The following is a 72,089-nucleotide window of genomic DNA, read 5'->3' on the forward strand; positions in this document are numbered from 1 at the left end:
AGTCAAGGTCCAATTGAACTTTCGGATATCATGATTCACACCGAAAAAAATACATACATGTCATTGGCAAATTGAGAGGACAACCAATAACAACAAAATATGTGTAATTTATCTAATCTTGCATTTGATTAAGGCCCATTGCTGGTAAACACTAATAATTTCATTAAAAATCAAAGAACAATCTAATAATTGTCCTTACGATGTCAAAATTACGGGGCAGACTACCCCTCTCAGCCTTTGAATTTGTCCTTGAATTGTTCACATAATGATTAACAATGCCAATTTACTAGTTCCCAATTGTTGGGGCTGGAAGAAAATCATCAGATTCTGGTGAGACAATGTAATGAGAAGCACCTATTTCATGTTGGGCATAAAGACAAAAGGAGGAAACCCAATAGAGTGATAGCCTAGGCCCAAAACAAATTAGGAGGTTATGCCCCTCTGGTTCACTAGTATTGGGCCCAATCCTCTTAATCTCTAGGTTCCAGACACATTCCGAAGAACAATGAAATCTGTGAAACACGAGGTGTAGAGCAATTGATGAATTGTACTTTACGTAAGTAAATTTTACATGCAGTGCAAGAGCTCGTGACCCCCCTAAAGATTTTTATGGCTGAGGTCAAGTATATATTAAAGCGATGATTAGTATATCTCATGATCTCATTAAAAAAAAATGACCATCATTGGAACTGTAATCTTGATTCATTGCTCTACATATTATTGACAGCTTCAAGTCCGCTTTGCTCATCTCTGGCTGTTTTTCTACTATTTTGCTGGATGCTCATCTCTGACTGTTAAAACCACCAAAACCCCAATCTCAAACCCAATCCCCTTGTTTGCACATGTCAGCAATTAATGACACGAATATGCATATGATTTGTCCATTGTCCCACATCTAGCATGTGTTGCAAGTGATTATAATTTTGTTTCAGATCTATCATGTCCGTCAAATTCCGTCAAAAATCTCTTTGATAAATGCTTGCATGGCACATTTGCTAGCCAACCATTGCATACTTTGGGCCCTAGTAGACATCCAAACCCATTCCCCTCCAATAAGACGTTGGCACATGTAATTAAAAAACCCACTCTCCTATATTTGTTATGTTTTAAATTTTGACCCACACAATATTTCCAAATGGAGCAATATTCCCCTATATCTCGACTTTTACATTTTTTTTCTAGTTTTATTCAAATATTGATATTTTTTTCAAAATGTACCGTAATGTTATTAGTTTGATGTCATCATCTATCCCTTACATAAAAAAAAATTGACGTTAAGATAAAATTAAGGAAATAAGAGAATATTGTGATACATGGGAGTATTTTTCCTTTCCAAAAATCCCATGTTCTTCACATCTTTCATGATCGGGTTCCCCCCTCTCTCTCTACCCCTCTTCTCTCCCTGTTGTCCAACGCATCACACTAACATCGGCCACCTAAGGCCTCCAACGGCGAGAGGTTGTCGAAGACCAAGCTCCTCCTCCTCCTCCTCGTTGTCGGAACTTTGGGCGTCCTTAGCCTCCCCGACATGCAGCTCTCTCTCTCTCTCTCTCTTTCTAGCTGAGACCTCAAATCGTCGTCTTCGAGAACATAGCCCAATTCTCCTGTTCTCGAAGCCTCACATGTTCTCGTTCTCCTCAAAGTCCCGAAAATCTTTTTTGCCTCTGTGTAACTCCACCTTCCTTTACTTCTCTCATGCTTTTACCTTACCTCCATGAACAAGAGCATGGCAAAGAACAAGCAGAACCAAATATTGGTGATAAGGCCGAAGAAGCCGAAGATGGAGATGATGACAACGACGACCCGATTCGAAGATTCTTTAGCCCTGTTTGGATTCCCAAACACTTAGCCCGTTTCTTTTCAGAGTCGTGGTTTAAGATTTTAACTTTAACTTTAATTCAATACACTACACAACAAAACACACATTTCAAAAGTCAAACTGGTGGGCCCCATTTATTATTAAACATAAAATCCCATTATAATTAATTATCTATACCTTCCATTCATTCCAATATTACCGGTTTCCTCTTGCTTCCGCATTTCATATTGCATTTGCAATACGATTATGTAATGCATCCATTTCCCTGCTTCTCATGTCTACATCAACCCGATCCCCAGTTAGATGATGAGGATTTCGGAATTCATCGTAATATTCCCATACATTTCCATACTCTTCGAATAATCTATCGTGATAATTATTAAGCCGAATGAAATTGTGCAACACGAAGCATGCAAGAGTAATTTGTCCTTGGCGAATCGGGCCGTAATTTGACATTGTCCGCAGTATTGCAAATATGTTCTTCAACACCCCAAAACACCGTTCGATAATATTACGAACGGATGCGTGACGCTGATTGAATAACTCTTTCTCCGTCGTTTGTGGGGTGTCGTCATTATAATCACTGTTGTGATACCTTTGGCCTTTGTATGGAGCCAGATAACCGGGAATATTAGGGAATCCTGCATCAACTACATAATATTGTTCTGCAAGCACAAATGTAGATCTAAGATATAACAGTAGTGGAATGTATTTATGAAAATACATACGCGATTGACAAGGGAACATACGATAAGAGCATGAAGAACTTACCGCCATATGGTGCAGGAAATAATTCCAATGTAGCGGCATCAGACATAATTCGAGAGTCATGAGCAGAACCCTCCCATCTAGTGATGACATAAGTGAACATCATGTCATGCGAACAAGCGGCGAGTACATTTTGCGTAATCTCGTTATTTCGATCGCGATACGCGCCTCTCACCGATGATGGAACACAAGCAGACACATGGATCCCATCGATTGCTCCAATGCAATTCTACAATAATAATGAAAAGAATACGAATTACATTATAAAGCAAAAAAAAATTAGTGGCATTTTAATTTCTCACATGTACGACACATACCTGAAAGAATGGGTACCATTTTCGGCAACTCTGAATTTCCGGCTGCACATCAATGTTCCTCCGTCTTATGTACGTTGGTGACAACGAATGAATTCCTTGAGCTATTACCTTGATGACTCGTGACACCGTCTCCTTAGAATGCTGAAATCGTTCGGCAACCACGGCCAAGCGAGTACTATGTGCAACTACCATTAAGAACATGCCGACCATCTCCTCGACGGTCATACCATTCCTGCTATTTCTAATTCCACAATTTGCTCTTAGCGTATCGCACAGGTTATGAAATACGTGAGGGTTCATCCTGAAATTCTCGTAACATCTTGTGTCATTGCCAAGAACTTCCTCTATGTAATATCTGCCTTATAGACGTGAGGTTCGACAAGGAATGTTGCGCGGGACATCTTCTTCGGTCGCTGCAACCTCCAGCGCCAGATAAATCCCCGTAAGTTGGGCATCTCTTGATTGGTTATCATTTAGTCGTGAATTCCCGTGTCTTGACATTGTGTGTTCCCTTTAGCTTAGCGAACTGTATCGACAAACAAGATGGCAGATTACCAAAAGCATAGAATTGAAATGATATGGTCAAAGGAAGAAGGATTCAAATGTAAAGCAAATGCAAGTGCAATGCACAAACATCGTAATTGCATGTCACAAGAGTCACATAAAACAAACACATAGTTCAAGCAAAGTAATAGCACACGCAACAAATATAAAACAAAGGTTTGGTAAATGAGATAACAAATAAACAATATAAAGATATATCGCAGTAGACGATGGACCATGGCCGTTCAAGGGCCAAGCAGGCTACAAACCCATGGCAACCTTGTATCATCGAGAAGGCACATGAACATACGCTGTGTTTGCTCCTCCCTTGAAAGTCGATCACTAGCCACGAGATACTCTTTTATGGACATGGATGGACGCATTTTATTGAGCACATCCATCGCCTCCTCGATGCTGTCCTTCGCTGGTTTCTCGGGGCTCGTCACGGATTTGCTTTTCTTCGTTTCAGGAGGGGTACAATTTCTGTCCTTGTCCCTATTGCTGAGATTGCACTTCAACATCTCCAGGCACTCCTGCAAGCGCGAGCCGGTGGTCGAACTCCTTTTGCGCACACGACGACGGGACCCAGTAACGACAGGTTCAGTAACCTCATGAACGGGGTCATCACTATCGCCGGATCCCTCTTCAAGATTGATCGGTTCTTTCCCACGGCTTGACGCTGCTAAGAACTCCTCTTCCATGCGTGCATATGTTTCTGGGCTCTTTGGTGGGTCGGTGGATGAAATTCGTAATGCACCTGTTGCTGTCTTAGACCTGAACAACTCTTTTAATGATGTGTAATGCTTGCAACCTTTGTTCTGAAAAGTCTTGAAGCTGCTGTTCTTCTGCATGTTAAAAAAAATGCAACAAATATAAAAGTATGAAGTACTTTATGTGGAAAATTACAAATTGAAAAAAGTGTTAGAAGTAAAGGTTAGCGTTACTATACCTTAATAAACTTGTCCTAGACATCAGCATTCGCCTTTACGGTATTGGTTGTCTCATCCCAGCCGACTCCAGTGTGCGCAATCAGCTCGGTGAACTGCTTGTATTGGATCCTCAGTCTTCGTAGTTTCTGCCGCAACTTGTTGGCGTCGAGAATGGTGCCTGGAAATTGCTCTTCCAGCTCCTTATTCATTTGTTCCCAGTCCTTGGCTTTCCAAGATGTTGTATGCGTCCTTGTGAACTTCTCGAGCAAGATGGTAATGAAAGCGTTCTCCAGCGCTTCAGTCCACTCAAGTACGCCTTCACCTTTGGGGGCCATGTCTTTGAAACAACTATAACAATAACTTATAAAGCCACGTACAATAAAATATGACAAACAACAATGTTTGTGTGCACTTGTGGAAAATGGAACAAAAACCGACATATAAATATGCAGGCAAGGCAACATCTTCAGTTCAAACAACAGAGAATATTTCCAAATTCGACGTACAAAACCAAGTATTTTTCCAACCTAAATTCAGCACATATCGAATAAATTCAGCACAATCACTAAGACGTACACACTGATACAATCGATTTGCGAATGCCAGATGTTTGTTGATCCATTAACACCAATAAAAAGTATTACCTGAAGTTAACTTGTACATATGAGTATGCTGATGCTGTAAAGAAGCATTTACTTGGCCAACTGACAGTAAAGCTAAAAGAATATAAGTTGATCATTCAAACCATTCCGTTCATCAAGCCATGCTATTGATCAATATGCGAAACTAGATAAAGTTCATATGACATCTGAGAAGCATTTACTTTGAATGAACAGCACAGGACCAAAGCAAAAGCAACGATTACATTGTAATGCTATTTCTATTAAGCCCTTCACAGACATTTCATCGAGCATGTGTGCTGCCTGTGACTAGGGAAACGAAACAAATGCAACGAGGAAGGTTTAAGCAAAACAGATCAATGCAAAACAGATTAGTATTCCAATCCAAAGCAGCCGGAATTGACAAATTGACCAACAACAACAACAAAATCCATCGCACAAATGTACACAGAAAGCAATCAAACCGAAATCAACCAAAAATCATCAGGTACTTCGACCAACAGCATGGGCGAAGGACTATCCTGAACCCGGCATAAAAATGGTGGAAAATCACAGAATGTAACTTGAAATTGGTGGAAGAAAGTACCTTTCACTTCGATATGGAAGTGGCTTCGGACGAAGACGCCTCTTATACCGTAACACCCACTGGTAGGGGCCCGACAAAATTCGACGGCTGTCCACTGATTCCACTAGTGACCGAATTCTGCAGGGGGGACTATGCGGCTTCACGCGTTCGTACAGGATAGGGATCGTGCGGTAGAACCGATAGATTCGCAGATTAAAGCTTAAAGGATGTAGATCACAGAAGGAAGAAAGTGGGGGAGGCGGCGATGTGTCTCAAGATCAGAAGAACGTTGAGTAGGGGCCTCTCACTGAGGCTGTTAAGTCAAACTAAGAACTGTTCTGCACGGCTTGGGGTATGGTGGGGGGCAAAGGGAGAGACTGGTTTGTGGACCCCACAAATGGGCAAATTTATTTTTGTCTTCTTCTACAATCAAAATCACAATCACCAATTCTTAACTTTAGCTCCGAAAACAAACGCATGGTTAATTTTAACTTTAACTTTAACTTTAACTCAATACACTATACAACAAAAACACACATTTTCCAAGTCAAAAATTTTAACTTTAACTTTAACTCAACACACTACACAACAAAAACACACGTTTCCCAAGTCAAATTTATAATCACATCTCATTCGTCATTTTCCACAATCAAAATCAAAATCAAAATCAAAATCAAAGTTACTTTAACTCTGAATCCAAACGTACCCTTCAAGTCTTGGGGCCTCCCCTAAGGTTTTGCAATTCGAAGCTCAATCCTCCCTCTAGAAGAATCGATGCTCCTCGTGGCGCCTCTCCTCATTCAACGGAGCGGAGGATAAATCGGACATCGAGTAATGAGGTCTCCGGAACCGGAATTAATCGGATGAAATTCTGCGAATTGTGAGGCGCCGCCGAAAAATTTGACCTTGGGGAGCTCTTGTGGGATTTCAATGCAGAGTAATCTCAAGGGAATGCCTAATGGAGATCGACTGATGCGAGGGAGAGCAACGGCCGTGAGGGATATCGATGGCCGAAACAGGGCACCTCACTGGAAGTCGCAGTCGGAGTTGAGACTTCTCCGGAGAGGAGGCGGAAGATGAACGAAAGAGATATATTACAGAGGAGTAGAGAGAGGGTGGGTACTGTGGGTGGAATGGGCCAATTTCGAAAATTGAAAAAGATTTGGGCGTTCTTGAAATTGTGTGTGGTTCCGGCTTAGACACATGTTATTCATATAGTGGCTAGTTCATTGCTTACGTGGTACACTAAGTGCCACGTAAGCACATAATGAAGATTCTTGACGGACATGCTAGTTATTCATCTAGAACTAGAACCGTTTCTAAGGTCGGTTCTTTTCTTTCAATTCGGGTTCGGGGATTGATTCGGGTTTCAAAATTGAAACCACGTTTAACCTGACCTGAGTTGAATTTCTCCTTTATTACATTATATATATTTATTTAAAAATAGATAATAGTAAATTAAAATAAATCTTCGATCTTAATTTTCATCATCTCGCTCCGTTTGATTTTACAATTATGTTTTTAAAATTTTAACTTTAACTTTAACTCTACTCACTACACAACAAAAATCAACAATATAATTATTACTTTTCCATTTTTCTTAATTTTTTAACCATTCAATTCAATTTTTAATATTAAATTCTATGAACTATCCATTACTTTTTTCACAATTTAACAACAAAATCATTACTTTTTCTCAATTATTCATTATTTTTTCATATTTTTTCTCATAATTCAACAACACAATCATTACAACCCAATTAAAATCAAAATTCAACTCTACTTAACTCTAAAATCAAACACATCTAGTGTTTCTTCTCCGGTGTGTTTAGTTTTATAATCCGATTTTAAAATTTTAACTCTAACTTTAACTCTACTCACTACACAACAAAAATCAACTCTTTCAATTCAAAAATGTGAGCCCCATATATAAACCCACATACAACTCCATTATACTCAATTCAATTTTTAATACTAAATTCCCTCAACTATTCATTACTTTTTCTCATAATTCAATAACACAATCATTACAACCCAATTAAAATCAAAATTCAACTCTACTTAACTCTAAAACTAAACACACCAGAAATTCATCTCTTCCCTTTTGCCTCCAATAGCCCCATTTATCTTATTTTCTACAAAATAATTGGTGGTTTTAATTTTGGCATGAGCATAATAATTATCCTAAATTTTTGCTGGTGTGATGCACGAAGTTTTTTCCTATCCTTTTTACATAGAATATATATTCAACGTACTCGCCATAAGAAGAGCTTTTAAGGAAAAATATAATTTATTTTTAATAAAAAAATTAAATTAAACATTATATATTAAAATACATAGTAATATTATTTATTAAATTAAAATTTCAGAAATCAAGTCTTCAATTTCTTTATTCGTAAAATATATCTTTTCTAAAATATAATTTTTTAATATTATATTTGTCTACAATTCCTATTTTGATATACTTGCTCGATATTTCCATAGATTTAGTTAGCTTGTTAAATTCTAAAAATAATTAGCTTGAAAGTTCTTACTTCTTATTAATAAAATAATGTTCGAGATATACGATAAATGAAATGTACTTAAAGTTCTAAATATTTCAATCAATTACTGAATGTATAATCGATTAGTTTATGAGATATAGTTCTCTATATATACCTTTATAAAAAAATTTCAAAAAGAAGTAATGATGAAATTAATATTCGGAGTTGATCATCATTATTGTTAAGGGTGGAGTATTCTAGAATGTTGCATATCTCCCAAATTAGGCGTCTATGTATCAATATGTACATATCTCCCAAATTAGGCCACGCCATGGTGATTGGATGGGTATTTAACTCGCTGGATTTGAGCTTGCAAGCGAGTGTGGCTTATGCACAGAGTGCTCGAGTGATGTGGGAGGATCTGAGACAACGTTTTTCGCAAGGAAATGCGACCAGAGTTTAGCAAATTAAGGCAAAGTTGAGCAACTTGAGACAGGAGGGGCTGACAGTGCCCAAGTATTATACGGAGTTGAAGGTACTATGGGAAGAGCTCGACGACTATTTGGTCGTCCCGAGATGCACATGCGCAGTAGCATCAGAATATGCAAAGGAGAAAGAAGTAGAGAAGGTACATCAGTTTATTATGGGTCTCAATTCAGAGACTTATGGCACGGTTCGATCGCAAATTTTGACATATGATCCGCTGCCTTCCATTAACAGAGTCTATAACATGGTTATTATGGAAGAGATGCAAAAAGGAGTAGCTCGAGGGCGAGAAGAAACTGGAGATGCGGCAGCCTTCATTGCAGGCAACTCGGGAAGAAGCTTCAATTGTTCGAGTTGTAGTTTTTGTGGCAAGGTAGGTCACGATCGATCTAATTGTTATCAGCGGCTGAATTGCATGCACTGTGGAAAGACGGGCCATGAGAAATCTGATTGCTACCAACTCATTGGCTATCCTCAAGATTGGGAACAAAGGAAGAAGAGTGTGCGCAAGGATGGGTTTGGCTCGACAAACAATCAGCACAAGCATGGACGTTTTGAAGGGGCGTGAGGAAAGAAACCGGTAGCAGGAACACCAATACAAGGCCAACATCGAACAGCCTTTGTAGCACATGATGGTGCTTCCTTGTCTAGGCAAACAGGGGGAGCGACAAGCTTAATGGAGGAACGAGTTCAACAACTACTTTCTTTGCTCGCAACTACAGAGAATTGTGATCAGTTTTGTGGTATGTATTCTAAACTTTATGGGAGAGAAACCAACGAATATTGGACACTGGAGCATCATTGCATTTGACAGGGAGTTTAGATAATTTGATTGATCCTGTGCCCATAAAGAATGCGTACCTGATTTGGGTGCCGGATGGGAGGTCTGTAGTTGCCAAGATGGCTGGTGATGTTCGGCTTGGTCGTAATTTTACACTAAAAAATGCGTTCTATGTGCCATAATTCACATGTAATTTAATAACTCTTGGGAACCTAACTAGAGATTTAAATTGCTCAGTGATGTTTTTCTTGGATTTTTTCGTGATTCAAGACCTAGCCGTGAAGAGGCCGATTGGAGTGGCTAGATTGCGTGGGGAGTTGTATCGCTTCGGGTGCATCACGTCATTCTCAACTTTTGCAACAAAGGGATTGGAGAATCAAGAAAGGTGGCATAAACGATTGGGGCACCCATCGTATAATGATCTATCTTTAGTTCCTGCTTTTGGAATAACTGAGGTCGAGAATAAAGCTTGTGACATTTGGTTCTGGGCAAAATAGACTCGCTTTCCTTTTCCGCCTAGTATGAATAAATCAGAGAATATTTTCGATTTGATACATTGTGACATTTGGGGTCCATATCACACTGCTTCCTTATCTGGTGCTCACTATTTTTTAACCATAGTGGATGATTATAGCAGGGCCACAAGGGTATACTTAATGCGGGAAAAATCGGAAACTATGAAGCGATTAATGGAGCTTTGCAATATGGTCCATACTCAATTTGGGCGAGTAGTCAAAGTGGTGAGGACAGATAATGAGACAGAATTTATCTCGAAAGTTATGCGGGAATTCTATTCAGATTGGGGAATAATACACCAAACCACGTGTGTAGAGACCCTCAACAAAATGGAAGGGCCGAGGGAAAACACCGATACATCTTGAACGTAGCACAAGCCCTACAATTTAATGCTGAATTACCATTGAAGTTCTGGGGGGAGTGTGTGTTAACGACAATGTATTTAATTAATTATACGCAGACTACGGTGTTATTAAGTAAAAGTCCAAATGAAATTCTGTTTGGAAAGTCATCATCTTATAATCATTTGCGCGTATTCGGGTGCTCGTGCTATGCGCTACACAAGCCCAAGAGCAAGGACAAATTTGCGAACCGATCACGGCGATGCATATTTTTGGGTATCCAAATGGAAAGAAGGGATGGAAGTTGTATGATCTCGACACGGAGGAGGTATTCGTTTCACGAGATGTTGTATTCTATGAAGACTCGTTTCCCTTTGCTGAGAAAGAAGCACAAGAAGAAAAATATGATCAGCCCTCTATCCAAGAATTGATCTATAGTGAAGAAGGGAGTTACGAGCTTAGACGAGAAAAAGCTTAGGCACGGACGATTGTGATGGAAATGGATGGTGGAAATGGGTGTAATGTGGGTGGACTAGAACATAATGTGGCTAAGCACAGTAATCAGGAAGCAAAGCTGAGCAATGCCGAGGATCGGCTTGGTCCACAGCAGCATCCACGACCCGAGCAGGTTGAATTGGAAAGAGACAGTGAGAAGGAGTCGCACGAAGGAAATGGAGTGAGATGAAGACCACACCGAGAGACAAAGGTACCAAGTCATTTTAAAGATTTTGTGATGCATACCCGACCAACTAGCGCCCCCCCTCGCACTGCCACTTCCTCGCCTTCCTCAGGTAAGCCCTATCCTTTAGAGAAAAACATTACTTTTGAGCGGTTTTCTAATGAACATAAAGCATTCGTGGCATCCTTGAATTCTGAAGCTGAACCGAAGACGTACAGTGAGGCGGTGCGTGATGATCGTTGGTGAAATGCTATGTTGGAAGAGATTGGAGCCCTAGAGAGAAATGAGACTTGGATAGTGGAACAATTGCTCGCTGGAAAGAGGCCTTTTGGATGCAAGTGGGTCTACAAGATCAAACGTCATGCATATGGCAGTGTGGAGCGATACAAAGTGAGACTTGTGGCAAAGGGTTTCACACAGATAGAAGGGCATGATTTCCATGAGACGTTTGCTCCAGTAGCTAAGCTGGTAACTGTCAGATGCTTACTCACTATTGCTCTTTCCCGAGGTTGGGCTTTGCACCAATTGGATGTGAATAACACGTTTCTACATGGAGACCTAGATGAAGAAGTCTCCATGTAAATGCCGCCAGGTTTCGAGGGTGGTAAACCCGGGAGCGTATGTCGCATGAAGAAGTTGCTATATGGTCTACGTCAAGCATCGAAAAATTGGTTTTTCAAATTTGCAAACGCTCTACAAGCTATGGTTTTATTCAGTCAGGAGTAAACCACTCACTTTTTACTTGGTCAAAAGGGGGAGATTTTTTGGTCTTACTAGTTTATGTGGATGATCTTATTCTGACAGGAAATAGTAAAGTACGATGTGCTGCTTTCAAGGAGTATTTACGACGATGTTTCCACATAAAGGATCTTGGGCCATTGAAATATTTTCTCGGGATAGAAGTAGCACGACGATGGTCTGAGATGTTTTTATACTACCGAAAGTACACCTCAAACATTCTTACAGATAGCAGGATGATGGGAGCCAAACCAGTCTTATTTTCTATGGAACGACAACACGGGTTGAGGAATGATTCAGGGGACAGAATTTCATATCCATCTCAATACTGACGTCTCGTGGGTAGGCTCATTTATTTGACCATTACTAGGCCCAAACTTTGCTATTCCGTACATATCCTATCTCAATTCATGCAGGATCCGCGTCAGTGTCACTGGGATGCAGCGATGCAAGTTCTTCGTTATTTGAAGAACGCTCTGGGTCAAGGAATATTATTGAAGCCCACATCATTTCAGCTAGTGGCTTATTGTGATTTGGATTGGGCAACATGTCCTATGACACGACAATCTTTAATCGGTTATTTTATCACTCTAGGTGGTTGCCCGATCTCATGGAAAACAAAGAAACAAACTGTTGTTTCAAGATCCTCGGTCGAAGTAGAGCATCGAGCCATGGCGTCAACGATGAGCGAGCTCTTGTGGCTAAAGAGTTCATTGAAGTCATTATGGATAGAGCACTCATAGCCAATAATGCTTTATTGTGACAATCAAGCAGCGCTGCACATGGTTGCTAATCCGGTATTTCATGAGCGCACAAAACATATAGAAATTGACTGTCACTTTATTCGAGAGCATATTCGGTCGAAGACTATTGCTACATCCTATGTGCCTAAACGATTACAATTAGCATACATATTTACTAAGGCACTTGGGAAGGATCGTGTCAATTTTTTGCTTGGCAAGTTGGGCGTTTACGACGTGCACGCACCAACTTGAGGGGGAGTCTTAAGGGTGGAGTATTCTAGAATGTTGCATATCTCCCAAATTAGGCATCTATGTATCAATATGTACAATATCTTCCTTGATTTTCTCTCTAATATTTTTTCCTTTTCTCTCTGTTGCTCTCTTGTATAAACGTCAGCCTTGTACATTGCTTCAATTAGAGTGAATATACAGAATTACTTGTGAGAGTTTATTTCTTTAGATGGTATCAGAGCGTTGACGGTTTTGAGGCTGCAAAGAAGAGTAGGAGTGCTGCTACCATGTAGGAAGAGAAATTGAATGGGGATGGTGCATCGGTTGAGAAGGGAAAGATCATTGACCCATCCTCACTATTATATTTGAGCCCATCTGATAATCCTGAGGCTCTCCTGGTGACGTGCAAACTAATTGAGAATAATTACTCGACGTGGTCAAGAGCCATGATGAATGCCTTGAGTGCGAAAAACAAAGTTGGGTTTGTGGATGGATCTATAATCCAACCGAAGGTGACATCGGAGAATTATGGAGCTTGGCGAGCATGCAACATTCTAGAATACTCCACCCTTGACAGTTATCTAAAATCTAATCAAATATTATGCTGACTCTACTTAAAAGAGTATATAGGTACAACTCTTATATTGTATAATTATCCATAAAGAAAACGAAAAATATATAATCGTTTCTATTTCAAATAATATGTACAATGTAAATGAGCTTATATGAATATGTATTCAAAATAATATTTTATAGGGAAAAAAGAAGAAGATTGTTTTACAATTGGCTCGCATCATTTCCACTTAAGCGTCCACTATTGCGCGTCCACTTTCTTGATCTTCGCTTTGCGATTGGTCTTTAAGGTCTCTACGCGATGAAATACTGTCAAGAGTAATAATGCGATAAAATCTTAAAGAAACAGTAAATACAAAACAAATCAAGTGAGCAAATTACTGTGCTGTTTATCCTACATGAACAATATTCTTCTCACTTTGAGGCACAGAGATTTGGTCACTTATCGACGAGTGATTCAAGAAATTGATTTGGAAGTGCTTCAAAAGCTTGCGAACGCAGTAGAGGTTCATGTGCTGCTCGTCATGCTCCTTTGGTGGGAGTTATTTGTCCATTCCTGGCGCGGGACTAGCAAGTGCAAGTCAGTTATATTTATCTCGTGCCGATTAGATGGCTCAGAGGTCGCAGTGAACATACCTGTAGGATCTCGTCTCTACCACTCTCCGCCTGATAGCAACAGAGCTCTTCTTTTGGAGACCTTGTGGAGAGTATCTTACTTTGCTTTTATTCAATTTAACTTATTTTAACTTTTCTTATGTGCTTTTGTTGGGCTTATGTGCTGGTTATATCTAGATAAAAAAAAGGGTACGCCCAAGTCTTTTGTTTTGTTATCATATCATAATTATTTATCTTAATTTAAAAATGTTATTAATTTTTAATTAAGAAAGAGGCACATATTTTATTCAGAATTAGAGAAATGAAATAAAGGTACATGATAAATTATAATAACGCAATTTTATTTCTACTTTTTTTAAATAAAAAATAGGATTAATGATCCAAAAAGCATGAATTTTGGTTTTTTTTCAATTTTGGCACTAACTTTGATTTTCTCATCACATTAGGCATTTGCGCCATTTTCCATCCATTTTATTGACGTGGTGGAAAATGGTGCCTACGTGAACTTTGGTCATTTTTCCAATTTTGGTACGAATTTTGATTTTATTATCACATTAGGTATCTGTGCCATTTTCTGTCCATTTTGTTGACGTGGTGTGTGCGCACCCGAATTTTATCTCGTCGGGGCACGCGTGCGCGCGCCTAAATGCAACGCGACTTGGGAGTGTCCACCTTCCCAGGGACGCACGACAGACGCACTTGAGAAGGAGCTGTCACTTGCCATTTTACGACCCGAAGGTCGAGGGCCGACAAGTTACTCGGGTCTAGGGGTACAGGGTACACCTAATTGCTAAAGTATAGGGTCTGCGAAACCCGAGGTTCCGAATTCGGGGGTTCTGTTACATGCGAGCCTATATCTCACACGCCCTATCGGTACTCTAGCTTGTCTAGGCTTGCCATTTTAATTTAATTACCGCTTAATTAAGTTCCACTCATCTTACGCGTTTTGACACCGTAAATTCGAAGAAACACTCTGACCGTCCACTCTCCGACCGGGATTCTTACATGAATAAATGTACAACATAAATCCTTACATTGTCCTCTCAAATAAATAAAATACAAATTACAACAACTGAATCCCGGTCGGTTTGTGTTCGGTCATTATTCCACTTGTGCTCACCGTGTGGTTTGAAAAGACTGGAATTGAAATTAAAATGCGCGCTCAGTGTTAAGGAATTGAACCCCGTGATCTACGGTTGGGGTGTTGGACCCCCCTATGGATCGTATCCTAAAGGATCGGGCTCGATCCGCATAACAAACAAGTGCAAGAATTTAACAAAACGGGCATAAATAAGCAAACAATGGGGTTTTGTTATTACCGAGTTTACGTGAATTAACCGATTATTAACCGGGGTATCTTGGCATGCAAATCCTACCCTAAATAGACAAAGTGGGTACAAGGTGTGAATCGATCAAGGATCGCCTCGGGAAGGTATTTCGCATTTGACATTATTTTTCGAGGACTTGACGTACGTGACGTCTGTTGTCAAATCTTGTGCTTGTGGGTTGCTTTTAGAATTGTTATATGTTGTAACACTACGGTTGTTACAAGTTATTACCGAACATTGATTCCGCCTGTAAATCCTAGAACCTAGTGTCTATCCCGCTATTGCCCTCTTTTGTCTTAACCAAGTACACAATTAGTCTGGTATTTGTATTTTGAGCCAATCCACCCGAACTAACTACCCGAGACTATGCTAGAATAACAAAAAACTCATCGGTCGGATAGAGCGGGCTATGCAGATGAACTTGCGCCTAGATAGGTAGCCCATCCCTACTCTGATACTGTAATGTTTCTCTTATTCTAACCCTAGGGGTGTCGCTAAATTGCAAATAGACGATTTTGCCATTGAGGTAAAAATTATTTTCGGAAAAGAGAGATTACGCGGTGCGGGCCAACTCGGCCTGTGATCGGCGCTAATCGATCCCTTGGACCTTCCAGAGTTGTCAAGAACCCTAAAAAAACTAAAAGATCGGTTAATCTATCCGGAAGTGATCGAAGAAAAACTTCCACGTCCCGACCTGAGTTTCCTGAAATCAGGTGAGGCCTCGAGTCAAGACGCGCAAGTCCTTCCTAGACATCCATGTCACATCGAACCACGTGTCTCGAGTTTTATAAAATTTGCAAGTTTTGAGAAGGGCACCAACGCATGTTTGCAACCTATCGATGCGTGTTACCGGTTTATTATCAATTCGTGCAAAATTATTATGGCCAAGTGATCTAATTAATCTCGTGAACGTCCCAATTACCCCGTTAGTGGAATTGTTGATTAAATTAATTCATATTTTTGCCAAATGCTCTAAATATGCGGGTTTCAGACCGTCGAACCGATCATTGATAGACCGTCCGATGCGAATCCTAATTCCCGACCACCTTGGGATTTAAAAGTTAATTTCAGGTCGAGTTTGCATGATTAAGCCGATTCATGTGAGGTTTCGATTAAAACGAGAAAATAAAACATTTAAACACGGATCAAGAGCACATTATCACGTCAAGCAAGACAAACATACAAATTTACACAATCGGTGCCGCCATGATCATGATAAACATATACAAGCATACACAAACATAATGTTAACGAAATCGATAAAACGACACCGACTCATGGGAGCAAAAAATCATGCAAAGAGCACGCATCATCACGTTGTATACATATAATTATAGGAACAAAATATTTAAACGGGGCACATACGTTATCGATCGGGGATCCAAGTAGGTAAGGGTTGGATATTTTTAGAAAATGCCTAGGGACTGATTTGAACGACTTTAAAAGAGCAGGGACTGATTTGAAAATTCGGATAAAGTTTCGGGGATTGATTTGAAAATTCTGGAAAAATTTGGGACTTTGTAAAAATTACTGAAAATGCCCTAGCACTTGTTTGAAACGAATTTGAAAGTTCGGGCTGATCTGAAAAGAAACAAATGACCCCGGGACTAAACTGAAACAACTCGGAAAGTTCTTTGGGATGCTTGAAAAGTTCTGAAAAATTCGAGGACTGATTGGAAAATGGTAAAAATATCTGGGACTTGACTGAAGAGGATTGTAAAATTCGGGACAGATCTGAAAAGTGGCGAAAAATGGCCCCGGAACTAAACTGAAACAACTTGAAAAGTTCTTTGGAGTGGTTGAAAAATTCTGGAAAATTCAAGGACTGATCTGGAAATATTAAAATTGGCCGGGACTTAACTGAAACGAATTTTAAAATTCGGGGCAGATCTGAAAGAAATAAAAAATGCATCCTCAGGACTGAAATGAGACAAAATAGAAAGTTCGTAAAATCGAGTTCGGGACAAATTCGATCACCCACGCAACCCGAGAATGCTCATTTCACATCATATCCATCAAGAAAACATTAATATTCAGAAATGGAGCCCTAAACATGCCACTAAGTCGGGGATTTTCCTAGTTCGGGAAGTTGAGGAGTGATTCTGTAAATAACAAAAAAATAAAAAAAGATAAAATTGCGGGGTGGATTGGGCTGTTGGGCCGAGCTAGCTATCGGGCCTAACAGGGCTGCTGCTGGGTCGTCACTGGGAGTGACTGTTAGGCCGTGGAGATCTGGGCCGGGTCGTGCTGGGCTGTTGGGCCGCGGGGATCTGGACCGGGCCGCGCTGGGCTTCTGGGTCGGGCCTGTCTGTTCAACGGAGATCTGGACCAGATTAGAAGAAAAAATGAAAAAGTGGAGACGAGGAGAGGGTGGCCGAGTCGTGGGCGAACTCGAGCTGCGGGTTCGGCGAGGGAGCTTGGGATTTTTCGGCCGTGGGCGAGCTACGGGTCTCGGACGTGAGGTAGAGCTGGTAGTTTCTCGGCCGTGGGCGAGTTGCGGGTCTCGGCGAGAAGTCAAGCTGGGAGTTTCTCGTGGGTGTGAGGTCGAGCTGTGGGTCTCGGCGAGAAGTCGAGCTGGGAGTCTTCGGGCGTGAGGTCGAGCTGTGGGTCTCAGTGAAAAATTGAGCTGGGGGTCTTCGGGCGTGAGGTCGAGCTCCGAGAAATCCCGGTCGTTCCGAGCTGAGAGGATTCGCAAAATCGAGTCGTCGGCCGTGCGTGAGGACTGGAACGAGCTGAGGTTTTTTTCGTTTTCGGAGAATGAGCGAGCTCCGGGTTTTTTTTTCGTCCGTCCCCCTTTTCCAAATCCCGAGCCGCGGGGTTTTTGTTCGAGAAAATAGAGAGAGAGAGAGAGAGAGTCGGCGTGCACGAAATCCGTTGGCCTGTGCAGAGAAGTTGGCGTGTGCAGAGGTTAGCGTGTGGCAGGCTCGGGTCAGGAGGCGCGGCAACGGTCACGGGCTCAGTCGTCCCTGCAAGGAGGAAGAAAAAAAGAAAAGAAAACTAAGAGGAAAGGAGGAAGAAGAAGAACAGAAACCTGGGGGGCATCGAGTCAACGGTCAGAAGTCAGACGACTTCTGATCGGTTCGGACTTTTTTTTTTTTTTCGAATTCGAATTCGACGCGCGTACAAAATTGAAAATTTCGTCTTCTTGATCGGACGTCGGAAAAATGATTCGAGACCGCCATCGTGCTCATAAAAATTCGTTGATCGATATTATGCAATAAAATTATTTTCAATCTCGAATTTTGTTCCGAATTTTAAAAATTGACGTCAATGTACGCGAAATTCGAAAACGTCCCAAATATCATTATTTTTGAATTATCATAAAATTGGTGTTAAATTAGGGAAATTTGCTGTTTCCAAAAAGTCGCGAATACTCGAGTAATTAATCGGAAATACTTCCCTTACGGGTGGCAAAATGACGATTTTTCCCCTCTGGAGCCGGTGGACCAAAATTGGGTGCTGACATGGTGGAAAATGGTGCTTATGTGGCAAATGGTGTCATGACATGTTAGCAAAAAAAAAAAAAGAGAAAGGCTTTGATCAGTCACCACCTCTTCGATTGGGGTTGCCGACTAGTGGTGGGCAATGGCTGGCATAGGGCCCCCATCAAAACTTTTCTCCTTTTTTAATTTTTTTTATTTATTATCTTTGTTGATATGGAGGACACCACTTGCCATGTAAGAATCGTTTTTTGCCACGTTAACAAAATGGATGGAAAATGGCGCAGATGTCTAAGGGTAATAAAAAAATCAGAGTTTATACAATTTTTTGCCAAAAGTAAAGTTCGTGCTAGAATTAAAAAAATGGACAAAATTCATGTTTTTTTTGGGTCATTAACCCTTAAAATAAAATCTGCTAAAAGAAAAAAGAAACTAGTTCAAAAGATTTTAAGATTTTGAAACTAGCCTTTTTATTTTTGGGTCATTAAACCCTTTTCATTTTTATTTTATTTTTTTCCCTCACATGGTCCTTGCAATGAGCGGAAAAAAAGACTAGTTTCAAAATCTTATAAATTACAAAAGAAAGTACGAAAACTTTTTCATCTTATCAAATTTCTTGCAAGTTGTGATGTGAGTCATGCAGTTTTTGAAGGAGTTGAACGAAAAAGTTAAATTCAAGCGAATTATTTTTTAAATTAAACTAACATTATTGATATTAGTAAGATCGCAGAGTGTCAGAAATCTTATAAACTACAAGAAAAAGCACGACGTAATTTTTTTTTCTTATCAAAATTTTTGCAAGTTGGTGTGACTTTGAATGAAGCACTAAAATGATTTTCCGAATTTGATGAGACTCACTCCAGAAAGTATTGATATGTCTGGAAAGTTAGACTATCGGTCATTCAATTTGTTTTGTTTTTTGTTTTTAATTTAAACTAAATATTATTGAGATTTTAAGTTCGTTTAGTTTCAGAAATCTTATAAACCACAAAAGAAAGTATGTTTTTTTTGTTTTTTTGTTTTTTATCTCGTCAAATTTTTTGAACTTATGATTTGAATTATGCAGTTTGTGATGGAGATGGACAAACAAATTAAATCAGAATCAAGCCAAAAGAAATAAAAAAAAAAAGAGAAAGAAATCCCCCACCCAATCGCAGTAAGAAGAAATAGAAAATAAAGAAATAATGAAAAGGAAAACAGAAAAAGAGATTCCATTGCCGGGACTCGAACCCGGGTCTTTCGGGTGAGAGCCGAATATCCTAACCAGCTAGACTACAACGGAATTTTGATTGGCCATGTATTTTAATCTATATAATTCAAGTTCCTCTAAATCAATCAGTCAATCAGACACCTTCCCATACCGATGGCGTTTTCTAAACCATCCAATTTGCCCAGTATTCTTTTACCATTTCACTCTGTTGATTTTTTGCCTAAGCTTAGACTGATTTATTACGGTAACTACTTAAAATACAATTTCATCTTAATTTTGGGCATGTCGCGGGACCAGTGGTAGATCAAAGACTAGTCTATTGCCACTTAATGACAATAGTTCCATCTAAGATTGTCACGATGAATCGGTGGGGTCTACATTGTCTTTTGTACCCAACGATGTAAAAGTTTTGTTAGGATCAAACCGAAGAGATAAAAAAGGAATGGGGACCAAATAAAATCAATACTTTCTTTTAAGGAGATATATTATCTTACTCCTAATCCAGAAAATAAACTCATACAACATTTTAAAAAAAAGTTATACAAAAGACTATGTCTGCTATATAAATAGACTAATATACTTCTACGTCTACATGTTCTGCACTTTGTGCGATTTTAATTTTCACGGGTAAACTTGTGTGTTTTAATTTTTTAATGAGACTGACATTATTAGAGAACATGCAGTTGTACTCATCTCAATTTTATATATATCGCCAGTATGTAATTACTTATAAGTATCCCAAAGGATCAAAGGACAAGAAAACATTTTTGCTACAAGTAAACCCTCGATGCTGATCCCGTGATTAAAACTTCGGTCGAATTAATTGTCTCAACATCTTAAAAATTAAGATCAATAGCCGTCTCTAATTTTTGTCTCTGAGATATTGATTGATTTTGTCATCGGGGCTAATCGAGGTGCTTTTGGTCAAAATTAAAGAGATAAGCACCTCAAGACTAGTAATAACAATACCCATTCTTCCTTGTCAAACTTTTCATGTCCATTCCTTCTTCAATTTTGCCATCTGCAGTTTCCTAATCAAGACTTATGCAAAGGAAACGCGGTTTTGCTTTATTTATTAAATAATTTATTTATTTATTTTTCCTTTAACTAATTAATTATGTAGGACAAAGGAAAAGTGGTTTTCTATTACTAATATCAATTGGTGCAAGTGGTTTGATATCTATTTTATTAAGTAAGGATTCGGGATCAAATCTTTTCTATGAAAAAAATTCACAATTAAGAGAGCTTTACTCTTTAGTGACTGACCGGACTCAAATTGGATTAGTTGGGATCCATTAAGTTTGTTGATATTAGGTGATGGACTCCGGGCCTAGCGACCCCGGTCCTGGCCCATCAAGTGAGTCTGTTATACTGGCTCATTAGGCCAAAAGCAAGCGACAAGGCCCAACAAGCCCAAATTCGCGACTAAGTCGGGTCCAGTCGAGTGCCTACAAGGTAGGTGATGTGATATTGCCCGTTCCCTTAACCATTGTAACTCATATCATCAAATATTCACAATATATATCCTCCCTCTTATATAATTAGGTCAGGTACGTTATTTATGATTAACGTAACACAGAGATAAACCCTAGACTGACTTAAACATCGGATAGGGAAATTAAGGAACACCGTCGACGTCTCTTCGTACAGGTTAGCTTGGAGTGCTGGATCGTGAAGACCATCAGGACCTGAAACTTGGATCCTGACTCCATCATCAGGTAAACATCGAAAAAAAGGGTTTTCTATTTGTAGATATTGCTTTGTTGACCAAATTAGTTGCCAGCACGAAATTACTCCTCCAATTGCATTATTTAATTATTCTTTGTTTTTCTAATATTTGCAATCTCCAAGATATATATATATATATATATATTTTGGGGGTGAACTCGATTATTGGTCCTAATTTGACTGCCCCGTTTTTCATTGGGTCGTTGTCGGAGATAGAGTATGGTCGACGTAGTATAACAAATCTCTCATCTTGACTTACGTGCTCAAGTTGAAATTGATTTAAGTACGAGAGAGCTTAAATAATAAATACTTTATTATTGCAATAGCGAGAAGCTTATCCATAGATCTAGGGATTTTGTTTTTTTTTTCCCCTTTAACGAATATCCTCCGTCAATTATTTTTTAATTTTTTTAAAGGTCATGGCTAGCTAGGCAAGATTTAGGACACAATCTGATGTTATTAATTTTTTTCAGTAGATCACTTCGATGTTAATTTGCTCTCAACATTGCGAGTACACTATCGAATGAACGCCAATCCCAATGTTGTATATTATATATATGGATAATTAGACACCTTGGTTTAGGAGATTTGACAACCGAAAAGAATTGAATTTGAAATTTCTTAGTTGATGGTGCACAGGAGTTTTGACAAAGAAATTATTGGCTAAATTGAGATTAATAATTATCACGTGGCTTTAGACTATGTATGTGTTAGGAAAACTTGCACAAAGACTTCCATCGACAGTAAGTTTGTACAAGTAAGTTAGTTAATTTTCAAGGAAAAACAAAGAATAATGCAGCGTGTATGTTGAAAATAAGTTCAAGCATTGTTGTCTCTTAGCAATTTTGATTTGAGGGAGATCCAATCTTTTTGTCCACACAGTACGTACGTACACTACTAATTATAGCGACTGGCTTAGCTTCGATGATACCCATTATGGTATGGAAAGGGGTGTTGGTGTACGGAAAGTCCCAGTAATGAGAAATGAGCAAAAAATTCTGGATTACGGTTATTGGCAAATGCAACTATACTTGGATCCCCTCAAGATTTATCTTGCTGTAATTAACCTCCGTCGAGATGATTTTTATCGTATTGCTCATGACCGTCTGAAGCTTCACACCTTGAATCTGGCTTATGGGGATAGAAGAGAAGAATCATAAATGGAGAGGCGAAAAAGAACACGGTAGGATGCAAGAAGAGGGGATGGAAATTTTACAATGTAGATCACCTGGTATATATCCGAATTTGAAGCATCTCGATTAATTCAAGTTTCGAGTTAGATCAACTTATTAAGGAGTAAAACTTTACTATTCGTGAATTTTCACTATTAACAAGATTTTAAACTTAAATTTGTTTAAAGAGAAGAAGTATTAAGCCACCTTAATCAACCAGCATTTGTAAGAGAGGTAGTATTTTGATTTCTATGGAAAAAAGAGACAAAGAAGAGAGGGATATATTTATGAATTCATTAAGTGGGGATGTGAAATAGTAATAATTGTGAAAATATTATCATCCGCACAAGCCATGTACGTGGCCCAATAGAGAGTATTATTTTATATGATTTTGGGGCGACTCGAATAGGGGTCTTCATTCAAAGAAATTGGAGGAGATCAAACCATTTGCTGATCCTCAACCAATTTAGTAGCACCTACAAAATCGAAATCAGCATTTCCTTACTTTTATCGGCAACACATTGATGCCAAAATGCTTTACTTATCACATTTCTCAGGAAAGCCATGGTACATCCACCTGCATCTCCACTTCATAGTCATTGCCTATATCCACAGATAACACTTCAGGAATGTCAATATCTATTTCAACCTCCACACAGACTTTAGCGTATGCCAACCTTCTTCTCAATGCGGTAGCTCTATCCACATACGGTGGTTTTCCAGTATAACTGGTTACACAACTAATTCAATACCAGGCCTATAATAACATGATGAGAAACCATCAGGATGGTGAATATATCACGATGTAGAAATATATTTACTGATGAAAAGCTAATGAAGGACCGGAAATTATAAAGAGGTAATTATTACTCTTTAAGATTTTATGTGGATTTAAAAATTCATGTATAATCTTTTATTGGAGAAAATTTTAAAAATGTCGTCCCAATTTTGTGAGGTTATTTTTCTCGATTTGTGCCAAGACCCTTTGGTTGCATACATATGCATGTACCATTTCTTTATTAATGAAGTTGAGTTATTTGACCTGGATAACTTCTAATAATCAACGTCGATTAGAACTTGGAAAACATCGAGTGGACCCTTATGGTCTTATTGTATATCTCAAGTGACATAAATTGAAGTACATAGTGCGCAGCTGATCAGACCTTCCAGAAATTAGCAGTTTTAAAATTGGATCTGTATTTTAAAATGTTTATGGAGCCGTTGGCTGTCTGATTTAAATTAATCAAAGCCCACGGTCAATCTGTCATCACTTGTATTTTCAGATTTAGAAAGAGAAAAAGGAAAAAGCTTTCAGCTAATATTTGGCTGGGTCTATTGGACCATATACGGTTTTCTAGTTGATCATAAGCACATGTATTAATTAAGTTAATCCACACTAAATAGATCAGCATTCTAATAATTTAAACATTTTACTTACAGCTAAATTAGTACACTTTTGTCTGGATTATAAGAATGAAGGGGAGGAGAGAGAGAGAGGTGACAAGGGGAGGGATTTAGTATACGTCCTTCTGTTTCCCTCCTCCTTAAAAAATGAATGAAATCCTAAGTGAAAAGAAATTTTAGATGATCCTGTTACAACAGGCTGAGAAAATAACTAATAAGATTGTTATAGTTAAAAAATAATTATGGTAATTATTCAAGTGATTAATACTTATTTTTCGTTTATTGTAATTAAATTGGTATTTTGTCACTCCTTTTGACTAGGTATGATTACCAACAATTTGCAAACCAGACATAATCGCTTCGTTTGGTTTAGGAGTCGCGGTTTAAAATTTTAACTTTAACAACTCAATACACTACACAACAAAACATACTTTTCCAAAATCAAACTGGTGGATCCCATATATTATTCAATATACAATCTCATACACTACACAACAAAACTGGTGGGATTCACGGGCCCTACATTTTTTTTTATCTTTTTTCACAAGCAAAATCAAAGTTTCAAATTCAAAACTTTAACTCTGAAATCAAATGCATTATTTATATCCCCTTGTTCTTCATTTCTCTTACTTTAACCTTGTGATAGTGGTCTTTAATCTGGAGTAAAGCAATTTTAGATTATGACTTTTAGGTATAGGACTTCTTATACTACTCTGTCTCTTCTATATTAAGTCCATTATTCTTGTAATCAGAAAATAAAAGAGAACCTTTTCTATGAGAACACGGATGTGCTTAATTTATTAATTGAGATTAATCTTATTCAGACGTTGGCTTACTCTGGTCACGAGGTATTTCTAGTGGATATTTTGGAACCCCTACACAGTGTTAAATCTGCATGTTGGGAGCTCAATTTTTCCGTAACTTTTGTAATTTCACCCCATTGCACGGGTTTTGTTTGTTAAAACTCCTAAATTCTAAAGTGAAAATTGAAAACCTAGTTATATATAATTTACTTTTATACATGTATTGTGGCTTGCAAGGTTGTCAGAATCGCGATTCTACTAAGAATCGGTCGAGGGTCGTAGAATCGTGAATCGCGATTCGAATCGTGAATCGGGATTCGAATTGTGAATTGCGATTCGAATCGTGAATCGTAAGATTTTACTTGTAATTAAAAAAAATATTTATATATGTAGCATACTTTCCTGAACAAAAAAAATCAATCATTGTTCATTCAAATAAAGACCAAAAATCAAAAAATCAACAATAAGACATAAAACACAAATTATCGAAATTCAATGTGCAAATCATAACTTAAATTCCCAAAATAAAATGTTAATAACATAAGTCATAACATGAAATGAACAAACAAATCATATCTCATCCAAATCTTCATCATCACCAACATCATCATCATCATACAGAGCATCAAACTCATTTTCTTCATGAAGCTCCAAGTCATCAACCGTGTCATACTCTTCTAAAGACGAGTAAAAGATGAATAACTTTGCTTTGCTTTTGGCCTGAAAGTGGGTTTGGACTTCCACCATCATTGCATTTACTAAGGCATCTATACAAATAAACAATCGGTATCATCAAGCATTTCTGTACACCATATAAGAAATTAAAGAAAAGGAAGATACAGTGAATCATAGCATATATATATATATATATATATATGCCCTAAAACTATCTTTGACAGCAACGGGAGAACACAGTCATATTTTGACAAAACAACGTGATCAATGGAACAATATTACAATTATAAAATAAGAGAATTTAGAACAACGCCTCTTTAGCTAGGACCTGCTGCTGTCGCGTGCGAGAGTGGAACCCAAAAATCTCTTTTGTTTGAGGTCGAGGATGAACGCCCCTGCAGTAGACCTCACCTTTCTTAATTGTTCTTGTATATAAGGTACTGGGATATGGATGCCTGGCCTGGGACTTACAGGGCTTACAATGATCCCGTCCCAGAGGATGTCGGGATTTCGATCATCACCGAGGTTTCCAATAGAGGGATAATTGACTCAGAATCGTACCTACCGGTCCTGCCCTGCCCCGGATCGAAGCTTGGAGTAGCCGCGCTACCCGAGAACATATTCGCCGCTCTGACAAGCTAGCACCGTTAATCGAAGGTGGATGGAACTATGGAAGATTTCGACTGGAAATTTCGAGAAATTAGGGTTAAACCACAACAGAGAAGGAAGAAAGGGCGGGCGGGAGGGGGGAGTCTCTGGGCTTGGGCTTTGGCCCCTTTTGGGCCCGAGCTTGGGCTGATTCTGACCCGACCGTAGAATCGCAAAATCGGCCCTATTCTGCGATTCTTCAGTTCCGCTCGCTATTTCGGCCCGATTCTACAAAAACCGACTCACCCTTGCAATCGGAATCGGTGGCCCCCTCATGAATCGTAGAATCATACGATTCTACTATTCGAATCGCGATTCTGACAATTATGGTGGCTTGGAGGTGTTTTATTTTTTATCGGATAATACCATTTATCGCATTTTAACGCAAAAAATGTGATTTTTTTCTTGTAATTTATATAAAGCAATAGAATTTAGGAATTAAATTATAACTGGAATGTAATAGTAAATGTAATAAACTGCTAAAATGTAATAGTAAATGCATGAACATGCACGAGAGCAAGAAATAATCTTATTTATCAAATAATTGTGTCGTATGCACGTTTTTTTTTAAATGACGAGGAGTGTCCGAGTTTCGTTTGAATAATCTCCACAGCCCATATGAACACTTTGCAAGCTCATGAGACAAGTTAGCCCGACTACACAAGCTGTGTTGGTAGTTCAAACAAGTCATATGTACACCAAGTTTTCAGAATCCTTGAGTCGATAATAATATATAAAAACTAGTGAACGATGCGAAGAAGTGGCATAGCACTATCTTTTTGAGAACTTTAGCTCTGAGTTGATTGTTTTTTCGGTTACTCAAAGAATGTAATATCTAAATTGAAACAATGATCATTCTTATTTATAATTATTCTAAAAAATGGAAGAAGACTTCTCAATTCACAGATACACATCAATTTTTTTCTTTAAAAAGATAATAAATTTTATCAATTCATGAATTAATATTAAAAATAATTTTTAGAAAAAGTTCTCTCAATTAATTAATTTTTTCATAATTATCAAATTAATTATATTATATTAACTTTTTCACGTACCTATGAACTAGTATAATGAACAAGAAATACTAAATAACTAATAGATAAGTATGAGTAGTCCCACTAGGTATTCAACATGTGACCTCTAAGTCAATGACGAAGGCGTGCACCAAACTACACCCTCTTTTCATTAAGTTAATATATTGAAATCCATATTTGCGAATATAAATTTGTCAACGTGGCCTTTGTGGACTTTGTCTATATATTTCCTATAGATAAAACCTATAGATATTTGTCAGCCCTTAAACCAAGGATCAATGTCTAGTTTCTTCTCTGTTCATTTTTATTTTTTGGGTTAATGAACTCTTGGTTCTTCTTTGAAGGCTTCGTATCTTAATTTTTATTGCGACCGAGGAAGGTTCATCTTGACTTCCTTATCCCCAGTGTGAATTTGGTCATTCATTATATGTATATTATTTTCCAACTTATATTATAAGATAATATTATAATATGTCCCAACATGTGTGCATGCATGAGAAAAGTCCAATACTCCCACGTCTTATATAAACAATGTTAAGCCCCCTTCACTTTATATGTGCTCAATCCCCTACAACGAAATTGTAACTTATTATTAGATGGCTTCCCTTTCTCCGTCGGCTGCCGCCGGCACCACCACCGGTTCCGCCACCTCTGGCGCCTTCTTCCTTCAAAAGAAGGCGCTTGCAGTCCCAACTTATTCTAGGACCAAAAAGGCCTCCTTCCCCAGGGTTTCATGCAAGGCCACAAACAACAATGATTCTAGCGAGGAACAATCCTCTCTAGGAAAGTTTGATAGGAGGAATGTCCTTATCGGACTCGGTGGGCTTTACGGGGTGGCAGGCTTGGGCCATGATCAGCTTGCCTTTGGGGCACCGATCTCTGCCCCGGACTTGACTGAATGTGGGAAGGCAGACTTGCCGGCTGGGGCGAAGGCCACCAACTGCTGCCCCCCATCCTCCACTAAAATTGTCGACTTCAAGCTCCCACCGCCATCAAATGCCCCGCTCCGGGTTCGGCCCGCAGCCCATCTGGCTGACAAGGACTACAAGGCAAAGTACGCCAAGGCCATCGAGCTCATGAAAGCCCTGCCGGCTGATGATCCGAGGAGCTTCATGCAGCAGGCCAATGTCCATTGTGCCTATTGCGATGGGGCCTATCACCAGGTTGGGTTACCGAACCTTGATCTCCAGGTCCACAACTCTTGGCTCTTCTTCCCATTCCATCGATACTACCTCTACTTCCATGAGAAGATCCTCGGGAAACTTATTGACGACCCGACCTTTGCCCTGCCATTTTGGAACTGGGACGCACCTGCCGGCATGCAAATGCCTGCGATATATGCTGACCCCAAGTCACCTCTATATGACCAATATCGTAATGCCAAGCACAAGCCTCCAATGCCTGTGGATCTCGACTACAACGGGCAGGACCCAACTGGCTCTAATGCGGACCAGTTGTCTAGTAATCTCACCATAATGTACAGGCAGATGGTGTCTAATGGCAAGACTTCTAAGCTCTTCCTTGGCAGTGCTTATCGGGCAGGTACAGTAATTTCAATAACGTTGAAATAATAAAGTTGAAATTTCTTTGATGGAGTTAAACAGTCAATTGAATTTTTCGGTCTAACATCAAATCGACTAGTCACGGACTGTATAGCTTATAAGTTTCGGCCAAAATAACCAGTTATAGTCAATTAGTCTGAATTTAGCTTGGATCAATTTACACGCAAGAGAGAGTTAATTCAAGTGTTATCACCCGAAAAAGCCTCTATAGTCAAGTTTTTCAGGTGATATTTATATGGGGTGATTTTTCTTTTCAATTTTTGTGAAAGTTCTAAACTCTTATTTAGGAAAAACTACGGGTGAAGTTCGTTTGAGTTTACCATTTGAGCTTATTGGAATAAATCTATTGGTCCTAAAGAGATTCATACAAAGATAATGTATGAATCTCCATTCTCGACTCTGAATAGGAATTCACATAAATTTTTCGTACTTTGTTTTGCAGGCGATGAGGCAGATCCTGGTGCTGGTTCAGTTGAGAACATCCCGCATGGGCCTGTCCACATATGGTGCGGTGATAACACACAACCTAACTTAGAGGACATGGGCAACTTTTATTCGGCCGGCCGAGATCCCATTTTCTTCGCTCACCACTCGAACGTAGATCGGATGTGGACCATATGGAAGACACTAGGAGGGTCGAAGCGAAAAGATTTCACAGATCCTGATTGGTTAGACGCCGCATTCCTCTTCTATGACGAAAATGCCCAACCTGTCCGTGTTAAGGTCCGAGACTGTCTCGATAACACTAAGCTAGGGTACGTGTATCAAGATGTGGAGATCCCATGGTTGAAATCAAAGCCGACACCTCGTAAACTGGTCAAGAAAGTAACTAGAAAGCTCGGAGTTGCCCAGGCCGCCGAGACCCCCAAGAATTTACCGAGAGTGCAGTTCCCTATAACTCTTGACAAAGTCGTCAGCACCCTCGTCCCGAGACCAAAGAAGAAGAGAAGCAAGAAGGAGAAGGAGGAAGAAGAGGAGGTAAGTTGGAACATCAAACTCACTCTTAATAATTCGCTAATTCGACATTGGATCTAATTCTAGGATATGAAGTGATCATAAAACTACCGAATCTGTGAATCTATAATGTCCAATGCAAGTTAGTACTATTACTACTATCAGCAGTTTGCTTTTGACTTGATTAAAATGCTAACTAATCGAGCTAGCTTAGCATTACTAATATCGCAGTAAGATCAACCAATCCTTTTCTTATGATGAAATATTTTGAATTAATGGTCAGGTGCTGGTCATAGAAGGAATAGAGTTTGACAGGGACATGTTCGTGAAATTTGATGTGTACATCAATGATGAGCATGACTCCCTAAGTACTCCTGACAAGACTGAGTTTGCGGGCAGCTTCGTGAACGTGCCACACAAGCATAAGCATGGCAAGAAGATGAAGACCCGCCTGAGGTTAGGGATAACCGATCTCTTGGAGGATTTGGACTGTGAAGACGACGATAGTGTCTTGGTCACTTTGGCCCCAAAGAATGGAAGCACCACTGTCAGAATTGGCGGTATCAAGATCGAGTTTTCCGATTAACCAAGAAAACCTTCCCCGAGTGTGATGTTTATAGCCATCAAACGATACAGAGAACGTAAACTCGTCTGTAATAGTGTTGTGCTTCGATGGGGGGTGGGGTGGGGGGGGGGGGGGGGGGGGGGGGGGGGGGGGGGGGGGGGGGGTTGTAAATTTCAAATAAGGCTAAACATGACTCAAGGGGTGACATTATTACTTTTCGAAACATTTGTCCCGCACGGCAAAATGAACGTAATCGTGTTGAATCGTTCTTCTCTTCGGGTAGGTTCCCTGCTGGAGACCTTTTCTTTTATCCCTTCAGTTGAATTTCTTAATTAAATTATAAATTAATAATTTAATACTTATTGTACGAATTTTCTTGTCAGTTTTTTTTTTATCACTAACAATAAAATAATATAGAAAATGTTGAATATTTTGAAATAACGTGCCATAGCCGACGCAGCCGCTTGAAAACATGTGGTAGGTTCTGAAGAAAAACTCATTGATATATTAATGATCAGCAAATTACAAAGATTGATTGATTAATTGAAGAGAACGGGACAAATGCGGCGACACATGTTCTCATTGGTAATTTAAGAATTTTAGATTTGACTCACATGGTGAGACTATTCCTATATTTTCCTTAGATCAATATTTCTTCTTTATAAAAAAATTGATTGAAAAATATAATCATGGAGGGAAGAGAGAGAGTGGTATGAGCTGGAGAAATTGTATAGCGTATCTCGATTAAAATAAAGTAATATAATATTTTCCCTGAATTAAATTCAGAGTTAGGATCCAATGCACCGAAAAGGAAGGAAAGAAAAAGAAAAAGAAATCCAGAATAAACAAACTGTTATTTATGGTATCTTTGCTAATTTTATTGGATTAAGTAGCTTTTTTTTCTCAAAGCAAAGTAGGTCTATAAGTCTAGTAAAATAAAAATTAATTACTCACTAATCAAGCTCCCTTACAAAGAGAACCACTTGTGCTCTTGTAGGACAAAGATCGAAGTCTACTGCTATTATAAGAATCATCATGCACCAAAATGATGGCCTCATTGCAAAATTTTATTTTAAACTCTTCGGAAATTCTTTTAAGACGAGAAAATTCAAAACTGATGAGAATACATTATATGTGAAAAATCCAATTAATTGACAAAAAGAACATCAACAGGAACAAAAATTGAAATAGACGAGCAGTAAAACCCTTTGTATCAAAACATTACCTCAAAATCTTCATCGTGCTATTAATATCACGTCCACCTCATGAGTCTCCCTCCATATGGATGATATATATGACTATATCTTTCTCATATATATACAATTTGCTAGTACATGCTTGTAATGTTTGTACTGCTCAATCAGGATCGATGTAGTACGATGTTGGCAGTACATAAATTTTTAAGATTATATTATACATTTTAGTCTTCCCTTTATGCTTTAGAAGTCGTATGGTACCACTGATTGTTTCCACTTTCCAACGGGTCACAACACATAAGATCATGAGTTTTTTCTTTTTTAATAATTCCTTATGGGGCGGAGACTCATGAGGTGGACGTGATATTAATAGCATGATGATTTTGAGGTAATATTAGGATACAGAGGGTTTTACTGCTCGTCTATTTCAACTTTTGTTCCTTCTGATGTTCTTTTTGTCATATAATTGGATTTCACACATAATGGATTCTCATCACTTTTAAGTTTTTTCATCTTAAAAAATTTCCGATCAGCTTAACAAACAATAAGTATTTTGGAAGAAGGCGATCATTTTAGTGATGATTCTTATAATAGCTGTAGACAACGATCTATGTCCTACAAGAGCACAAGTGGTTCTCTCTGGAAGGGAGCTTGATTAGTGACTAATTAATTTTGATTGTCTATATATATATATATATATTATTTTTTTCCGTTACGAGGGATGCTCACGAACCTAATACAAAGAAATGAAAATCTTAATAACTAACAAAGTAGTACAAATAATTCTATCAAGTATTGAACTTGAAACCTCTTGATTACGAGGCGAGAGCGTGTAGAACTGCGCTACTCCCTTTTTGGTCTATCTATATATCTTAATTAATTATCTTATTTAAATATGTTTGACCGCAATATTTTGATGATTATGATCGACTCGACAAGATACCCGGTCATCACCAACTCCTATCAAAGAGCATGAATATGCCTACCATATATTTTTATACATTTCTTCTAGAAAGATTACATGTTGGAAAACAAAATTGAAGATGAACTCTATATCTCTTAATTTTTATCTTTTATTGTAAGATTCATGTTCTCATAGGTATGATATGAGATACAGTGTAATCATTGGCGGTATCAAAGATCGAATTGGCCAATTAAACTGGGGAAATAAACCTTCCCTGAATCTGAAATTTATGGCCATCAGACGATAGCGGTACGATAAACTCAGCCATAATACTGTTGGGTTTCCGCGGAAGGTAAATTCCGAATAACGCTAGCGATGATTCAAGTTGTTACTTGGAGAAGACTAGGCCCAGGCGTCAGAAGAAATCCTAACCGTGTTGACAGTCTCACCGGGTAGGTTCTTTGGATATCCTTGATCAGATTTTATATTGGTTCTTTCTTTTTCAAATTAAGTGTACTTTTGTTACTTATGAAGTGATAATTAGTATCTGACATGTAATATTTTTCCCTACTCGTATAACATAAGTTGAACATTATGAAATATATAAAAATGCCATTGCCAACGGCCCGGGTGCAAGCACGCGGTAGGTTCTGATGAAAAACTTTATGAAAATTATTAAAAAAAAACCCAAAAAACAGATTCCACTCTGGAAACTCTTTTATTCTCAAGAAAATTTAATATGGTAACGGAAGTGTTGAAGTATGGCTCGAATTCAGAGCTGGGACATCGAAGAAACATCGAAACGAACCTCGGATCGATGATATCTTGTTGGAAACCTGGGACAATGGCTGTACTCGCGGTCACACAGTCAAGACTACGATCTCGAGCACAGAGCACGAAATCATGTGTTCACTTCTCTTCTCCTCTATGTTGGTCGTTTGATTGAGCCAATATCTCAATAATAATAGAAGTGGATACCACGGCCTGTCGTGTCCAATTGACACGTGATGGCTTAAGAGAAAGTTTATGCGTTCAATTGATATATGAGGGAGTTGTTCAAAGTTGTTTAGATCCATTTTTTCGATTGACATTTGAAGGTTGGTGCTATGAATTAATTGTCTTTAATCGGATAGACAGCAAGAAAAATCTGGTAATATAAGAGTATGTTGGGCCGGTTTCTCTCCTATATGGAGAATGGTGAGGGTAGGTGTTGGAAGTAATCCCACATGGAAAGTTGAGAGGAAATCCATAGGTTTATATGAGATAATGGTCTAAAACCCATTGGCTTAAGCTTTTGAGTTGCGGATGGGCCCGAATCCAAAGTAGACCTGTGGATTTTACCTAACAAGTGATATCAGAGCCCAAGGTAACGATCCTAGGGAAGTGCACACGCTATGCGTGGAACCCCACACCACACCAAGGCCCGAGTGTGGAACTTGTGGCTAGTGAATGGCCTAACAATTGGTTTCCGAGTCCGGAAGTGGAAGCCTGGCTCGAAGTCCTCCATATAGTCGAGAAGGGGGGAATTGTTAGGCCGATTTCTCTCCTATATGGAGAATGGTGAGGGTAGGTGTTGGAAGTAATCCCACATGGAAAAGTTGAGAGGAAATCCATAAGTTTATATGAGATAATGGTCTAGCAACCCATTGGCTTAAGCTTTTGAGTTGCGAATGGGTCCGAATCCAAAGTAGACCTGTGGATTTTACCTAACAGAGTAGTGGATATCATCATCCATCAACTTAAGTTTTTGAATGAAGTATGAGCGCAAACACTTACAAAAATTATTACATAGAACAAAATAAAAATCATTGCTCGCCTGTCAAAAGAGAGATGAGTTATTTAGCTGGAAAAATTGTATCGTATTTCTCGGTTAAACAAAGTAATATATATTATATATTTCTCGTTAATCAATTTCAGGGTGGGTATGAGCTATTTAGCTGGAAAAATTGTATTGTATTTCTCGGTTAAATAAAGTAATATATATTATATATTTCTCGTTAATCAATTTCAGAGTGGGTATGCAGCCAAAAGAAGAAGGATAAAAAAATCCAAATTGACGGAATTATTATATATATTTTGCTAATTCTAATCAATGCATTAATTTATCAAAGAACACCTAGTAGACAAAACAAACCTTTAGAATTTTTTTTTGATTATATATAATGGAGGCATCTATTACAAAGAAATGGAAAGCTAAATAACGATCGAGACGCCGTTTGGAGACATCCGATGAATGCGAGTCACATTGGTGGACGAGAACAACAGTGTCACTTGATCCTATCCGAGTCATTTGCGACCACAAAAGTTCTTGCCATCAATGGGAGGATCCCCCAAAGAGATGCATATGTAACCATACATTCCCTTCCTACATTGTCTTGTCATCAATCCATCCCTTCCTAATTCACTGAAGAAGCGAATCAATTTCCAAAAGTAGATTTAATGAGATTTGTTTCGGAATCAGATATGCAGTGGTGACCGGTGCGAACAAGGGGATCGGGTTCGAGATCTGCCGGCAGTTGGCAGCAAGTGGGGTTGTGGTGGTTCTAACAGCCAGAGATGAGCAAAGGGGGCTTGCAGCTGTCAGTAAGCTGCTTCAGAACTCCCCCGGTCTCGCGGACTCTGTTGTCTTCCACCAGCTCGATGTCACCAACCCAGCTAGCATCGCTTCCCTTGCTGATTTTGTCAAAACTCGTTTCGGGAAGCTCGACATTTTGGTAAGAGGAAAGAAAGGTTGAAAACAGAAAACTTCACCTTTCACAAGGAGAGCAGCTTTGCTAGTGCTAGCAGATGAAACCTCCGTACTTATCATCCAAGACATTTTGCCCTGTTTATGAGTCAGTCTTATATACGTTTCGACCTGGAATCAGCTTGCGAAAGAATCTATCGTTAGTTGACAGTATGGAATGAATTTATGCAGGTGAACAATGCTGGAATCCCGGGTGTCATCATAGATGGCGATGCTCTGAGAGCTTCAGATTTCGCGAAGGTATGTATTAACCAAATGATCCGGTAAGGGGATGGAATCTGAAGTAACCGAATTTGTTTCTAGCATTAACCAAATGATCTGGCACGAATAAGAGATCAGGGAGGAATGACTGAGTAAAGGAATAGAGAAATCAAACACTGAGTTTCATTTTAACACTCGCGTTATTTCGGTTGGGTGAAATATCTGATGTTGCAGGAAGGAGCGCAGGTGAACTGGGGCGAGATCATGACTCAAACGTACGAAGTGGCTTTAGAAGGTGTCGAGACGAACTATTATGGGCCTAAGAGAATGGTGGAATCTCTCATCGGACTCCTCCAACTTTCCGATTCACCAAGGATAGTGAACGTGTCCTCCTCCATGGGAAAGCTGCGGGCAAGTTTAACCTCTCAGAAATCTATATATTCGACCTCTTTAATACCGAAGAAGCAATTGCAATTTGATATTTTTGACAGAATGTGTCCCCGGAATGGGCTAAACAAGTGCTGAGCGATGCTGAGAACCTCACCGCAGATAAAATCGATGGGGTTGTGAATGTTTTTCTCCAAGATTTCAAGGAAGGCTCGTGGTCCTCCAAAGGATGGCCGTCATTTATGGCTGCCTACACAATCTCAAAGGCGGCGCTCAATGCTTACACGAGGGTTGCGGCTAAGAAGTACCCCAAGTTTTGCATCAATAGTGTGTGCCCTGGATTCGTAAGAACGGACATTAACTTCAACAAGGGTATTTTACCCGTCGAGGAAGGTGGAGCAAGCCCTGTGAGGTTGGCTTTGCTGCCCGAAGGAGGCCCTTCCGGCAGGTTCTTTGATAGGAAAGAAGAGACGGATTTTGAGTAGAGAAACTGAACATTCAATCCGTTCTGCTGGATACTGCAGTGGGAACCCGCAGTCCGCGATTATCATTGTGTCATATGTCCATGTCTATTGCTCGTGTCTGGTGGTGGCTTTTGTGTGCACATCAATTATCATGTTTCAGTCCTCGTGTGTACTATACTTAAGCCTTATTGTGCTGGAGTGAATATCTTAGGTGCCGCTCTGTAATGTATTAGTTAGCTCTGCGGTCTGTTTACTTTTGAAGAGTTTTTCAATTTTTCAGAATTTTTTTTAAACGAAGATAACTACAAAAAAATATGTTTACTTACAAAAAAAAAAGCTCATTTTTTTGTTCTCTAATTTTCACTAGCCAATTCTTTATTTTTTCTAATTTTTAATTTATCACTTTCCTTTCTTATTTCTTAATCATCATTTATTTCCACAAGATTTGCGGTCCAACACTAAATTAGTGGTTGATTTACTATGAACCACTATTTTTTAACTTTAACATTAGTGTCGGCGATGAGAGTGGTTTTTAGCCCTCCACCCCTGACTTGGAATTCAGTTAGTCTGTGTATACCTGAGATCCAATTGGATCAGAGTCGCTACTACGCTGTTTATTTGACCAGTGTGCCACTTAGGTCACCTAAGGTGTCAAGATACTAAGACTAAGGATTTAAGTTTGACTCGGTCTTTGAACTAAAAAAAATGAGTCTGGGGGCTTTGTTACGAAATTAGATGTGTACAAGCCAATAACTCTCCATTTTGATACTCTCTTGGACTCCTATTAATTTTTAACAACACTTATTATCTTTTGAAGTCCAGTTGTTTAACCTAGGGTCAAAACCTTATTTGCGAGTGCACGAAAGAAATGAATGACAAATTATAGATTCCGCACGATCCCCGCACTTATATACAAATTATAGAGGCCGACTATGAAAAATGGGTCACACATTCGGACTAAGATAATGAAATGGGCCATATCTTCAGGCCAAAAATAAATTGGCCATACATTCAGGCCATCATACACACGTGAACTATACATTCAGGCCAATATTCACAAAGTGGACCGAGTGGGCCTAGGGCCCGAATAGAGGAAAATGAGTCTAGAGCCCTTAAAACTAGAAAAATTCAAAGTATATTTTCCTATATTTACACGTTTTATTCACGACTCATCCGGTTTTATCCAATTTATTAACAAGGTCATATTTATGATTAGGCCGATTAATCCCAAAAAAATCTACGAAAATAGTCTTAATTCCCTCAAGGTCAATTTGACCTTCAATTTGAATCATAGGACTCGATTAGAGGGTTCATTACTCTTAATCCCCATGATTGTGCGTCAATGTACATGATTTACCATTTTCTTAATCAATTCACATCAAAGTAGGATTTTAATCCAACTAAGTCAAATGATTAGCTTTAACCGATTCAAGGGACCCCGGGTCCAAATGATCTGCCCTCAAGGTCACAAAAACCTTCCTAGGGGCTTAAGACACTCTAGTTAGTATCTAATTACCCCTAGTCCCATGTAATTAGGCCAAGTATACATGATTATTACCAATTAATACAATAATTTCACGATTTGACCAATTTTGACTCAATTATCCACACACAAATTCGGCCATACACACAAGTATGGCTATCTACACTAATCAAGCTTAGGGACATCCAATTAGACTCTAATTCATAAGGCCGAAACACAAATTAGGTCAATTTAACCTAAATTGATCTAATTACTTCTAATTAGACTTTAATTAAGCAAAACTGGACCTAATTGGACACTAACCCCCTCGGCCACATTGCCATTCATACATACAAAGGCTCCATTTACCAATTGGAGCTAAAATCAAGACAAATGGCAACAATTAGGCCTTATTACCGTATGGAAGTGACTAATCAACAAGATTAAGCTTAATCGTCCCCTAAATCAACCAATTGATTCTGAGATCAATTCAGCAAAAGTTTTTCAGCATGCTTAGGAGATCAATTTTAAGCTAATTAAGACCAATTGAACCTAATTAAGCCTAATTCCAAGCAATAGGAAATTAACTACCTCTAGTTTGGACTAATTGAGCCATAAATCATCAAATTGACTTATCTAAGCCTAATTTACCAAAAACTACATTATGTACACAAGTTCAATTTTGACGCCAACTTCGACTAATTAAGCGAATTCTAGCCTAATTACTCCTAACCAAGTTCATAATTAGTACGATTACACATAATTTGAGTCAAATTGAACCTAATTGACTATAAATTGGACCTAATCATTACATGACCAAATATCATCACAAGCAATTAAGCAAGATTAAGCCTAATTAGAACCTAATTAACACATATACAAGCTAATTATTACTAATCACACCTAATTATACACAAATTGACTCGATTAACACCAAATCAAGTCCAATTAGCGTGCATATAGTCTTTTCCCATGGGCAAGCAAGTTTATTTAGCCAAGTTCACTCCTAATTAAGCATGATATTACATGATTAATCCTAATTATGCTCTAAAGCACACAAACTAACCACATAGTCATCCAATCTACACATATATATGATTAAAACACAAATTGATCAAAACACGAGCTAAATAGCTCGACTCCAGCGCTGGGCAGGGGCGCTTGTCGCCTTCCTCACCTTAGTTCGGGCACGGTACAAACTCTCGAGTTCAGGAATGTTGGAATTTGGCTCAAGCTCTTCAAATCGTACTACATGAACATAGGTGTCATTAGGGATTTTAGGGTTATTTTAGTAGAATCTCAGCACATGAAGTTGGCCAAAACTCCTTTCTTCAGAAAATAACCTTTTAATTATAGACTAAGGAAGTCCATCGTCGTTTTGCAAATAACGACGGTTCATGGGTAAAAATAAAAATTATTTGCGAAATTTGAGAGTTTCGGATGGGTCCCGTTTGGACAACTGGCATATGGGCGCGGTTAGCAACTGCACTCAAGGGGCTAGGCGCGGTCGATACAAGGACGCAGCTATAAACGGCGCCTAAGTCCTAAATTTTCACCTCGGCTAGAGCTAGCTTTAACCAGTTGAATTGAATTGGTCTGGTCGTGTAAAAATAGCACATTTGCCCTCATACTTGTCAAGATACTTCATTTTCACCCTTTTCGAGATTTCAAAGCGCATTTGAGCTGAGAAAAATTATCGAAAAATATTCTCGGGTTTAGAAAACACTTTTTAACTAGAAACCATCCTAACATGAATATTTCTCGTTATGTGAGGATATTGATTTCTCTGTCACAAGCCCTTGTTCTATTAAATAAATCACATGAATCAAAAGGTTTTAATTAGAGAATATTGTCATGCCTTTTTTGTTAAAAATACGAGCAATTGGGGTTTAAAAACAAGGTCTCCGAAAGATAGGCGTCACATTTTACAATCTATTTTATAAGCACTCCTCTAGAGAATATAATATTTCTAATTGGCCCTTATTGTTTAAAAAATACGCACTGACTATCGAAATTAAGTATTTGGCACTTGAGAATTTATCATTTTAATCTTGAAAATCCATCTTTCGATGTATAATTCCTAGGCGCTTTTATCCGCACTCTTATGAGAAATCCATAGTCTTCAATATTTATTATTATTATTATTATTATAATTATGACTTTTAATTATATAAAAATATAATGATAATACGTGCTTGATAATTCGAGTTTTGTTAAAAAATGTTAAAAGTCATTTCTAAGAGACACTCGCAAAGATTCTCAAATATGTATATAGTTAGTTTGACTGATTCAGTTTATATTCAATAAATTAATTTCTCACATGTTAGTTCACCGGAAAGTATCTCACATCTTAAATCATCATTATGAGAAAGTTAAAAAAGATACTTTGTAAACAACTATATGATTCATGTTTTTTTATCCCTAACAAATATCAATGTGCACTTGAAATATCAAATATTATGGTTGTTCATAACCAAATAGAATTCAAGGAAAAGGAAGATATAAAGAAATTAAGGGCAGAAAAGAATGTGAATTTTCTTTTATATGAGGTACGGTGGTGGATCAATTACCATCAGTTCTATTAGTCTACTTAAAGTATGCGCAAGGATAGGGGCCTTATTTTTTGGGAAAATAATCAATTGTTGCAGAATAAAGATTCCAGTCATTACAAAATATTATGGACATTATTCTTAAACTTATTTGATCCTATCACTGAGCAAATTCTATTAATGATTATGATTTTTACGCTAAAGTTTCTAGAAGTTAGAATTAATCTTATCATTTGAGTTTATTTTGTGAAATATGAAAAAAATACATAATTAGAAATAAACAGACCACATCCATAAAACCAACCGGATTTAAGAAGTCACCTAATTGACATCTTTAGGGTGTGTTTGGCTTCAAAAATTTTTTTAACTCAATTCAACTCAACTCCACTTATCTTTAATTCAACAACACAATTATTACTTTTTTCCCTTTTTTTAAATTTTTTTAACCATTCAATTCAATTTTTAATATTAAATTTACTCAACTATTCATTACTTTTTCACAATTCAACAACACAATCATTACTTAATCATTATTTTCTCTCAATTATTCATTACTTTTTCACACTTTTTCTTATAGTTCAAAAATACAATCATTACAAATTAATTAAAACCAAAACTCAACTCAATTCTACTCTAAAACTAAACACATTCTTAATCTCTTCTTCCCTTTTTTCTGGGCTCTTGCTTCCTCATTGCATTCCTCTCATTCAACATGAATACAAATAACGAGAATAAGATATCATTTAAATATTGAAAAAGTAACATAAAATAATAAAAAGTGAACAAAATGTAAAGTTAGAAATAAACAGAACCACATTAATAAAATTAATTAAAAGATGCTTGATCATTAGTTGACATTTTTTTTCCAAGGGGTCCTACTTCCCCATTGCATTCTTTTTGGTCAACATGAATAAAAATAAGGAACATTAGATAAAAAATGAAAAGTTAGGAAAATAATAAATAAGAAAATTAATATTAAAAAATAACTATATAAATTTAAAAAAGTGGAAGATAGTTTTTAAACTTGTCGAAGAATGAGAAGGGGCTAGATAATTACCAAGATATCAAATAGTGCAAGGTTGTCAGAGGCTCTAGCCAGAATGGCCCCCATTCTGATCCTCCCCTCCCCTACCCTCGTTTTTTATTTTAGAATTTCTTGTTTTTAATTTAATGTAGTTTTTCTTCTAATTTTATAAAATTATAAAAACTTTTTTATTTTTTAAAATTTTTTTCAAAAAATTTAATTTTTAATTAATTTCGTAAAATTAAAACTTTAAATCAAAAAATCAATTTCACAAACTTTTCACGGCGTCAAGTCCACATCACCGTCCGTCAACGGCCGGCCGGGAATTGACCAAAACTCTCACTTTTTGAAACGGTCTAGGATTGTTTGTTCCAAAATTAAACTTATAGGATTCAAGTTCAAAAAATGATAAAATTTTAGGACTATCGCTGTTATTCTTTTAATTTCCATGTAGGTTTTTTAAATACAGGGGAAAAGATTTAACATTGTTTATGTCCACTTCAGCACCGGTTAATGGTTAGTCACAATCTGAACCATAAGTGTCTAACGGAGCAAACGTTTAATACTACAAAAGCCAAAATGAAACTTATACGACCCGATATCAAAAAATGACAAATTTATAGGACCATTTTTGTAATTTACCAAACAACCAATATCGGATATCATCCAAACTTCGAAAAGGAAAAAAAAAAACATAATATCTTAGAAAATTGAATAGTGAGAGCATGAATACAAACAATGAAGATTAGATATTACCATAACCATATAGATAAGCAGGAGTATAAAGAAAATGAGGAGTGATGATTCTGCGACCTTGTATCGAAAGATGATGCTCGAAGACAAAAGTAACAATTTACTAATAATAATATGTTTATTATCTAAATCGACAAGTTTTCATGACATGGGATGTTATTGACCATAGCTTTATAAGAAGGAAATATCTTGATAGCTTATAAGACATTTTTTTTATTTAGTGACATTTTAAGACATTACTGTGCATTGCATCCTTTAATGACTCTTTCTTGAAGCTACGAAATTATATTATTCATGTATATATTTAATGTATCGAGAACAACGCCATTCTAGAAACAATTTAATTAAATTAAATAAACCTATTTACCTCAACTAATTAATTAATGGAATAAATAAATAAATAAATCTGCTTTACATAAAAAGAGGGGTGAAATAGCTTTCTCTGGACAAAGAAATAAATTCGATCAACAAATTGTTTTTGACTGTTGTAATAATAAAATGGCGATTATGTTAATGAAGAAATTAAGATTCAATTAAAAGTTTTATTATAAATAAATGCTGATTACATGTTGTAATTATATCTAAATAGCAATAAATACATTTCATTAGTATGTTTCTATACATTCTTTTCAATTATCAAATTCTCAACTTTAGCATATAAATCTTTCCATGAAAATCTTGTGTAAATTTAAACTTATTTGTTTAATATATAAATTTGTCTATACTTTCTTAAATTTCTACCAGACATATTTGCCATGTTGAATATGTCTATTATTATCAGTATGATAAATCAATATTTTAAATTTAGCTAGAATAAAAGGTGAATCTCTCTCTCATATACAAATATTTATTTTTATATTTATATGTAAAATAATGAACATGCAAATTTAACTTTAATAAAATGTGGATCTCTCCCTCATACATACATATGGATGTCTAGAGTCATTTTTTAAGTTTACTTCAAATTATTTCAATGTAAGTTTACAATTTGAATTTTATAAATGTAAACTAGTGCAACGCACGAGAGGAGAGACTAGTCCCATGAATCATAGAATCCAATCCTTAATTATCCTTTGATCTCATGTAAGGTAGCGAGAGGTGAGGAGAAGAAAAACACATGAGATGCATATATAGATGAAATTACCTTTGATTACTTGGACCCTCCTCAGGTTGTTCCTTATCCCCTCCCAAAGCTGATCATGGCAATGAAATGATTCTTTTAATCTCTCCTCATTCCAATTGTGGGAGGGTGAGAATGAAAGCTCTGCCATGGGCAGCTGCTAACTAAGGAAAAAGGTAAAATGACTTCACAGGTTCCTTAGAGCCTCCCCCTGCTGCCCTCTCCCACACTCTCTCTCTAAATATATATATATATATATATATATATGTTTTTTTATCGGTTATTTGCTTGCTGCATTAATAATTAATTCATGCTTCATATAACTAAAAATATTTATTACTTTTTTATGATACATTTTTCTTTTGAAAATATACGTAAACTTCTTCTATTAAATAGATCTACACCGTCTCTTCTCTCGGTAATTGGCTAAGTGGAGAAAAAATTAAGAGAAACTCATCAAAGGGGTGAAGCCAACTCATTCTATATGCTTTCATAAGGTTAGCATTGGTTAAGATAATGGATGTACCTTCTCTCCTGCGTTAGTTTTACTTTATGTACCTTGCTTTTCCCCTTGCTATATGGAAAATTAAAATAGACAATAACATATAAAATTTCTTGCCATGAAATAGCTGATAACTTGTTACAAGTATTGCCAAAATAAGTCCGTCCTAGTAAGTATATTGTGACAAGATAACGTTTGATTACAATATCTTATAACTTATGGTGATAAACTTAGTTTCGCGATGAAAACGTTCTACAATGTGTGTCACGATATATGAAAATATGTATATATATATATATATATGTTAATTATTATGGAAATACTTGATTTGTGGTGCTCACACGATATTGAAGATATGTGTATATATATAAATAGATATGTGTATATATATTAAGTATGTGCATTATGAAATTTTATTTAGTATAATTTAACATTCTCATCACAATATACAGATTAAGTATGTATATACATATATGTTAGTTATTATGAGAATACTTGGTTTTCGGCGCTCACACAATATTGAAGACATGTGTATACATATAAATATATATGTATCTACATAAATACTAAATATGTTCATTATGAGACTTTATTAAGTGTAATTTAATATTCTTATCACAATATACTTTTCTTGTAATAAAATTTCTTTCGTAGTATAACATTTGTCACAACTTACAAAATTTCTTGAAGTGTGAAACTTGAATGCAGGGAAAGCTTTTACAAGTTTTTCTTTTTAACAAACCAGAGCAGAAGATGATGGTCACACGTCATTGTTTAACCCGTAATGTTTCAGTTCCCCTCCAATTCCTAGTATAGTAAATGTGCGACTCCCAATCAGAGATTGGAACGTCATATGATGTGAAAAAGTTTGGATTGGAGAACCAAATGAAACTATGAGATTTCAAATCCGAACGCGAAACATATCCTATCCAGTTTTCTTTCGACTTTAGTTTGAGTCCTCCCCTCAGATTAAAATGTAAACTCTTTCAAATGAATGGAAAAAGCAAAAATTCAGCTCACATAACCTGAATTTAATGGAAAGATCATGAAGGAAATAAATCAACACTTAGCAACATTTAATCATAAGAAGAGGCGAGACTGTATAACTATAAACATGTAAAGATCCAGACTATTAAATAACTATGAAGCTTTGTGTGATCTGTGTGAATTCGCAGCTTGACAACCCGGAGGCATTAGCTTCTCACCAGAGTGGGGCGCATTCAAATGCCAGCGAAATTTGTACAAAGTGCGAGGTGAAGAAATGTTTTGAGACAAAAGGTAGACCTTGCCTAGCATGCTGATCTTTATCACCCGAAGCGTGCACAGAAGAAGCAGAAGAAGAACAAGAAGAAGTGATTGACTTGTTTATACAGTCTGGTTCGTCTCGTCTACGTATAGTCTCGTGATATGTTTCGTGTTAGTTTAATATAGTTTAACAAGAAGAAGTGACTTGTTTAGTCTCGTGATTGTTTCGTGTTAGTTTAACAAGAAGTGACTTGTTTAGTCTCGTCATCACGAGACTAAACAGGTCAATTCTTGTTAAACTATGTTAAAAAACATATCACGAGGCTATACATAAATGAGGCGAACCAGACTGTATAAACAAGTCCATCACTTGTTCTTGTTGTTGTTCTTCTATGCAAGCTTCGGGTGATGAAGATCGACATGCTGGGCAGAGTCTACCTTTTGTCTCAAAACGTTTCTTCACCTCACACTTTTCACAAATTTCATGGGTATTTCAATGCACCCTACTCTGGCGAGAAGCTAGTGCCTCTGGATTGTCAAACTACGAGTCACACAAATCACGTAAAGCTTCATAGTTATTTGCCATGATCGGGCACAACACAAGAGAAGTGAGAGGGATGATCAGAGAGAGATAAAGGGGTGGGGGGGCAGAAGGTAAGGTAGTGAGAGGCGAGGAGAAGAAAAGCACATGAGATGCATATATAGACAAAATTACCTCTGATTACTTTGACCCTCTTGCAGGTTGTTCCTTATCCTCTCCCAAAGCTAATCATGGCACTGAAATGATTCTTCTGATCTCTCCCAATTCCAATTGTGGGAGGGTAAGAATGAAAGCTCTGCCATGGGCAACTGCTAACTAAGGAAAAAAGTAAGAGGACTTCACAGGTTCCTCAGAGCCTTCCCTTGTTGCCCTCTCTCTCACTCTCTCTATCTAAATAGATGTATGCTTATTTTTTTGATCAGTTATTTGCTTGCTGCATTAATAATTAATTATTACTTTTTTATGATACATTTTTCTTTTGAAAATATACGTAAACTTCATATATTAAATAGGTCTACACCGTATCTTCTCTCGTTAATTGACTAAGTGGCAAAAAAATTAAGAGAAATTCATTAGAGGGGTGAAGCCAACTCATTCTAGATGCTTTCATAAGGTTAGCATTAGTTAAGATAATGGTTGTTCCCTCACCTCTCCTGCTTTCGTTTTACTTTCCGTACCTTGCTTTTCCCCTTGCTATATGGAAAATTAAAATGTGAATGACGATAACAGATAATATTTATTATCACAAAAATAGTAAATAACTTGTTAAGAGTCTTGTCAAAATAAGTTCGTTCTAATAAGTATATCGTGATAAGATAACGTTTGATCACAATATCTTATAACTGATGGTGATAAATTTATTTTCGCAATGAAAATGTTATATAATGTGTATCACAATATATGATAATATGTATATACATATATCTCAGTTATTAAGGGAATATTTGGTTTGTTGTGCTCACACAATATTGAAGATATGTGTATACATTTTAATATATATGTTTACACATGCATATTAATTATGTGCATTAAGTGACTTTATTTAGTGCGATTTAACATTCTTATCACAATGTACAGATTAAGTATGTATATATATATATATGTTAGTTATTATGGACATACTTGATTTTCGGCGCTTACACAATATTAAAAATATGTATATATATTAAGTATGTTTATTATGAGAGTTTATTTAGTGTAATTTCATATTCTTATCACAATATACTTTTCTTGCGATAAAATTTCTTCCGTAGTAATAGAATTTGTCATGACATATAAGATGTCTTGTAGTGTCAAGTTTAAGGCTTTTTAGCTCTGGTAGTTGTCTGTATGCTCTATTTCCATGGCAGATATGTTATAGTGCAAGTACGAGAATTGCCGAATTCGGGCTCCAGCGGTTCGATCTAAATTGAAGATCTCTTTCATGTTTTACTCCTCTTCAACCGGGTATCTACTGCTCGGTTCAAACTCATAGCTATGTCTACAATTATAGAAGTAGTTTACTAGCCTTTAACGTATACAATAAATTTGAGGGTAAGTTATATCTATATGAACATGTGGTTTGTTCATTTCTTAAAATAATCAACTACTTCAACTTTTGAACATTAAATATAAAATCATGTACGTGATTTCTTTATTTTATCAATTTCAATACTGCAATTCGTCAATCTTACTGTTAAAATGTTTTCATGACATGTCCTAGCTAAAATTTTTTATCCACGGGGCTTCCAAGAAAAATTAAGTGAGACTACATGGGACAAAATCACAAAATCAAAACAAATTTACCCAGCAAAAAAAAAAAAGAACAAAACTCTCCTATAAGGTTACCTTACCCAGCTAAATTATCTAACCTAAAATTTAAGCCTGTTTAGTGAACTTTCTTAATGTCCACTCTATCTTCCTCTTCATCAAAGAGTCTTCGCCTCCTTCCCTTCCCTAACAGCTCAGCGTGATTTCATACCTCGAAGAGGTACGTAATCCAAGAGAATAAGTTTCATCGGACTGAGCGTGCATCGTGCGATCGAGTTGCCTCAGGGAAGGGCACGACACGAGGTTGTCAACTGGAAAACTTAGGTAATTTGGAGCTCTATAGGTGTGGGCCCGATCCGAAAATTGTAACATAAAGGCTTGCAAGCAGGGAATCATTAGTTTTGCTCTTGTCCACAATTTTCAATGAAAGTAAATTTTGATTGCCATTTGATAAAAGCCTGATAGTGGTCTCCAATTTGGTCGAAAGAGCCATATAGTACGATTTATGAAATTGAAGTTTTCCAGCTCCTGTGCGGATTGTACCTTCTAGCACGAATTTACCCAAATGAAGGGGCGAATTAAGATTTCATATGCTTGAAAAGAAAGAGAGAATTTTTTTTTCCCCTTGAAGGGAACAGAGACGAAACTAAATAAAATTTATTTTTAATTTTGGTCCCTTCTATATCACTTAAGTATTATTATCGGGTGCCACTTGTGTAAAGAAATGCCTGGAAGTACAATGTACATAGGCATTTAACAGGTAAATTCATACTTGATTTGGGAAAAGCTAAATAACGTTATTTATTTTTAAAATTTAATATTTTCGGTACTTGTGGACGATGAAAAGGCAAATTACGTGCTTTTTTATTTATGAAAAAGTCACCCTCTTCTCCACTGTTATCAGAACCGGACCGGACCGGTTCGATCGGAAACCGGCATCTTGTCCGGTCCGGTTCTCTAAGAAACCAAAATTACACCTTTAAACCAGTGACCCCATTAAACCGAGCAGTTTTTTTTATTAAACCCATACGAACCGGTCGGTTCTTTGGGTTTGATTTTATTGAAAAATTAATATTGCATGCATAGAGACTTGAATCAAGGACCTCAATCTCCCTAAAAGCTACATGCCTAGCCTCTTAACTATTTAGGCAATAGTCATATTTGTTTACTTTTGATCATTCTTTTATCTCTTTAAGCATAATAAAGGAAGAAACAACTTCAATAAAAAACTTTCTTTCATTCATTATTTCAATTATTTGAATTATCATGTATATATTTAATATATCATAGTCTTTCTTAATTTTATGTGTATTATTTATTATTTAATTAGACGTGCGGTCCGACCTATCGAACCTCCGGTTGGATCCATAAACCCGTGAACCTATACCTCGACCGGTTCAGCGTCCGGTCCGACCTATCGAACCTCCGATTGAATCCATAAACCCGTGAACCTATACCTCGACCGGTTTAGCGTCCGGTCCGATTTAATAGCACTGCTCTTCTCCCTCCCACCCCCTGGTAAACTAGGGACATCACTCTCTTATTAATATGTGTCATTCTTTAAGTTCTCCCCAAGCGTAGAACTCAATCACTTGTTACTGTGATGATCATTTGGGATAATTATGTATCCGAATGGAAATGTCTGTTCACCCAACTTTAAAGGTCAGTAAACTACTTCTTTAATTGTTATTTCATATTTGCAACTAAACCAGACGAAATATCTCGTAACCGAGTATAATTCAGTGACACACGCTTTTTTCTTCACCAAGATGAACTGAATTCTATTTTGTTCCGTCTTATTGATACATATATTCATGTTCCTTTACAAGGCTTATGACCTACGAGCCATCAAAATAACCGAATTCAAATAATAGAGCAATTATGGCACCAAATTAGCCCAACGAGATGAACCGATCTAGTGTCTATCTATATTGAACCAGAACCGACGAGCCCAATGAACTCAATCCAATTTCACAGGCCCATGAAGGAAAAGTCAAAAGCTAATCCTCGGGAATAGCGCATTGATTGCCACAAACGAAAATCGATTTCCGCAAGCCTATCCATATATATATATATATATATATGTATTATATATATATATACATATATAACCCTGCAATAAAGTGTAGTGGAATGGTAAAACTAAATCATCTAAAATTTTAATTTAATTCTTGAAATAATCTTAACTAAATTGAAAGTAATTTAATATCACATATATTAAATGTCAAAATTCTACATAAAACATTTACTCTATGTGATATAACACGTGGTTAAATATTAAAATAAAAATTATATTTTTGACAAAGACTCCATAAATATTAATATATAATTAGACTTTGATATTACAAATATCCGTACTAAGTTTATGTAAAAGGAACATAATATGAAAAATAATAGGGGTAATTACACTGATGGTTCAAAAAGTTTCACTAATGTATCAAGTTGGTCCAAAAAGTTTTTTTTGCTACTTAATGGTACAAAATGTTTCAAAGTTGTAACATGATAGTACAAACCGTTATCTCGCCATTGACGTCATCATCTCGTCATTGACATGGGTGGACCTTTAAGTTAATTAAAGAAATATTTTGTACCATTATATTACATCTGTAAAACATTTTGGACCATTAAGTGATAACTTCAAAAGAGTTTGAATCATCATGTAACGTTCCACCAACTCCTAAAAACATATCAGAGCCACGTGTCGACCACGTTTCGGCCACGTCAGCTTCGCTTGACGATGTTAATGGTGAGATAACGGTTTGTACTATCATGTTACACTTTTAAAACATTTTGTACTATCAAGTAGCAAAAAAAAACTTTTTGGACCAACTTGATACATTAGTGAAACTTTTTGGACCACCAGTGTAATTACCCCAAAATAATATTCATACTGTGTGAAATAAATAATTCCCCAAGCACCTAAAATTAATTATAACATATTCATTTATTCTTTGGAGCATGATTTACATAAATTTACCTTATTTAGAACCCAAAAAGTATCATTACATTAGAAAACATTCAGGGGTATAATTTTAATTTGAATGCAAAATATTATATGAGAATTCATAAAAATTTACCCGTGCATAAATATTAATATATATAATTGAACTTTGATATTATAAACCTCCATTCTAAATTTAAGTTAAAAATTTTAGTATGAAAAATAATGTTCATATTATATGAAACAAACAATTTTTCAAGCACATAAAATTAATCCTAACATATTTACTTATACTTTGGACCAAGATTTACATAAATTTACTTTATTTTCAAATGCAAAAAGCATAATTACATTAAAAAAACATTAAGTAGTGTAATCTTGCTTTTAAATGCAAAATATTTAATGAATTTTCATAAAAATTGCCCGTGCAATGCACAGATAAAAAAAAAGACTAAAAAGGATTGAACCAATTTTTGTAAAAAACATACTAAAATCCTGAAAAATGATTTTAAATGTCTAAATAATATGTATGACAAAAAATTAATATTTGTAGGAAAAAAACTTTAATAGAACTTTAAAGGAAAGTAGATAATTAGATGCTAAAAAATATTTTTTATAATTGTGGATTGACACATAATTAAATAATTATTCATATTATTAGGGATTCATATAATATATTCTCAATCAAGTTTATAAGGGAAAGAAAATTTAACGCCAATTATTTTTAAAAAAAGGAGAATTAAAAAAAAACAAATGTTTAATAGTCCTCTCAAGAAAGTCTAAATAAATGATAAATTCAATTTAATGCTTGAATTAGTGGTGCACTATCTTAAAATAAAATACTTAATGCAATTTAAAAGCACAGCGTATACTAACATCAAAGTAACGAATGCACTAAATGCATAATATTTAATGATTTTTCCTGATTATAAGTAATTATTATGCAGGCAAATTGTTAATTTTGTCTTCGAGCATCAATTTTCATACAAGGTGGCAGAATCACCACTCCTCATTTTCTCCAATACTCCTGCTTTTCTACATGGTTATGGTAGTATCGAATCTTCATCGTTTGTATTCATGCTCTCACTCTTCAATTTTCTAAGATTTTATGGCTTTTCTTTTTTTTTGTTCCGAAGTTGGTATAAAGGTTGTTGTTCACAGATAGACGATGGCTTGTGGAGATTCAGCACACTTACAAGGTGGACATATCTCCGTAGATTGGATTGTTCGAATGACTAGTATGTGTTTGATTAGTAAATATCTAACGTTTATTGACCTTCTAAATTAAACAAACTTTACATTTTTTTAAAAAAGTTATTGCATTGTAAATACACGTCTTCGTTGGTGAATTAAGAAGCTCTAAATTTGGTTTTTATCGGTAAAACTTTCCGTGTATCCTTTATTTTCATTTGTTTTCCCGTTTGATAGGCGCACTAAATATATTCGTTGTAATAGAAGGAAAAATAATTTTTATATTATAATGTAAAGGAGATCAATGAGTGATTTTTGAGGGAATAATATGTGTGGGGAACCCTCACCAACTTCCGAACGCAACTCCAAATGGGAAGCAATTGGGTTGACCATCATCGGTCGTGTCTCGTGCTAGCTTTAATAGTGATGATTAGGGTTGACATTAATAATTGTCAGGTGATTAATAAATGTCGGCACGTTCAATTATTAAACACCTACTCTGAATATATCACGTTTCTTTAGCTTATCATCATCCTGATGGTAATTGACTATTAATTCGTGACACAACATTAGGAGAGACAAACATGACATTGACCATTAACTAACAAGTGTTGATATAAATTTTTTATAATCAACCTAATAATATTTCTCCTAATTTATAAATTCTCCCACAATATGGAGTCAGTTGTAATTTGCGCATTTAAGGACTATTTAATATTTATTCGAGAGTGTCAAGAGGGTGCACAATTTAGGAAAATTTAGCACTTGTTAACTTTATCCTCGATAATTGATAACTGCTGCCCGGATCTGACAATTAAACAAAGTTATCGATTGTATAAGCGATTCCATCTATTATATGTTGCATTAATTACATGCGTGATGTTCAAACCGTATATATTTCTTTTGCTTGAATATGTCACATTATTGATCAATATATACTTCTTTTTACCATTATATTGTATGTCATCGACATCCTAGCTAGTTCACTTTCAGTGTCTTGACATCAAGTCCCAAGCCTCCGAATTTTAATACGAGAAGGCGAGCAATATCAATTAACTCGATATCGGTTTAATCCTAAATTATGACGGTACATGGATAATTAGAAGTATTCATGGACTGCCAAGGGGTGCCCGGATGGCCCATATCTCATTTGGGGCCTACGTTGCCTTTTGCTAATTAATCGGCCATATTGTGCTATCTCACATATCTCAAATATCTATGGCATCTTAAGTATTACTAGTTCTTTTTATTATTATTATTTTATGAACAATTAAACTATCCATAGCAACTTAAGATTGCTAGCAATCTACTTGGGTTGATAGAGGAAACGTCTTTCCTAATTAACATCATGATTGATGGGACTATATTATAGTTAAATGATATGACGATATAAATGTCATTCCTGATAAACTTGCTATTGAGATTTTTTTTTGGGTGAATTGCTATTTTGGGATTTTCCATCGTATAATTTTTCCTAATCCAAAAAGGACTAGAAGGAATTTTCCCTTTTCATATTGTATTATCCAAGACGTCTTTTTCCTCGGTCGAGTTCAACAGAACAGCTATATATGCTAAAACCCGCAGTCGAATTAATATTTAAGCATGAATAATAAAATAAGTTTTAAAAGTTAGTAAAAAAAATGAAAAGGCCATCAAAGAAAGTAAAAAAGGAAGAGGAACTAGTTTCAATCGTAATTAATAATTTTGAGGGTACTAATTAGAATCATACATAGGATATTTAATTGATTTATATAACAAATAATTTTTCTTCTTTCGGGGTGCATCTTCTCAAGCCCATGGATATAAGAAATTTTTTATCCAAGTGAGAAAGGCATTCCCAAAAGTTATACGTGTGTGAGAATATTTTAAATTCATGACATCATAAATTACTCACGATATTTTTCTCATTGCGAAACGTGGACGTTTTCTCTAGTTTATATTTAACCAAGTGGAGTTATGCCTACGCAACTTTCATTATTATTGCTAGCTACTTCATGTATAATGAAAAAAAATTGCATCAATTGGGTGCATCGACTCATTTTTAGTGCATGATCAGTAAATTTTAAAAATATATGTGTCATAATAAATTTATATCTAACTTGAGATTTTAAAGCATATCTAATATGTTAATGTGTGTGCTTGTTCTTCTATATATATATATATATATGTTCGTTTTTTGACAACCACGCCCATATATATGACCCAATTAACAACACACGCGAAGGCGAGCAATATTGAATAGTTGAAAGTAACCTCAACCATATGTAAGTAAGTCAAGTGAATTAGAAGTTTCCATGGCCAAGTGTGCCCGGATTACACACACACACACATATATATATATATCCCACAAATTTTGGGCCATACGGTTGATAGAAATTTATTTCAAAATTCAAACCCCCGATCTTTGCTATGTACAATCCCATGAGGTTATGTTAATACTTCCAAATTTTTTTGGTGTAATTTTAATTTTCGGTTATAATGGCGGCTCCCGAATCTAAGTACGCACAATAAAATATAAATTCTAATTATATGTGCACATGTAGCATGATTTACAACGAGTATTGAATCCGAAACATGCTAGTTATCAGACAAAAATATACGCTACTGTATTTCATGTTATTTGATTTGATGATATTCCCGGACATTTATGGCATGGAATCGTAATTCGTGAATTAAACTGACCATGGAGAGGAAACTTCAAATTCCTGGAAGGCTAGCTCGTTGAAAGAGGAAACTACGTGATGCGGGACTGAAACTAAATAAATTAAGATATAAATACACATGAAGATATCACGATATAAATTACCTAATTAAGAGCTTCTTTTTTTTTTTTTGGGGAGGTGGGGAGAATTCCATTGTTTAATTTACGTAAAAAGAAGGATAAAAAAAAATTTCCCTTTGTCTCTATTGTCTGTTTATTCGACAGCTAGCTAGTTAGATATATATCCATACATATATATATATATATATTATAATCCGTATTAACAATATATATATATTGGTCTGACCTGGCTTGACTAGATTAGTCGGAGTCTAAATGAGTTTCTAGATACCAGGGTTTACGATGAAAAAAATATACATATGTACATCCCCATATGCAGTCCAGTGTTACACATACTCAGCCTCGCTGCCCATTCTTCCTGACGTCCTCTCGCTCTCGCCGCTCCGTCTCAACCCTTAGTCGAAAACTTTTAGTTGAAAGCTTATATTATTCCAGAATTCGAAACAATGAACCGTATCGGTCGCAATTACATTAGTGCTGTGCTCGGTGAGGAATGTTCGACGATAGAGCAGTCGGCCAACAATTGGGCTACCCTGCCGAGAGACCTCCTGCTCTCCATACTGGAAAGACTGGTGCCGGAAGTTTCCGATTATATACACTTTGCTGCTGTATGCAAGGACTGGTTCTCCGCTTCGCGCGATCATCAGGCTCTAATTCCGAAAAGGCCTTTCTTCCCAATTCTTCTGATCCCTACCAGGCACAACAGCCCGACACATCGAAGTCAGTATAAGAAGTTATTTGTTCCCCTCCCCCTCTCCCCCTTTTTTTTTTTTGGAATTTTGATACCATTGCATTGATCGATGATCGATGAATTAACTTTATTATGGTTGTAGCCGCATGCATATGAATTATTTCGCTTGAAACCTTAGCATCTTCATTTAATAATGCCTAATAACACCTGAAATTATGAACTTTTTTGCAGATTGAAAATTGGATTGTGAACTCCCGATTGCACGTCCCTACTAATAAGAGGTATTGCGGATCCTCGCATGGATGGTTAATCTTCCCGGAAGAGAAGTTGGCTATAACGCCCTTTGATCCTTTCTCCGGAGCAACCATCCATCTCCCTCCTGTGAGTAGAGTCTCCACTGAAGAAGAAATCAGGGAACGAGGCTTTTTTTTGGACCACGAATATGAAATCCCGAAAGTAGTGCTCTCTGCCGATCCTCATGAAGCTCCGGATAACTATGAAGTTCTCGCCATTCATAATGACGGAAACCTTGCCCTGTTTAGTGTGGATGGAGCACATGGATTCACGTAGCACGGAAGGATAGATTCACATGGCATCAAGAAGCAACCTATTTCAATGGAAAGTTTTACACTTCGACTCTAAAATCATTGATGTGCCTCGATGTGTGCAGTATTGAACTCCAATCTAACTCCGTCTGCATTACTCTGAGAAGCCTATTCGAACGAGAAAGACGACGTGGGCCTGGTCTATCTCACAAGGCATACATCGTTGGGACACCTGACGGGCATCTCCTTTGGATTGAAAGGTTTTATACTTTTAGGAGTATCGGAACCCCGAGAGATGTCCGTGATGACCTTAGAGAAGTTCTTGAAGTCAATGGCCAAATAGATGAGAAAGGCTGTATAAAGTACCACTTTACGTCGCACTTCAAAGTTTACGAGGTTAACAACATAGAAGGGTTTGCAAAGAAGTAATCAAAGCTAAAATCACTCGACGGCATGGCTCTCTTCTTGGGTAACGATGAGCCGGAGCTCATTTCAACTCGTGATTTCCCAGAGGACAAAGCAAACTGCATCTACTACGCTGATGATTGTCTTCTCTTGCCCATCGGAGCTCCTTATCAACCTTTTGGTGCAATCGTCATGGGCGTCTTCGATCTCGAGAGTAAACACGCTGAGCCATTCAACCTAGCCGGCCCTGGAGTGCTGGGACTCATGCCACCACCAATATGGGTCCTTCCCGAAGGCAAAGATTTGAAGTGCCAATATTTTCTAATAACTAGTTGAAAAGCTATATATAAAATTTAATTTGATTTTAGTATATGTTTCTTAATTTATCAGAGAATTATCTGCATATATATATATATATATATATTTGTCATCCCAGCCTTCCAATTTCGACCAGTAACTGAACAATATATTTGACCATTATATATGTCTTCATGCATTGAAGATTTCGGATTTCGGTCTGTGGCTCTCATCAGGCTGCACTTGATCATATTTTCGGGCCTTGAGGGTCCAAAAAAAAAAAAAAAGCTCCAAGTTAACTTCAATGACGTGGCTTAGAAGTTTTCATGGGCCGCCAAGGGTGCTCGGATGACCCAAAATTTCATTGGGACCCAAAATTCCATACTGTCGGCCTTTTGCTAATTAAACTTTGCGCCATCAGGTTATGGTGCTTGTGATGCGATAGAGTACTTCAAGATGAAATACCAACGGCAGCTTAAAATTTACTAGCTAGATTTCTGAATTCTTTCTCGACTGTCCATGGCAATTGGCAATCTAGCTATTCTCCTAATTAACATCATCATCATGGGACAAATGATCATTTTTTACAAAAATCCCCCTTTTTTTGGTATTTGGAGATTCGACTAAAATAAGATTGTAAGTAATTTAGTCAATGTGTCCGCCCAATGATCTTGTTATTATGACCGAACCACTTATTTTTATAAATCAGTTGGGAGACACGTGCATTACACGTGATACTACAAAATTTAGAATAATGGAAATAATATTTCTTCTATTTTTTAGAAGGGTAATGTACAAACAGTAGAATACTTTTGAAAATTATTACATTTGCAAAATCATAAGTTACGGAGCTCATGATTCAGGAACATAACATATATATATACACACACACGCACATATTAACGAAAAAAGAAAAGAACAATATGGAAAAAAAATATTTACCTGGTTGAATTAATTATCATACTATCGACAGCGATAGTTTGAGCTTTGTTCTATATTTAACCAGCTAAAGGTTTTTCCATAATATGTTGAAGTTGAATAGTAAAATTTGAAACGCAGAATTGTGAGAAGGAGGTTTATGCAGTGACATCGCTCTCGATTTGGGACCAATACTATCCATGGCTGAGTGTTTCTTCTCTACTGAAACACGAGAATGAGATCCCGGGCAACTTTTGAAGGGGGAAATCGTAATAACAACTGCAATGAAACAAATACTCATTAGAGTCCATCATTTAACATAAGAATAGTCTTTTATACGCCATCTGATGCTGAGTAATAATAAGGGTCGTTACTAAGCTCAGTCTTTTTTTTTCCAAGTTTTTTTTTATAAGAAATTCTCTCTCTCTCTCTCTCTCTCTTTGGCATTTGACACACTTTATGCAGTAGTACTTAATATAGCATCCTAGGATACTTAATAGATGTACTCGAACCCGTCAAACATTTACACGGAAAAAAGCGAAAAACAAAAAAAAAACCTTGAGATATGATCAATTCCCTCAGACTCATGCCATGCAATGTCTGTCAAGCGGTAACACCGTCCTATACGGTTAGAACTTCTTAGGTACTTATGTAATAGATCGGTTACTGGTGTTGTGGATCAGTCTCAATCTCGTGCGCCAGCTCCCTAGTAAGCTTGTCTGCCCGGTCATCGTGGCCTCCAGCAAATGTATAAACCCGAAATGCAAACTGGAAGGCCCTCCACAGCATCTTCGTGCATCCCTTTCTTCGTCCTTCGGTTTTCGGCCCTTTCTCTTTATCCTCCATTGCCTTCGCTTCTCTCCTTTCCTGAGAAAAATAATGTCCAGATAGTAAGTTGTGAGTCCATCTCTTCTTATTCTGTCAATATCCATTTCGCTCGAAAATGATATGTCAAAAGTCCCATGGATATACCTTGAGAGCTAACTCCATGCAGCTTGAAGAGACATCGACGATTGCTTCCTTCACTCTTAGGAGGATGTCGAAGTCGAAATGGATGTTGTGGCTCGTAAACTTCTTGGATTCTTCGTCCTTCACTCGCTCGAGCTTGTCAAGTTCCCCTTTGATCTGTACAATAAAATCCCTTCCTATTAATTTTTTATTACTGCAATGGAAAATATCGTATGCCATTCTTTATGGGAGTGGGAATACCTTATTGAAATATCGCTCGACCTTGTCGAGGAGCTGCCCTAGTGGAGGCTCAATCTTAAAGTTGTGCAGTTCGACAATTATTGCATCCAGCTTTTGGTATAGAGCTGCTGCAGTTCTTATTGTTTCCAACTTCTTTCCTGGAAAGCCCTCGATTCTCGCTAGCACCTGTCTCGGAAAAGAAACCGAGGGCATGATATTTCAAGTAATATGGATCTAGCTAAGCACAAAGGATCATTGATACAGTAAATAACATATAGATACAGCTGGCTTGCCTGTGATTCGTCTGTCAGCTTCTCGAGAATAGATTCGATATCCTTGTGGAATTTGAGCAGCTCTGCCATGTCCTTTGTCTGGAAGGAACTAATCTTAGCTTTCATTTCCGTAATTGGTTTCGTGTACTTCTGAACATCTTCCTCGATCTGTTGAAAGTAGGCGGACCTGGACAAGGATAAAGGAGAAGACGGTTAGATTTCATTTAGAAAAGAAAATGGTTTCAAAGTATTAGAACATGCCTTTTTGTCATCTCCGCTAATGCATCAGCCATTCCTTGTTTCCCTCCAGCAGGGGCCCCGACTAAACCTTTTCGTCCATTGGCCGCTTTACCATTGAGGCTTGACCCTTCCACCCTCCCTTTGAGAAGCCTGTAGAGGCTACCGATGTGGGTTGACCTCTTGAGTTTGGTACTCGGCCTGGGGCGCAAAGACCTTCCGGCGCAACCTGGAGGCGGTGGAGGCGGAGCCATTCCTTTCCCAGGGACCCCTGGGGGTGGCGGGGGAGGGGGACCTCTTGCTGCTCCTGGGGGTGGTGGAGGTGGTGGAGCCATTCCATTCCCAAGTGGCATAGGAGGCTGGGGTGGTGGAGCCGGACTTCTTGTTGCCCCTGGGAGTGGAGGTGGGGGAGGCAGAGCCATTCCGTTCAGTAATGGCATTGGGAGCGGGGCTCGAGGAGAGGGCCCTCTTAGAAGCTCAGGTAGTGGAGGCGGTGGTGGTGGCGCTACAGCCATTGGCCCGGCCTGCATAGTGGATTGTGTTGGAGGAGGTGGTGGTGGCACCGGAACTGCAGGATTTGCCTTGGCAATGTTCGATGATTGCGGTGGAGGTGGAGGTGGAGTAGGAGAGGATGGTGGCAAGTTATTTGGTTGTGGTGGCAGGGGCTGTGCTACCGGTGGAGGTGGAGGAGTAGGAGGCAATGGTGGCAAACTATTTGGTTCTGGTGGCAGGGGCGGTGCTACCAATCCAGCCTTGTTCTGTGTCACCGCCGAATGCTGTAATGGGGATGATGCCTGTGGAGATACGGATGTCTGATCAATTCTCACCTGTTCTTTCAAGCTAATGTTTGTTGCTATTGTAGTTTTGGGGATGTTCTGGCTATGTACATCATCTCCGATACTTCCTTTTATGACTTTCTCAACTTGGCCTAGCTCGATGGTCGCGGCTCTAGTTAGTTTTGTATGTTCAACTGCTTTACAATTTGAGTCTGCAATATTGTTGGCTGGAAATTGTAGGTTAGAGAATGAGTAAAGAGCGAGGCGCTTCACATCAATCGGGTTCAACTTCCCGAGTGCCTGAACTCTGAGCGGCCCAAGAAGTGGATGTACATAAGAGGCCTCCTTCATGAGAGGACCTTTGGGCCGGTCGGGAAGAACCGAGGTTGGGGTAACTGGAGACCGGCACGGGCTATGGTTACCCACGAGTGACTCTGCTGCCATCTTGTCAAATGCGCTCTTCTCGATCTTGCAACCCTTCTTCTCTTCATCCTCATCCTCATCCATCATATGAAACTTCTTTCGAACTATCCTGATCAGTCCATCGAGCGTCGCCAACACAATCCTAACTGCAAAACGAGGGAAAAAAGGTTCTCATAATTGACAAAATGATCAAACCGATGGGGAATACAATTGTGCCTCAAGTTTTGATGATATATAGCATACCTATTTTATCCAAATCCTTGTCCTCTATATCATTAATCGCATTGTAACTGGCTCTGTCTATCCATTCTTCATTCTTCTTCCACGAATCGCCAATAGACTTGAGAGCAGTGCAAAAGTAGGCCAGTCCCTATCAAAACCATGTAAAGCGATCAATTACAGTTCCTCCAACAAATTCGATATTCAATAATCCGAAAGTTTCCTTTTCCAAACCTGCTTCGTTGCTGCCATTCTCATCTCTAATTGTCCTTTCGGTATGATTTCAGGATAGAGCTTGTGGAGGTCCTCCATCGTCTCAATCACCAACTATAGCAAAGGAATCATCCCGACAACATTAGCCACAAGCAACTTAATTAATTCATTATAGGGCTTTCATTATCGAGTTGCATGAGAAAAGTACCTCATCTATGGAAATCGACCAGTCACATAGAGGTAAGTCCATAATGTCCCTAAAGAGGGATATTTTTCTACGGAGCTCCATAGTCAGGATCTTGTCATTGGAGCACCTGCTCGAGTTGTTGGACTGCGAGCCTTTACATTCCTTTTGATTCCCGAATATCTCGGCCTCTTTCATTGCCTGCATAATTGATTCATTATGTTATCTTCCACGAAAGCTCGAAAGTTCCTTAACTTTCTAAAATGCTACAGAGCAGGAAATTATGCCTAACGGGCATTACCGTCTGCGTTCTTCAATGAAAACATAAATCTTGATGAAAACTGGAGATTTATCCCATCAAACTGCTTTGTGAGGCGAAGATATTGATATCTGTTGTTCTCATACTGATAAGTTGATTTTCAGGAAAAAAGGCCACTTTACATTCGTACGAAACCCGGGATGAAGAAAAGCATTTAAGTACATCCATATTGTTAATGCCATTTATGTTGTGTCTCATTATAATATATTTGACAGATGCCGATAAACATACGAATGGAAAATTTCGTGAAACATATGTGTAGGCACAAGCAAAACTTATTTGGTCTTTGCCCATAAAAAGACATAAAAATAGATGTTTCGTTTTGCGAGTTTTACCTCAAATCCGCATGACTTGCAGGACCCGCAACTGTACAAGAATGACGGGACACTAGAAGAGCTCCTCAAGGCCATGAGTCGGTCAGAGAAACCGGGAATGGAATAGGAGAAGGAGAACACAGGGGAACCGAGCACGAACCACGACAACAAGAAGAAGATCAAAAAAGAAGGAAATGGTGGGTAATTACAACTTCCTCTCGCCCGCGATTTCTCAGGGTTCGAGATGGAAGGACCGAAGATCAAAATCTTATACACGGAGGAAAAGAGGAGTAGGTCAAGCACGAACTATTATGGTACAGGGCCTAGACCTTGGGATGAAGAAACTTTCAAAATTTTGAAATGGGAATTTACATTGATTAGAAAATAAAGAAAAAGAAGAAGAAATTATTACGTGAAGAGCATAAAGAGTGATGAGGAACAAAGAACAGAAAATAGAATGTTTCTTTTTCTCTTTCTTTAGTTGGAAAAAGGGTGAGAGAGGGGCCCAAGGTGGGAACAGAGGTGGGGAGGCTTTTTTAAGGAGAGGGCTTGAGGCAGGCAATTGTTTGTTGGCAAGGTTGTTGGCAGTTTTTCTAGATTTAGTAATAATCATTAAAAAAAATTTAAAAGAGAAAATTAGGGGGGGGGGGGGGGGGGGGGGGGGGGGGGGGGGGGGGGGGACAGAATATACACGGTTTTTGTTTTTGTTTTTTCTTTGTTTATATGATTTTGTGTCGTTTTTTTTTTTGTAATGGGTTTCAAGTAATCCTCCCCTTAATTTTAGGGAAGGAGTGAAAGGCTCGAAACGGCAAAGTTTTGACGGCCAGCTAAGATTTAGGATAAGATAAACTCTTTTTTTCTTTTTTTTTCCCTTCGGTATGTACCATCTAATGTATAGAAATTCAATGTCCCACTAATTCAGATTCGTATCAAGTCAGTTCATTAAGAAATAGAATTATTCTATTCGTGGATTTTATTCATTCACAAGACTCGAACTCTAAACTTTACTGAAGATAAATAAACATTGAACCATCTAAATCAACTCATTTTGTTAGATCAACTCTCCCTTATAAGTAACCAACGAATAAATTCCTTCTCTGTGTTTTTCCCCCTTTTTTGTTAGAGATTTCTGATTTTTCAATGAGGTGCAATGACTAAGAAAATTATCAACCTTTGTTCTTTGATATTATTGATGTGGATGAACATAATAGTAAAATATTATACCATTAATAATATAACATAGACATGGCATTCATAGAGAGAGACCGAGCGAATGGAACATAGATGTATGAAGCAACCCATCTATATAAATATACTTGAAAGTTAAGCTATTTCGTGAAATGTCAGAGAGAATATAATTCAAATTCCATATTGTCGCGATTATAATTCATTTTCGTTTATTTTTAATTGTATTATTATTACTTTGTGTTTGTAAAGCTTCTTAATTAAAGGAGCTCCATTTTGTTCAATGAACTTTAAATTATCTAAAGAGTTTTCTTTATATTAATGTGTCTGTTGAAATAATGGTTGAAATAATAATGGAGTATAATTATTAAGTTAATTTGCATATCATATATTAATTGGTGAAAGAGAGGTTTTTTTTTTATTTTCGGTAAGTACCTTGATATTGAGAAGTCCAACGAACTATACTTGATTCAATTAGAGATGGATCGGTTCATCAAGGAAAAATCTTTTTCAACCAATCAAGAATTTTCTCAATTCACAATACTCGAATCCTAGTTTTTGTTTAAGGATAATGAGTATTAAAACATTTAAATCAATCCATATTGATTGAGAGGTATTAATCTTTCTACCAAAAAAAGAGAGGTATTATTGTACTTTCCAAATAATGCTTTTGTCAGCCCCTACGCTTCAAAGTTCAAGGTCCCAAAAAAATTGGGTGGTCTTACTGTAACAAACAGATAATTTTTTCGGCTATATAACCAACAAATAATTTTTATCTCAAGGCCCTATAACTTATTAAAAGAGACTATATAAATAGCAGATTGTTGCTCAAAGTGCGGGGGAACAAACAGAGAGAGAGAGAGAGAGAGATAATAGAAGAGAGACTATAAAAGCTCTTCAAGCACTCTTATAGATGTTTTCAGCCAGGAAAAAAAAAACACCTCTCTCAAGGATGTGTATTTGATGAATGAAAAGTAGAAGCTCAAATTTCTATCGACATAATAAACTCTAAAAAATTTTAACCTATGTCCGATATGTATATATAAGTAGAAGTAAGGCCCTTGCGTTTGTGTTGGGCTGCAACTCTCGGGGCTAAGGAAATGATCGTTGAACAGTATTAGGTACGATAAATGAAAAAAGTAATCTTTAATAAGCAAAATCTATATATAATATAGAATTGTAAGACAATTGGAAGGATTAACATCACAGCTAAAATATGTCAAATTACCAAATCCTTAGTTTCTCATAACTCAGTCCTTCACATACTCTACGACATTAATTAAATACTTTCATTTAAATAAAAAAAGTAAAGGAAGTATGCTAGACTCAGGGGAAGAGTCCACAATGAGAGGGTGGGGCATCCGCAGGCGGCCCCCACTCCCTCCCCTCTGAGGTCACCGGCATCCCTTTGAGATTATCGGTGCCCTTTGAGGACATTGGTAATCCCAATAATGTAGTAGAGATTGTCAGCGAATGTCATTAGTCCCTAAATTGATTTTTTTTTTGTGGTATAGAAATTGACTAAGATTTTAAGCGATCAAGTTTATTCTTAGGCGCTAACTTGTAAAAGTTTTATTCTTTGAAAAATAGAAATTTCAAACTCAATTTAATAGATGTACATAGCCTCTACAGTTTTTTTTTTCCGGTAAGGTTTTTTTTTCGATAAGGATAGCCTCTGTACGTTAATACACTTTAAAAGGCATACAAATTAGTAAAACATTAACTACATTTATTAACTTTATAAGTTAATAGAAAACCATTTATTACTCAGATATATTAAAGTCAAATAATGTATCTGTTGATTCTACCCGCATGTGCCGCTGGCCGACTATAATGATTTATGTCAAAAGGCTCATGGATGGATATTGAATTGGAAGAGGAAGAACAAAATTAAAAGTAACCTATCAAAAAAAAATTAAAAGTAAGAAAATAAAAATTAACAATTGGAGACTAAATGTGAAAAAGAAACAAAATTATTTTGATGTGGGCTTTGGATGTGCGAGATGAGATAGTAAAGTAAGGTGAGGTCGACACATGAATGAAAAGGGAGGGAGAAGAATAATATTAAATGTAAAAAAAATTATTCTTCAACTCTTTTATTTTATTTTATTTTAAATTGTACCATATTTAAGTGAAGAATAAGAAATATCATTTTCGACTTTTCAACTATATCCTATAAATGGAGCGGTAGTTTCAAAAGTGAGCTTTTTCGCTTCAATATTAGAGAGACGCATCATCTATTTGTTCATGAAAGTAATAACTTTGAGACAAAAGTTTACTATATATAGAGACAAAAAAAACTTATTAGCTTTTAAGTGTAAAAATTTAGAAACAAAATACTTTTTATGTCTAATTTTCTGTCTTTATTAATCATTTGTGTTGTAGCCACGGCCTAACAAGATAATGATAATTGCAATGCAGAAGAAGAAATAACATCAAAGCCTCCTATTGAAAAATGTTTGACTCGTTTTCATATACCTTATATCATTTCTTATAGTAATTATTTGCACTTTAAAAGGCCAATCTCATTTAAAAAATAATAATTTTTAAACATTAATTTGTAATAATTTATGTATATAAGTCAATTATTATAATAATAATAATTTGCAACAAATGATCTCCAATCCATATGCATCATCATATATTTTATATTAATTGTTAATAGACATTTATCATATAATATAAATTTAGTAATTAGGAAAAAAAATTTCACGCTTTTATTAAAACAATTTAATTGACATCCTTATTTGTATATTTTGACTTCATTTTGCTATGTTACAAATTCTTTCTTCTATTGGACTATTATTTTTTTTTGAAATTCTATATATGATCCCTTTTTTTCGTCTTTATATTCTTTACGTTGTATATACTCATTTTAACATATCTATTATCATTTCTTATAAGGTTATTTTGATTTTGGAAACACACTTGCTTCTTAAACACAATAAAATATTTTCATTAATTAAATTCAAGTTTCATACAATAACCAATTCATAAAATTACATTAAATTTAAATGGTTGAATAAATATTTTACAGTTGAGGTCTCAACTATTATGTGCTATATATTTATGTAATCGATTGTATATTAGACAAATTTCCTATAGATATTCATACAAACTTGATTACACATTTTTTTAATATAAAATTTTATAACATCCTTATTTCCCACATATGTAATTTTTACCTTTTATATTACCGTAACTTCATATATAAAATAAAATTTAATCGTATAATAAAAATTAAATTGACATCAATTGAATTATTATTTCTTAATATATTTATCTATCGCTTATTTTTCGAAGCTGAGCTTTTTCTAATAGGTTGATAACATATTGGATTTTGATAAAAGAATTCACATGATGAAATCAACTATCTTTTTAGTAAATTGTTTTAATAAAATCGTAACATAAATGACAAATGAATTATTTCTTAATTTTAATTTTATGATAGAAATTAGTTTAACACCCAATCAAATATTTAATTGTTAGTATACTTGTTCGTCACTTATTTTTTGAAATTGGCCCTTTCCTAAATAGGTCGAATAGATATTAGACTTTTATTAACGAACTTCACATGATTAAATAAACTCTCTTAATATTTCTAATATATTATTTTAATATTTTTCATTAATGACATAATTGTTATTAATAATAGTCAATTTTACTTTTATATGGATTGTACCGTAATTATTTTTATGATGAAAATGGCATACATTAATTCGAGATAAAAAAGCACTTAATAAAAAATATATTCTTGTATAAAAATAAAAAATTACAAAAATATTAATGAATGACATGAAAAGAAAAAATTGTTGCAAATACATTTTAAAATAGAAATGGTAATACAGATTTTTAAAATGAAATACAATCATAAGCCCATTAGTACTTTTGAATATCAAGTTCATTAATAAGATAGGTATACCGATTTGCATCCAAGCAGACTAATTGCGTACATGCATAGATGAATTGACTAATTAATTTATAATATATAATGCTTGGAATACTTAACCAGGTGAGAACACGTGTGATCTTTGGACTCTTTAACTTCCGCCATGTGTCGTCACGTATGCAAGGTCCCATGTGATTTCCCATGTGATTTCTGCTACACGCCGCTATATTATGTTTCTTAATTACATAATTACTATTTCAAAAAATAAAAAGTTAATAATGAAAACATTTTATATATTAATACAACACCAATTAAATAAAAAAGATGTATTAGTAATGTTTATAGAATTACATCGTCGTATTAGTAACAATCTATAATTTTAAAAAAACATTACACGGATTTTCCCAACTCGAATAAATATATAATATATAATGCCTTGAACATTTAACCATGTGAGGACACATGTGATATTTAGCCTCTTTAGCTTCCGTTATGTATCACTACGTATGCAAGTTCTCATGTGATTTCTGCCACATATTGCCATGTAATGTTTCTTAATTACATAATTACTATTTCAAAAGTAAAAAGCTAATAATAAAAACATTTTATGTATTAGTACAACACCAGTTAAATAAAAAAAGATGTATTAATAATGTTTATAGAATTACATCATCATATTAGTAACCATCAATAATTTTAAAAAAATATTACACCGATTTTGCCAACTCAAATTGGTAGAATTATAATGTTGTATTGAGAAAAAAACACATGTATTGAGAAAAAAACACATGTATTAAGAATCAATATATAATGCCTGGACCACTTAACTGGGTGAGGACACATGTGATCTTTGGCCTCTTTAGCTTCCATCATATGTTGCTACGTATGCAAATTCCCATGTGATTTATGCCACATGTCGCCGTGTAATGTTTCTTAATTACATAATTACTATTTTAAAAATAAAAAGTTAATAATAAAAGCATTTTATATATTAGTACAGCACCAGTTAAATTTTTTTTAAAAAGATGTATTAATAATGTTTATAGAATTACATTGTCGTACTAGTAATAATCTATATTTTTTTTTAAAAAATTACACCGATTTTGCCAACTCGAATTGATATAATTACAATGTTGAATTGAGAAAAACAAGTGTATTAAAAATCAATATCTAATGTCTCGAGCACTTAATCAGGTGAGAACACGTTTGATCTTTGGCCTATTTAGCTTCCGCCATGTGTCACCACGTATGCAAGTTCTCATGTGATTTCTGCTACATGTTGCCATGTAAAGTTACTTAATTATATAATTACTATTTCAAAAGTAAAGAGTTGATATTAAAAAACATTTTATATATTAATACAACACCTATTAAATAAAAAAATATGTATTAATAATCTTTATGGAATTACATCGTCGTATTAGTAACAATCTATAATTTAAAAAAAAAACATATAGCACGGACTTTGCCAACTCGAATTGGTAGAAATACAATGTTGTATTAACAAAAAAAAAGTATTAAGAATTGTTGGAATTACAATGCCGTATTAATAAACCATGACACAAATTATACCTATTCGATTTGCTAGAATTGCATATTATTTAATAATTAAAATATTTGTGAAATTCAAAATTAAATTTGTTGTTTTAATACGAATTGTAAGATTTACTATTATCTATACTTACTATAAAAGTGAGAAGCTCAATTATTGTTTCTCCGCATATCTTAATTCCCATTTCGCCCTTCAATTTGTCTTTTCATATTTCTATAATTCCCATTATACCCCTGCTTCAAGTTAGTGCTTCTCTTTTGCCCAAAATTAATAGTACCTCTTCGGCAAAATGAAAAACTGCCATACTGCCATTGTACCTTTCCACTTTCCAGGAAAATGGAACAAGAACCCGTTCGTAGAGCCTTTTTAAATATTGCAGGTTATTAAAGACAAGATATTATGCCTTTTCCATGCATGGTTTCCATTTTTTTTTTTTACTCATCCGATAAAGTTTCCAATTTTGTTTTTTGTTTTTTCCTTGTGGTTAGGTTCCATCTTTTCTGCGATTAGTTAACTGATGGGAGAAAACAGGCAACTCATCCGAGCCCTCACCGTCACCTCATGCCTGTCGGTCCGCCACTCCGTCGTCAACCATGCCTGTCAGCCAGGCACTTCGTCGTCGATGTTGCTGCCAGACACCCACTGGCGCGGCCTCACCACGGCTGTCGTGGCAGGAAATGGGCCACCAATGGTTGGGTTTGCATAGAAGAGAGAGAGAGCCGGGTGAGAGATCCACCGGAAACTAAATGTCACTATACTGTGCGCTCATATGTATGTACATATATCTGATCGAAAACGGTAGGGTGAGAGAGTTTGTGATATTTTGATCATTTATCACACATCATTTGGATGACAGTTTTTGCTGGGAGATATATATGTATGAAATTGAGCATCGTTTTGCTGTTGAACCAACGCACGTTGGTGCTATTGCAGATCTTTTAGTTTTCATTGTTTCGTCGACCAGATTGTTCAAAGCAAATGGTGCAGACAAGGCACCGGAGTATTCTTCAGCCAATCACTACCGGCATGGTTGTGGGGGCCGAAATTGAACCACGGCCGCCCGGTGGATCTTTGTCCTTGGGTGTCTCTGCTCTCTCTATCTCTCTCTCTCTCTTCGATTCTCACTTTCTCGAGCTGGGTGGCCAGATTTGGGTCACCACAGGCACGTAAGAGGTCGTGATTGCATTTGAACCTTTGTTGAATTGACGACGCAGTGCCGGGCGTGCGGACGATCATGAATTGCTTTTCTTCTGACATTTCCATCGGAGGTCTGGGTAGCTCGTATTGAAAATTGGGTAAGGTCTGGGTATTAAAATGCGGAAACGGTGAAAACTGATTCTAGTTCCGATTCTTGCATAAAGGGTACCCAGAATCGGAACCGGAACCGATATCCGGACACGGATAATAATTTCTCCCATTATATATATATAGTTATATTTAAATATTCATATATTTAAAAAATATAGTCACTAATTTAAAAAAAAAAATCTAAATTTATGTCGACATTCTGTTTTACATGGTTATTAATTATAAATGAGACATTTTCAATTTTATTTAGCGAGACAAAAAAATTTACAAAATCCAACAGGTTACCTGGAACCTATGGTATAATATAGGTTCCGAGTAGGTTTCAGTTTCAGGACTCAACATGGTAGGATCCGATTCCAAAATCTTGGAACTTGTCTCTTATAGGATAGGGTCCGGGTATTGTGAAAAAAACAGGGTACCCGGACCCGAATACCCCTAGGGGATAGTTTATTTGTGAAAATGTATGTATAGCCATAAATGGACCACATTTAAAATCGGGTCAAGTTTTGACTGTTCAACTTATTTGAGGTTGCACATCTATACCCGGAGAAGAGGTTAGGCATACTATGTTTAACCATTGCCACTTGCTCTAGGACACTCTCCGTACTGCGTTGCGCTCAAACAGTTGAGCAGCCGCCGGCCAACAACTTCCTTCTCTTCTTCTCTTCATGTATGTGGGCTGCCTGCCCCCGCCCCGACCTTGGCTTAGCAAGGGATGAAGGGAAAGCTCAACGAGCTTCCCGCCATTCTTGTAACCGTCACCTGTAATTCGCGCAAGTGTGTCCGCACCCCCCGAATGGACGAGAAAGAAAGGATTTCTCGGAGCAACCCCCCAGGTTCCAGACCCAGGAGTCCCGCTATTTCAGCCCATCGTTAGTTCTCTTGTTATTTTATTTGGGCTCGTGGCTTGCTATCTGGGCCCAAATTTCTCAACGTCCTAGTCCATTCTTGATTGTCAGATCAGACATATGCACACCGATTACATATCAAGCACACGGTATGAACGATGCGATTCATCGAAGCTTCATCAACAATTGCCTTGAAGTTTCAAATCTCGAGTCCAAGCTTAGGATTTTTCACGGGATCGATAAGAGGAGTGGGGTGCGGGTACATGATTTAGGGAATTATGCAATAACTCTAAGCAGATTTATAACAATATTCGGTGAGAAAACTCCCAACACGTTTGGACTAGTAACTTATTATGGCACTCGAGAAAGAAGGAGTTTCGTGGAAGTCTAGAGTTGACGTGAGATTGAAGCTAGTACTATAAATAGGTCATTGTAATTAATAGTCATTTGTCTGAGAAAAATGTATGAACTTTAATGTAAGTTATGGTTAGCATCAACATCAGATTTGGTACGGCTGACTAACGTACGTGGTTGTTGGAGCATTAAGAAGATCTAGCTAGGTACAATAGTCAACCTGCGAAGGTGTGGGAAAATCGTTGACAATTGGAGTAAGATATATAACAATTCTGATCCTAGCTGCAAAAGTCAATCTGCAATGGTGTGGAAAAATTGTTGACAATTCAAGGAAAATCACAAGGTTGACATTACTGATACTACAGTTAGCAACACTAGGCAATTTCCATTGAAGCATATGCTACGGTATATAGGGCTTTTTATTAACGTAATGAATCGATTGATACAACAAAGTCGTACATTATTGTTTAATGCTCTTATAGAAGGATCTCAATATGTTTTTCAATAATTGCATCGTTATCCTTTTGTCTTCGTAATATATTGATTAGGATGTGCAAGATAAACATTGGATTTATCATTCCTAGGATCATTCTTTGTCTATCGTCTAAATAAATTCTCGATAGTTCAACTTAGGTAATGTAGATAATTGTGTCTATTATTATTTTTTTTCATATCACAATAAATGAACAAGTTTACTTGTTATACTTGACAGGAAATATTAATTAAAAGCAATGCCGAGCTTTACGATCCCACTTAAAGCTTATCCCGTAGCGTATGCGTCGTTTGAAAGCTACTTCAAGGATCCGACAAATAGCTAAGGTTTTTGGTAGAAGACACAAAAGTTTGGGACCTGTCTGTAGACACATTATTATCGGAATAGTAGTAGCTAAAGAATATATAGCCATGTATAAGACAAAGGGGAAGAAGAAAAAGGAAAAGAATTTTCATTAAACACAACATGCCTAGAACAGAATCAGAAAGATTTCGGATATTTCGGGCGGGATATTTTGCACCTTCTTTCCTACATTAAAGGGATAATTTCTATGAGCTTTTTGGATATATTTTGAGGATATTTAGGGTCTTGAATCGATAAATACAGGATGAGTCATGCAAATCAATAACATGAGTGAGATCGGAAAATCACGTGTAATTCTCTTAGGAAATTCTCAGGTTATTCTCTTGGAATCCCCAAGGTTTCGTAAAATGAGAAAGTGATAAAAATTGAGAGGATTGTGACGCTCTTCTCGGATTGAGTCTTGTAACGGAGGCTGAAAAAATACGAGCGTGATCTAAAAGTTATAATATCCAATTTTATCGATCTAGTAAGATCTATTGCTTTGTCCAAGAATGTTTTGCTCGCCTTGAGGGTTTTACCATGTATATCCCTGTATTCATTATTCTTTCTTCTCGGTTAAATTTCTCTAATTTGGCATCGTTCTCAACAATAATAATAGACAAAAAGGTAGACATTTGTAAATGTCGAATACCTAAAATTAGGCTTCTGCAAAAGGATTAAATTTCAAGGGATTTTTATTTCAAGAATTTGGTTTTATGCAAAAAGATCTCGTAAGAGGGTTCCTGTCTTTCTTTTTTTTTTTTAAGAGAGAGGCTTAGTCAATTATAATTTATAAAAGCTAAGCAGCGTTTATGAGATACCATCTTTTTAAAACTCTAAACTAGCAGTTAATTGTCTTATAGACTACTTGAAGAATTTAACTTTCCATTAGTTGAAACCCCGCGTTGCACGGTAAATTTTTATCAATTTTTAATTGACAAAAATTAAATAATTAACATGTATGATACATAAATGGATATAGATGTAAAGAAATTATTTTTTTTATATATCATATATTTATCAAATAGATATAATCAATACAACAAAATGTGAAAAGAATTAGATATTATCAAACTAATATGTAATCTAG

At 36.6% G+C, this 72,089-nt stretch overlaps 3 protein-coding genes, 1 long non-coding RNA gene and 1 other non-coding gene across 5 annotated transcripts; 2 read left to right on the forward strand and 3 right to left on the reverse strand.

Moving 5' to 3' along the window:
• Positions 1-19,724: 19,724 nt before the first annotated feature.
• Positions 19,725-19,797, reverse strand: TRNAE-CUC. The gene has a single exon. It is a non-coding gene; the product is annotated as a tRNA-Glu (tRNA).
• A 5,512-nt stretch (positions 19,798-25,309) lies between these two features.
• Positions 25,310-31,695, reverse strand: LOC116209535. Its single transcript, XR_004157274.1, has 2 exons — positions 31,496-31,695; positions 25,310-25,599 (listed from the first exon to the last, which is right to left on the reverse strand). It is a non-coding gene; the product is annotated as an uncharacterized LOC116209535 (long non-coding RNA).
• Positions 27,284-30,383, forward strand: LOC116209534 (polyphenol oxidase, chloroplastic-like). Its single transcript, XM_031543189.1, has 3 exons — positions 27,284-28,731; positions 29,194-29,729; positions 29,989-30,383. Exons 1-3 carry the CDS (start codon positions 27,786-27,788, stop codon positions 30,289-30,291), a joined length of 1,785 nt encoding a protein of 594 aa, XP_031399049.1. The 5' UTR covers positions 27,284-27,785; the 3' UTR covers positions 30,292-30,383.
• Positions 31,696-34,555: 2,860 nt separating the features above from the next.
• On the forward strand, positions 34,556-36,504 carry LOC116206897 ((+)-neomenthol dehydrogenase-like). The gene is made up of 5 exons (XM_031539730.1): positions 34,556-34,716; positions 34,832-35,084; positions 35,288-35,356; positions 35,552-35,728; positions 35,809-36,504. Exons 1-5 carry the CDS (start codon positions 34,688-34,690, stop codon positions 36,187-36,189), a joined length of 909 nt encoding a protein of 302 aa, XP_031395590.1. The 5' UTR covers positions 34,556-34,687; the 3' UTR covers positions 36,190-36,504.
• A 20,664-nt stretch (positions 36,505-57,168) lies between these two features.
• On the reverse strand, positions 57,169-61,550 carry LOC116207113 (uncharacterized protein At4g04980). The gene is made up of 9 exons (XM_031539968.1): positions 61,050-61,550; positions 60,420-60,596; positions 60,233-60,325; positions 60,023-60,149; positions 58,605-59,925; positions 58,365-58,530; positions 58,093-58,257; positions 57,856-58,008; positions 57,169-57,750 (listed from the first exon to the last, which is right to left on the reverse strand). The coding sequence occupies exons 1-9, from the start codon at positions 61,122-61,124 to the stop codon at positions 57,547-57,549; spliced, it is 2,481 nt and encodes an 826-aa protein (XP_031395828.1). The 5' UTR covers positions 61,125-61,550; the 3' UTR covers positions 57,169-57,546.
• Positions 61,551-72,089: the final 10,539 nt, after the last annotated feature.

This window comes from Punica granatum, chromosome 5 (genome assembly GCF_007655135.1).
Source record: "Punica granatum isolate Tunisia-2019 chromosome 5, ASM765513v2, whole genome shotgun sequence".
NCBI classification, from domain to species: Eukaryota; Viridiplantae; Streptophyta; class Magnoliopsida; order Myrtales; family Lythraceae; genus Punica; species Punica granatum.

What these genes read in the sequence shown, in the direction of transcription:
- LOC116206897 (XM_031539730.1), top strand. Translation starts at nt 34,688, where the DNA reads ATGGGAGGATCCCCCAAAGAGATGCATAT. An exon ending in TCCCCCAAAGAGATGCATAT is followed by an intron (nt 34,717 to 34,831) that starts GTAACCATACAT and finishes TTTCGGAATCAG; the next exon opens with ATATGCAGTGGTGACCGGTG. An exon ending in GAGCTTCAGATTTCGCGAAG is followed by an intron (nt 35,357 to 35,551) that starts GTATGTATTAAC and finishes CTGATGTTGCAG; the next exon opens with GAAGGAGCGCAGGTGAACTG.
- LOC116207113 (XM_031539968.1), bottom strand. Translation starts at nt 61,124, where the DNA reads ATGGCCTTGAGGAGCTCTTCTAGTGTCCCGTCATTCTTGTACAGTTGC. An exon ending in CAAGGATTTGGATAAAATAG is followed by an intron (nt 59,926 to 60,022) that starts GTATGCTATATA and finishes CTCGTTTTGCAG; the next exon opens with TTAGGATTGTGTTGGCGACG. An exon ending in TTAGCGGAGATGACAAAAAG is followed by an intron (nt 58,531 to 58,604) that starts GCATGTTCTAAT and finishes ATCCTTGTCCAG; the next exon opens with GTCCGCCTACTTTCAACAGA.
- LOC116209534 (XM_031543189.1), top strand. Translation starts at nt 27,786, where the DNA reads ATGGCTTCCCTTTCTCCGTCGGCTGCCGCCGGCACCACCACCGGTTCC. An exon ending in TGGCAGTGCTTATCGGGCAG is followed by an intron (nt 28,732 to 29,193) that starts GTACAGTAATTT and finishes TTTGTTTTGCAG; the next exon opens with GCGATGAGGCAGATCCTGGT. An exon ending in AGAAGGAGGAAGAAGAGGAG is followed by an intron (nt 29,730 to 29,988) that starts GTAAGTTGGAAC and finishes ATTAATGGTCAG; the next exon opens with GTGCTGGTCATAGAAGGAAT.